Genomic DNA, 71,005 nt, shown 5'->3' with positions numbered 1-71,005 from the left:
TGTGCTCAGCAGGGCCTGGAGGTCAGAGAGCAGACTTACTCCTTAAAGGAGTCCACAGCAGGGACCCAGAGCCCCTTTTATTTTCCCTGGCCAGCAAGGGTTCCATGGGACAGTCATGGGAGCATAGGGATTGATTACTCCGTCAGGCTGTAATGGTAGCTAGGCCTAAGAGATCTCTCCGGTGACTCCATCCTGCCTCTGCCCACCTTTCTTTTCCTGTAGCCCATTTCTAAACGGGTCTGTAATTTCTCAATTGAGACAGCCAGTCTGGTTGGGGAGTCATTCAGGGAAATAGTCACAGAGTGCATGAGATTGCTAACATCCAAGTTAGGTCACAGCAAACAGTTAATGCTGCAAAAACAAAGACAAACAAAAAAACAAACGGGCTGGTGGAAAAATGGGAATGGTGGGCATATAGTGTGTCTAATTGTGTTTTTTTAAACTGCCCATCTCAATGGCAATAAAATCATTTACATTTAAAATGGAGTAACCTCCACTCCTGCCTTGAGCACTTCACTGTGCAGTTTGGTGGTACCATCCCCTGCTAGGGTCCCTGCACGCGAGGAAGCTAGCTGGTAGAGACTGAGTAGAACCAGGATAAAGTTCCTTTCGCTCGCCATACCCCCTCCTTTCTTCCTCTCTTCCCTGCATAGAAATTGTATGCCACTTACTTTTTTAAAAAATATCTTTTTATTTTGAAGCATGACCTCAGTAATTTTGCCCAGGTGGGCCTTGAACTTGTAATGCCCCTGCCTCAGCCTCCTAAGGGTTGGGATGACAGGCCTGTGTCCTTGTGCCTTGGTTGGGAGGTACATTTCTTCTGAGAACACAGGACACTTCTGGTTTTGTCACTTACAGCTTGACATCATTGTGAGCCTTGGGGTAAGTAATAGCCACGGGCTAGATTAACATCTGTCTTCGCTGTTTTAAACCTCATTATTCTTTGCAGGGAATGCCATAGCCAGCTTCATGAGTCAGTTACTGAGCACACTTTAACTTTGGAATGGGGTTGTCTACAAAGCCACTTGTCACATGACAAGGACAAACTGCTACCTGATTCCAGGGAGCCTCAGGTGATTTTGCAGCTCAGTGTGTGTGGGGGGGGGGGGTTTGGTGAGTCCACAGCAAATCCTGAGGTGGAGCTGAATCGGAGCCACGTTTTCCTGCGAGAGAACTGTTTTTAGTCCATGAATACCTTTTATAAGAAGGTCTCCAGATCTTCCCCCCAAATGGAGAGCAGAGTCCCGGGGACTGTCTGGGAAGAAGTATGTAGATGTGGCAACGTCCAGGGTTCTTGATTCAAGATGCCTGGTTCAAGTCCTGCCTTCAGGGGAGGATCAGGCCCAAGTCCTCAACTGACTGCAGAACTCCAGAGGCCACCTCATGCTGCCCAAAAATGGAAGCTCATTTGCTGGGCTTCCAGAGCTGGATACCTGGCTTCCTGCGAGTGACAGGGCGACCTGAGCGCAGGGAAAGGGTCCGGGGAAGACAGGATGTAGTCAATACTGAATTTAATGTCTCTGTGTGTGGCAGGGCTGGCCCCGGCTCCGTGGTCTGGGGCTCGCGCGCTGTCAGGGCCTGGGGAAGCTGGCGCTGCTGGCTCGAGGGGACCCGGGGGACCCTCGCGCTTGGGGCCACGTCGCCTGCGTCGCCTACGGAAATTTCCATTCTCGAAAAGGTCCAGGAGGGACTCGCAACCTCCCGCAAACGTCCAGTAGTTGCCTTTGCCCTTGTCGTGGCCCTCGGTCCGTGGAACCTGCGGGAGTATGGGGCTCAGCGAGCGTCCCCAAGCCCGGGGCAGGACGCTCCTCTGGCAAGTATGTATGTCGCGGAACCCATCGGGTATCTGCTAGCAAGGAACTTGTCCCCCTGCGGGCGGTGACACCCTCCCCCCTTCGTCACCAAGGATGGATGGGGACACCTGGGGGTCCAGTGCGAGCTGCGGGCCGGGAAGGGCTCACCTTAACGAAGCAGCTGTTGAGCGACAGGTTGTGGCGGATGGAGTTCTGCCAGGCGCGCTGGTTGGCACGGTAATAGGGGAACTTGCGCATGATGAAGTCGTAGATGCCGGACAGGGTCACGCGTCCTGCGGGGCTCTGCTGGATGGCCATGGCGATCAGTGCGATGTAGCTGCGACAGGGGTGCCAGACAGAGGGGCTGCATCAGGCGGGGTGTCGCTGAAACCGCAGAAGCGCTGGTGAACTCAGTCCTGCCCCGGGGCTGGCTGGAATCCTTGAGACCAGATGGACAGCCCCCTCCTCCCGCCCCCATCCTCTGGCACTCCAAGGACCTGCCAGAGCTCAGCAGTCGAAGTCTCTACCGAACCTCTGAAGTCCTCCAAGATCCTTTGGAGTCTCCAGGACACTCTGAAGCACAGCTGTCCTTCTGCAACACCTTTGGCCCTCTGAAGTTCCCCAAACCCGCTTGAGACCCCTGAGACCCTTTGAACACAGAGACTACCTGGAACCCCCGAAGCCTTTTGGAGTCTCCAATACCTTCTAGACCCTGCAAGACCCTTTAAAACTACCAGCAGCCTACTGAATGAATCCCTTTCAGCCCCTCAGGACTCCAGTGAAGCGTTGGGGTGCAGAAGGAGCTGTCATTTGATAATCTCCTCTCTGCTCCCTTCTTTACCCAGAGCCCACTAGCCTGCTCCCCTCCAGAGTGCACTGAAACTAGTGTCCTTCCTCAAAGACCCGCATAAGGAAGGAATCCCACTTCTCCCAGTCGGGGTCGGGTTCAGATGACCCAGCTCTCTACAGCGTCTGTGGGCCCCTACCATCTGCCCCGGGGTCACCTGTACGCTGGCCTTGTGAGCCGTTTTTCCTCGTCGGAGCTGCCCGCAGGGTAGTCGTCGGCGTCATCATTGAAGCAATTATAGGGATACTGCGAGCTGTCAAACATCGTGGCCACCCTGGGCTGGCTCGCGCTGGCGCCGCCACCACCTCCTCCGCGCTGGCCGCCAGCGGTGGGCCCGGCACTGGTTTCCCTTGGCTGGGCCAACAGCGTCTGCGTGCAGGACTCGGGGAGCCTGGGCTTCGGGGGTCCCCGCCCGCTCCGCCTGGCTCTCTGGCGTCCAATCCCAGTGCGGGGGTTGTCCCCAGCCAACACAGAGTGGGGAGCGCAGCGGGGGGGGGGGCCGTCGCCACCTTCTGACCAGCCGGCAAGGGAAGTCTGGAGGGTGAACTGGTCCCACAGGCAGGGCGGTCCCTGTCTGTTCTCCCCTGAGTTGAACCCTGAGCCTGTTGCAGCCCCCCCCAGTCCCCATTTAAGTCTCTGGGCTCATTGCTGCACTCACAGCTAGAGGTGATGGGACCAGCCCTAGTTAACTGAACTGCGGTCCCCCTCTCATAGACATAGGCTGGCTGCTTTCAGCCCTAGGGCACAGAACCTGGTCCAGGCAGATGGGAGCTCATGCCCTATCCTGGCTTCCTGTTTTCCCATTTCACCAGGTGGATAATGACTCCAAGGACCAGGGTTTCTTCTAGCATCCTGGGCCCTCTCCCCACTGTCCATCCCTGCCTACAAGCAGCCTCCCTGGGTGCTCTGGGTGGCCTGGGACCACAGAGATTCTTCTGACATTCCTACTGGCTCTCTGGCCCCGGGGAGGGGTAAAGTGCCCGAATAGGGAGGGGGCATCTGAGTCGGAGACTGGGAAACCATGCTGAGGTGGATGTTTTGGAGGACCATTGGCATTCCAGGGACTTTCCCCCCAATAATTTGCAGAAATCAGACTAGGAGTCTTGTCTGTGAACCCAGAAAGGTGAGAGGCCAGGGCTAGCCTTGGGAAAATTTCCCCTTCAGGACAGCACCTTCAAGGTTGCTTCATTGTTGTAGCCTAGTGCTACCTCTCTTCTGGTAATGAATGGTCATCTAGGTGGATGACATTGAGGTTCTCTTTGGAGAAGCTTGAGTGCAGCAGGTCCGCCTGCTTTGTGCCACAGTGGCATGGCTACACAGTCCAAGCCACACTCAACAACAGGAATCAAGAACTTGGGGAAATAGGGCTGGAGAGATGGCTTAATGGTCAAGAGCACTGGCTGCTCTTCCAGAGGTCCCAGCAACCATTTGGTGGCTCACAACCATCTAAAATGAGATCTAGTGCCCTCTTCTGGTAGGCAGACATGCAGGCAAAATACCATACATGTAATAAATAAATCTTAAAAGAAAGAATGTGGGGGGAATAAAGTGCATAATTTGGCAATTAAAAATTTAAAACAGTAGTGGTGACATAATCCTGGCACTCAGTAGGCTGAGGCAGGAGGACAATGCATTTCAGTTCAGCCTATCCTATTGGGTGAGGGAAACAAAAACCACATAAATGCATGATTACCACATGGCCCATATATCCCATAATACTTACATAAGTCATCCAGAAACCTGGAACCCCCCCATATGCTCAGAGAAACTTTACTGGAAACATGTTCTGATTGGAAACACACCTTTCAACAGGCAGGTGTGTGGTTAAATCAGCTATGTGGTATCCATGCTATTGATGAGTACTACAAAAACAGAGGGACTCTTGGTGTATGCAATAATCAGGTTGAACACCCCAATGGAGCAAAAAAGCCAATCTCAGACGTTTACCCACTTTATAGTCTGACTCGTAGGACACCCAAGAGACCAGGGAGCTGCAACACGACCTTATGACTCTGCTTTAGCGAAGGCGCCATCTCCTTCCATAGTCACGGGCTCACTCGGAGCCGAGTGATGAGATCCAGGCTGCTTTCCAACGGGAGGAGCATAAGGATGCATTGTGAGGAGGGCAGATGGGATGCACGGTGCTGTATAGCCATTTTTGCTTTGTGAGGAGAATAGGTGGGTAAGAGCCACTATGCAGCCTCCTTTATAAAAATACAACACTGCCCCAGAGGCCTGAGGACGTGATAGGAAGGGTGGGAGGGGATGAAGGACGAGGGAAGAATCGTGTAACATGTTCTGTGTAACATGAACCTGCAGACCCAGACTGCAAGACACACATAGAGTGATTTGTCAAAAACTGAATGGCATTGGATAAGGGGCTGATCTTATATCAGTTGTGAAACTTGCCCCTGATCTCACCCACCCTGTGGTTGTCACTTGCTTTGTAGTGTCCCTTCGAGGACTCTAACATGTTTGATCTTTGACAAAGCCCAGCTGACTTATTTTTCCTTGTTTGCTGGAGTGTTGCTGTCATTGAATCCAAAGCCATGATTTCCAGCAGTATCTTCTGCTGAGAGCTGTACTTACTCAGCTGTAGACAGGGGTGGCACCTGGCCTGTGTCAGACCCCTGAGGGTGTCATCAGAGAGAAATTAATGTGACACGAAGTCTCAGCTTAACGTGTGGTGCCTGGACTGGGCAAATACAGTTAGCAATGAGGTTGTGAGCTTGGTTTGGAGATAGTAGCATGGCGGTAGTTTTTGACAGCACGATGGTCTGTAGCACTCTGACTATATTAATGTTGTTGAGCTGCACACAAAAAGGTGTAAAAATGGAAGATACCGCCTATATCTCAGGCCAACCAATATATTTAAGTGAGGGGCTGGGGGCATGGTACAAAGCCCTGAGTTCCATCCCCAGCATCAGGTGTGGGGGTGTACATTGTAATCTTATCATTCAGGAGGCAGTTCAAGGTCACCTCACTTACATAGTGAGTTGCAGGCCAGCCTGGGAAACATGAGACCTTGTCTCAAAAAAAAAAAAAAAATAATAATTGCTTAAAAGGGGCCGGAGAGATGGCTCAGTAGTTAAGAGCACTGGCTGCTCTTGCAAAGAATCTGAGTCCAGTTCCCAGTCTCCAAATGGGAGCTCGTAACTCCTGGTTACTCCAGTCCCAGGCAATCTGACGCCCTCTTCTGGCATCTCTGGGCACTGCACACATGTGTTACACAGGCACGCATGCAGGCAAACACACATAAGAAAATGCTTACAGGTAAGAGTATTGGGGATGTTTAAAAAGACTAACACCTATTTAAATTGGAGGGGAAATTAAGCAAGATTAATAGGTCAGAGAGTTTGTGCATGTCTGGGGGAAGGTTGTGTACATATGCCCAGGTTAGAGGAGGATGTTGGGTGTCATGGTCTATCATTCTCTACCTTCACTTCCTTCATACAGGGTCTCTTGCTGAACCTGGAGGCACACAGGCAACAAGCAAGTCACAGTAACCCTCGTGTCCCCATCCTTCACAGGATTGGGATTGCATACACACATATTCAGCCATATCTGGCTTTTTACAAGGGTTCTGGGAATCCAAATTCAGGTCTTCGTGGTTGTGCAGCCAGGGTTCTTACCTGCTGAGCCATTTCGCCAGCCCTCTTTATATTTATTTATTTACGTGGGGTCTTACAATGTAGTTCAGGCTGGCCTGAAACTTGAGATTTTTCTCTGCCTAAGCCTTTGGACCATGGGACTGCAGGTCCTCCATCCAGGGGTTCCTATGTGGCACCAGAAGTGTGGGAACAGCCTGGGTGGCCCCCTCCCACTACCCTCAGACTTGTGTCCTACTGGAGGGTCTGGGGTGTAGGGAGTTGTATGAACAGGGGCAGCTGGGAAATAGTGCAGAGTCTATGCACATTGGAAGGCAGAGCTGAGAGGCCATAGTGTAAAAGGGAATTGAGAATCAACGGAGACCCCTGAGCTAGGCTGAAGAGCTGAGGTGCATAGACACTGTCGTCATGGGAAGGACGCAGTAGGGAAGTCTAACACCTAGCCTCACACACAGGGGCACATCTGGATCCCCTTCCTGCCACTAGAGGGCTTGGACTGGCCACTCCACCCAGCACCTTTCCTGTCTCCCATCTTGCCTGGGTATGCATGTGTCCCTAGTGAGAGTCCTAACTGAATTCACATGTTCCTTCTCTAGACCATTCTGAAAGGCTGGTGTGAGTTTACACTTGCCAGAGGCCAAGGGGAAGCTGATATTTCACCTTGATATTCCACTACCATCCACTCATTTAGGCTCTTTTATCTCTGTAAGTATCACATGGCTTTTCCTGGGGAGATGTGAACAAGCCCACCCTAGACAGAGTGAGGACAGATCAAAGAAAATATTCCACCTAGGACTAGCTTAGTGAAGCAATGAGTTTATTGGGTTTCCCTACAAGCACATGGTTCAAATGGGTGATAGTCAGAAAAGCTGCCCTTGGTGTTCCCTGTGAGACTATCCCAGGTTTACCCTGTGGGATCAAATGTTACTGCTTGCGCTACCCTGGGGAAGAGGCCTTGTGAAGCCTGTAAGTTTGAGGAGCTGCCTGAAACTTGTGAGTTATTTATTTCCTGGGTCTTAACTAGCAGTCTCCCGGAGGAAGACAGAGTCTTTGGACAAAACAGCATTTGTCTCAGTGTTGCTCTGGCAGAGGTAGCCAAAGATGACTGTGATGTCTCAGACTTTCCAGGGGGTTATGGGACCATGCACTTCATCTCAAATTCCTGTGCTTGTACCTGCCAAGAGCAAAAACCCTGTCCCTATTCTCATACCCAGGCAGCATGGCATCTATATGATAGTCTCTCACAGCCCCATACAAACCTGCACAGTCATGGTGAACATAGGTTTGTGACTCATGACCTGTGGTGTTTGAATAGTGATAGTCCCATAGGCTCATATATTTGGATGCTGGGTCATTAGGGAGTGGTGACAGGGATTAGGAGGTGGGGTCTTGTTGGAGTAGGTGTGGCCTTGTTGGAGAAAGTATGTCACTAGGGGTTGGCTTTGAGGTTTCAAATGCTCAAGCCAGGCTCACTGTACCTGTGTGGATCCTGCAGGACCATGTCTGCCTGCACACCACCATGTTTCCAGCCATGATGATAATGGACTAAACCTCTGAACTGCAAGCCAGCCCCAATTTGTAAGAGTTGCCACGGTCATGGTATCTCTTCACCACAATCGAAACCCTGACTAAGACATGACACAAGTTCTGGGTCCATGTGTTCCTGGATCATATGTGAAATCATACTGTCACATCACCTGTCCTTATTTAATCTAAAACAGACACCCACATGTATGCTCATGGGAACTGGGAATAGAAGAGACCCCTTGTCCATTCTGCTCAATGCAGATAACATAATTGTGGATCTAGTTTTCATTTGTTTGATTTTAAGGTTTTTTTTTTTTTTTGAGATAAAGTCTCACTTATCCCAGGTTGGCCTTGAACTCACTAAAATAGCCAAAGATGGCCTTGAACTCCTTTTTAATAATTTTTCTTTTTAAAAAGATTTATTTTTATTTGTTTGTATGTGAGTGCATGTATGTGTGTGAGTGCCGTGCCAGAGGTGTCCAAAGTCCCTGGAGCTAGAGTTACAGATGGCTGTGAGCCACCTGATGTGGGTGCTGGGAACCGAACCCAGGTCCTCTGCAAGGGAGATCACCACTGAGAAACTTCTCCAGACTTGTTTTTGTTCATTTTGTTTTGTTTTGAAGATGAGGCCTCATATATTCCGGGAGCGGGCTTTAAACTCATTATGTAGTGTGAAGTTTTCATCCCACGCCCTGCATAAACCAGGGATGGGGATACCTGCCTGTGTCCCCAGCAATGTGGAGGTGGGAGCAGGAGCATCGGGAATTCAGTGTTCGTCCTCTATAGCAAGTCTGAGGCCAGGCTGGGTCTTAAGAAACATAGTCTTAGAAACAAAACAGAACAATAGGTAATGGGTACTTTTGAGGTCTTCCAGGCCACCTGTCCTGGACCCTTGAGTACCAAAGCTCTAGAGACTGGACAGGTGGGGCCAGGAGCTCGCAGTTCCAAGCCCCTAGAACCAGGGCCCTGCTGCTCCTGGCTTTAGAAGCCCTATGCCTCTCAGTGCTCAGGTTGGAGACTTATTGCTGAGATTTAACCATCAGTGATCCTGGTACCGGGCAGCTATTATAATCCCTTCCAGCAGCAGGAGGTGGCAGCATCACAGCTTAGTCACAGCAGCGTTAGTGTCACAGCTTCCAAACACACCTTGGGTGCTAGAACCCTCAGCTCTATAGCAGCCAGGGCCCCTGAGTCTTGGCAGATCTTTGGCGCTCTCTCAACCACTGTGGTCCACAGCTTTTAGTCTCTGGCTGCTCAGTCTTCCATCCTTGGGCTCTCTGCCTTCTCTACTTCTGTTCCCTCTCATTGTCTCCTTGCCTCTGCTTCCTGGCATTGCTTTCCCACTGGGACTCTCAGCTGGCCTTCTGTGTCTACCACTGAGTCATTTTCATCATCACCATCATCGTAGTAATCACCAACAGACCTTCCTAATGCTGCGACCCTTTAATACAGTTCCTCATGTTGTGGTGACCACGTCCATTAAATATCATTGCTACTTCATGTCTGTAATTTTGCTACTGCTATGAATCGTAATATAAATATCTGGTATGCAGATATCTGATATGCCAACCTTGTGAAAGGGCTGTTCAACCAAAAAGGAATTGCAGGCCACAGGTTGAGAGCTGCTGATCCAGAGTAAGGTGTGTAATAGCCACAGCCAGGACAGTGCCTTCTGAAGCCAGAGTTGTGCTTCAGCAGCAAGCATCCATGGTTGCTGCGTAGCTTCCTCAAAGTATTTGTGGGGTGCTCAAACCAACTGGATAATCTTGAGGGCCATCTGGCTGGCTATTAGCTGACAGTCCTATGCTCAGTACATCCAGACCTCAGGATGGGTTTGGGAGCAGTTGACTGGGCTGTCAAATCACCCCAGATCCTAACATTTTACTTTACTTAAAGGAAAACTAAACATTAAAAGATCTACTGGCAGCTTTGTTCACATTCGTGGTGATTGAACAGCATGTAGCTACTGTCTCTGAGCTCTTGCAGCCTATCTTACCCACTTATTAAGATGAAAATAGGTGAAGGTCTGAGGAAAGGGCAGAATATACTGGCTTAGAAGGCGGTAGTGGGCTAACAGTGCCATCTAATTTCTTGCTCACCCTTGCTGTAAGCTTCCCGAATACCACCTATGCTTTTTCTTCCAGCACACTGTGCCAGCACACTGGCTTTCTGTGGATTAATATCCAAAGGCTTTAAAAGCCCTGGTATAATGTGGACATGTCTTTAATACTATTTTAGCTTCTTTGTCTCCCATATTGGATGGTTTTCATTCTGCTTGGGTGCTTTAAAGTGCTTGGCAGTGAGGCAAAAACAGCTAGAACGTGGAGGGAGGGGGATGAGAAGATTTCAGGAAAGAAACAGTGACGCTGAGCATACACGTGAACACACATGCACTCATACACTCAAGGACACGGCAGTTTCTTTCCCTTGGCTCTTTGAGGCCCCTGCCATATCCCCAGTCTCTGGACTCAACTTGATTTTTATTTGTAATGTATACTACATTTATTTGTAATGTATACTACATTTTGTTTTATGGCGCGTGTTTGTGTGTGTGTGTGTGTGTGTGTGTGTGTGCGCACTCACATGTGTGTACATGTGCATGTATGCATGAGGAGGCCTGGTGCTAACCTCAGGAATGCCATCCTCCTCTCTCATTGGCCTGGAGCTCACTAATGGGGCTGACTGGATAGCTTTCCCTCTGTTTCCTTAGTGCTGGGATTGCACAGGGTCTATTTACTGTGGTAACTGAGGATTTTGAGGACATTGTCCTGACTTTAAGACCTGGGTCCTCACAGTAAAAAGGACAATGGGGTTTGAATCCAGAGCAGCAGAGAGACACCCAGGACACATAGCCACATCAGGGGCTATATGCCCGTGGACACCAGAGGCCACAGACGGAAATGACCCAGAGCAGACAGAGTGATCAATCCTGTCCACATGTTGGTTTCAGCCTCACAATTTCCAACCGGTGAGAGAACACATTTCTGTTGTTGTAAGCTACCCAGGTTGTGATCCCTTGTCTTAGCTGGGACTGACCTTGGGGCACTGAACAGCTGCTGCTAGAGTCTATGGCAAAACAGCTATATTTGGGTCGTTGCATGGACCTGTGCAGCCCAGAGCAGTGGAAAGAGTAAAGATGTAGAAATGCAACCGGATGATCATCAGGTCCCTACAAGTAAATGTGAGCAATTACAAATTGATGGGAAAGTTTATGTGAAGTAGTGGTTCTCAACTTTCCTAAGGCTGTGACCCTTTAATACAGTTCCTTATATTGTGGTGGTAGCCAAACCATAACATTATTTTGTTGCTATTTCATACTGTAATTTTGCCACTGTTAGGAATCATAATGTAAATATCTGACATGCTACTCCAAGGGGGTTGCAACCCACAGGTTGAGAACCAGGGTTGTAAAGTCCTGGCATGGTATAGTAGTTACCTATCACCGTAATAAACAACTGCAACTTTGCTGGCTTTAGCGAACAAGACAAGTGCTTACTTCTTTATTTAGTGTGTGTTTGACATATGTGTGTCATATGTATGTATGTGTGTGTATATGTGTATGGATGCAAGCGAGTGTGTGTGTGTGTGTGTGTGTGTGTGTGTGTGTGTGTGTGCATATGGAGACAAAGGTCAACATCAGGTACCTTCCTCCGTTGTTCTTTACTTTTTATTGTAAGATGCCGACTTAACTGAGTTCACTGATTGGCTAGCCTGTCTGGCCAGTGGACTTCCGGGATTTGCCCCTCCACCATGCTTGGGTTGATATGCCACAGCTTTTTACATGCGTGCTAGGGCTCTGAACCCAGGTCCTCATGCTTGCGTGACATGAATATTTGAACTGAGCTATCTTCCCAGACCCACATGGAGCCTGCAGGCTCCTCAGCCCTCATGCCTTTCTGCCACATGGAGATAACTTCCCACAGAAGAGCTCAAATGTACAACAACCCATGCATCCTGTAACTTGTGTGGTCACCATGGGGCTCATTGACATGTCCTGCGGTCTCACAGCCCCTTGGCTTGGAGTAAAAGGCAGGTGAGTTTCAGGTGTTAAGGTTCCTGCCTACTGGAAGCTTGCACTGGAGTTGGCACACTGGGCAAGGAAGCTTGACCTGTCCTTGGCCAGACTGCCAGATGGTGGTTCTGTTTCCTCCCTGAGGCATGGGGCAAATACTGGGCCTTTTGCTGAGACAGGAAGATGGGAGGCAAGTTTAGGGGTTACTAGATCACTGTTTAGTTCTGTTGTGGTTCAGTGGCCTTAGGACATCTGCTAGTATGTTTTGCAGAAGTTTCCCTGAGTCCAGGTGGAGACTTGGGGTCCATCAGGCCTCAGCATCCCTGAGTGTCTAAGTACCTGGCAAATCTAGTGCCTTATGGTCTGACTTCCTGCATCTGAGCCTCAGTTTCTCCTATTAAAGGATGAAAACTGGGCCGGGGAGATGGCTCAGGCCATGAAGTGCTCTCTGCTCAAGCTGGAGGCTTTGAGTTCTGTCCTCAGAACACACATTCGAAACCAGGGATGGAGGTGCACATCTGGAATTCCAGTGCTGGGGACAGAGAGACAAGATATCTCTGGAACTCACAAGCCAAGCAGTTAAACTGAACTGCTGAGCTCCAGGTTCAGTGAGAAAACCTGTCCTGAAAAGCAACATAGAGGGTGGCAGAGAAAAAGGTATGTGACATCAGCCTCTCCTTGCCCCCACACACACCCATGCTTGCACACAACCTGAACTACGTAGACACTAATACATATTTACACACTAAGCTGGCCTTGTACTATTTCGTCTGAGGACATCAAGGCTTTAACTGTTGGGTTCTAGTGCCACTGTGAATTACTAGTGAGCTCCCCTCCCCCCAATACACACACACACACACACACACACACACACACACACACACACACGGAGCGGCACGTGAATAGGCCACAATGTGACAGTTGGGAATGCCTGGAATAGGAGCAGGCCACGTTATGTTTTTGGCATTCTTGTGACTTAGGAGTGCATAGTTCCACAGTGGGTCCTCACCACTGTCCTCTCCCGGACTCTACTTCCTGCAGGAGGTCCAACTCCTGCCCAACACAGCAGCGGCTTACTGGAAGGAAGTTGACACTTCTAGCAGAGGGGGGATCTGTGGCGGTTTGAAAGAAAATGGTCCCCAAAGGGAGTGGCACTATTAGAGGTGTGACTTTGTTGGAGTGGGTGTGGCCTTGTTGGAGGAATGCTTTGGAGGAGGCAGGCTTTGAGGTCTCATATATGCTCCAGCCACACCCAGTGTCTCAGATCACTTCCTGTTGCCTGCATATCAAGATATAAACCTTTCAGCTCCTTCTCCAGCATCATGTCTGCCTGTAGGCTGCCATGCCCCACTACGATGATAATGGACTGAACCTCTGAAACTGCAAACCACGTCAACAAAATGTTTTTTCTTTGTAAGAGTTGCTGTGATCATGGTGTCTCTTCACAGCAATAGAAAGCCTGTCTGAGTTCTGGGGCCAGCAATGCAATTGCTTATAGCTCTCCCTGGGCCACTGGGCAAGCCCTTCTATGGCTCCTGTTTAGGTATGTTATGGCCTATGTAGGGCTGTGTGGATGCCACCCCTGGGGCCCCTCCTGTGGCCCAGAGCCCCAAGTTTTGCAGGAGTGGGGCTCCTTTGCCCTGCCCCTTTGGAATATAGGCCTTGCCTAGCCTGCTTATCTACTGGGGGCTATGCAGGCAGCTCCCTTCATTGCCCTAATGAGCTGAAGACCCAGGTCACACAGACACAGTAAGAGCAGACCTTGGCCACATTGTTGGGCTGTCTATAAGGGCGGCTGAACCAAAGAGCGAGTCCCCACCCCAGAAAGCCATGGCACACACTTGCTGTATCTTTATTGCACTGTTACCTCACTGCAAACTACTCCACAAAAATGTCCCAAGGTTAGCCTGCTGCCCTGGGGCCACGGGGCCCTGCGGAATGCCTTGACACCAATTGTCCAGAGCTCAGCCAAGGCCGGCAGTGTCCACCACCAACTAGTAAGGCCTGGCTACTGTGCAGCAGCAAACAAGTGGATAGCTGGTCATTTGTATCCAAAACCCATTCTTGGGTATTCATCTGCCCACACACAGGCCATGATGTCCATCCATGCTTCCTCTCCCTAGATAGAGCTCTCCAGCCTCTGAGGGAGGAGGCCCGGGGAAGGAGAGCAGAAAGTGGGTTGCAATTGAGGGCCAGAGTGTGATCACATCACAGAAGGTCCTCAAAGTGGCCCAGAGGTGATCTCTGGTCTGCTTGGTGGCTCTCCATTGACAGGTTGTGAGCCTTTTGTTAAGTACAAAATAGTGGGCAAAGGTCCCTCTGCTACATGTCCAGAGTGCTTTGTCCAGTATCTGGTGGACTCAGAGGCCCACACTTCCCCATCAGAGCCATGAGGAGACCCCACACTCCCTGCCGCAGGTCAGCCTATGGAGATGACCCACCCCATCCGAATTCACTGAATTCACAGGTGGCTCCTCCTCTGTGCTCCTCCTTCCTCATGGGCAGCACGGCTCACTACCTCTCGGTGGAGGCTCTGTGCTCCGTGGCTAGGTCGTCCTCCACCACACTGCTCAACCCGAGCTTCTCCACGCAGTCTCGAATGGCTTGTAGCACTATGCGCAGCCGCCGGTCCAGGGCCTCCAGGTGCAGCTGGTAAAGCACAGGAGCCACTTTGTCATGCTGCAGGGACTCGGCCATCAGCAGGCTCAGTTTGTGCTCCTCCTTGGCCAGCAGCTGCAGCCTCAGGTAGGTGGACCTCCGGATCCTGCAGAGAGAGTAGGGATGTCACCGCCAGGAAGGAATGGCGGGGTGGCATCTGAAGAGAGAGACAAAGAAAGCAGGGGCATGGAGAGAAAGACACACACAGAGAGACTGTGAAGATACGAGACAGACAAGGACAAACAGATATGTAGAGAGACGGAGTTCAGAGACAGGGATGGAGACACAGACAGGTGGTGGGGGACGGGAGGTAACTGAGGTAGAGAGACATGGACAGAGCCAGAGAGGCGAACAGAGGGAGATGGACACAGTGGGTCAAGGAGGCCTGAGACCGCAGATCTTATGGATCTAAGTCATATGGAAATGGGTCATTCTAGGTGACACCTTAATACAGTTCCTCATGTGGTGGTGACCTCCCGACCATACAGTTATTTTTATTGCTACTTCATAACTATAACCTTGCATCTGTTATGAATCATAATGTAAATATCTGATATGTAGGCTATCTGATATGTGACCCCTGTGAAAAAGTAGTTGGACCCCTAAAGGGGTTGTGACCCATTGGTTAAGAACTGCTGTTGTAGACATTGATACGGTCCTGTCCAGAGGGGCAGGTAGCAGGGCAAGTGTCCCCAATCCTGAAGACAGACCCATGACTGGCTAACTGCTCACTTGGGAGTCTGCACCTCCTCAACTGGCCAGTGGCCTTGGCCAGTTGCATTCTGTCTCCTGAGCGACATAAGTAATTTGTTCTGGGAGCCTATGTCCAGTCACCAGTGTATGTGTGTGTGTGCGCGCACGGGGTGAGGGGTAGTTGAGAGACTGTGGAACGTGGACAGTTGAGTCTGGCAGCCATGGTAAGACAGAAGGACCCTTTGTCTGAACTTGCAGAACCCTTATGAGTGGGAGGTGCCCAGGTGAGGCCTGGGGAAGAGGGGCCAGCAGGAGCCACGGGCAGTGAGGTAGGGTGGGCTTGGTCTGTGGATGCCTGTCCACCCATTGTAAATGGGTAGGGGAAGGCTCTGTCCCCTGCATCTCCGGTGGTGATGGCTGCAGCTGGGGCAAGGAGCGATCTGGCCAGGCAGGGGCTCATACCTGCAGCACTGATGAAGAGGCGCTAGAATGGAGAGCTCATCATGTGAGTATTTCCCAAACCTGTGGGAAGAAGGTAGCGTGGTCAGAGCCGTAGCAGCTGGAAAGCCAGGCAGGGCAGAGTCCTACTCCTCAGTACCATGGTGCTGTAGTGCCATGGCAACCTTGTGAGGATCATCGGTGTCAAAGCTGACCCTGAAAATATCCAGCATTGGCAGTATTGATTTTTCTTTTAAATGAGGGGTGGTATACCGCCTTTTAAAGCAGAGGTTAATGGCCTCTCTCAGGCAGAATTGCTGCTTGTTGGCCCTTCTCTCAGCCCTTCTTGTCAAGCCACAGGCTCTCTGGCCTCAGTTTCCCCAGTGTAACAGGAAGGTATGACTAGAAATACTCATATGGTCACTACCATGAATCTGGCACCCTATGGGAGTCTTCCCAGCTGATGCACACCCTGACGTGCCCTAGACCTGGCCTCTCAGGTGACTCCCCCACCCCCCCAGTGACTGCTTCTCAGGCTAGGCTGGTTCCCCCATGGGTAAGGACGGCTTTCCCAGGGTCTCCAGGGTTCAGAAGACCCACCCGTGATGGGAGAGGTCATTCTGTATGTTTCTCATACTGGTTAATAATAAAGCACTGTTGGCCAATAGGAAAGGAAGATAGGAGGGACTAGGAGACAAGGAGGAAATAGGAAGTAGTAAGGAGGAGTCAAGATGGAGAGTCTGGAGAAAGCAGTATGCCGCCAGCTCCCCGGTAAGAGAAATACATAGATCAGCAGAAATGGGTTAATAATTAAGGCAGAGCTAGCTGATAAGAAACAAGTAACTAGGCCAACAGTATTGTATCAAATACAGAGTCTCAGCGCGTTATTTGGGGCTGGCGTGGCGGCAGGACAAGACCTGGCGGCGGCAGGCAGAAAAACCATACTCGTTACACACCCGCGCCCGTTGTCCAAGTGTATGATGAAGGTCTCATTCCCGAACTTCTCAAAGGTCTCGTAGTGATGTCGGTCCATGTTCCCTGCAGGGACAAGCACGCACAACTGCTCAGAGGCCTCTGCCCCCCCTGAGCTGTGGGTCACCAGGTGATGCCCCCAGTCAAAGGTGTTTAGGCGTTCCTGGCAGCCAGCACGCCCTGCAGGACGTACCCATGAGGAAATCAAAGACAGTCATGTCCATGATGTCCAGGATTCGGTGGCCACTGTCGTAGGGTGGTGTCTGCTTCACCTCCTCACAGTAATCGGGGTCCACTTCCCACCTGTGGTGGGTGGAGGGGGGCATAATGAGACCAAGATTTAGGGCCTCTTCTCTGAGTGAAGAGGGAGGTAGAGGCCAGATTCTTGGTGCTTCCTGGATCCGCAGGTTCATATTTTATAAGTGGGGATGGAGTGTTTGCAGAGACACATTTGGGACTAGCTATGAGGCTGAATTTAACAGGAGTAGGGGCCTTGGAAGTGGTGAAGCCATTCTTCTTGTTCTAGCAGGGACCAGGGCTGAAGGCACTGTCAGCTGGTGTCATGTTTTTTATGGGGGTATGTTGTCTTTTTGAGCACCTGGCAGGCAGGTGGGGTGGGGGAGATGGGTTAGGAGGGACCCAAGTGGCAGGCCAGCATCTCTCCCACCTCTTAGATAGGAACTCTGTGGTGGGCAATTGTATCACTTTGACTGGATTTAGAATCACCATGGCAGCACACCTCTGGGTGTGTCTGTGAGGGCGTTTCCAGAGAGCTCTAACTGAAGCAGAGACCCACTCTGAATGTGTGCCACCATTCCCTAGACTGGGGTCCTAGGCCGAATGAAACAGAAATTGAGCTCAGATCCCATGACCTCATGTTCTCATCTCTCTCTGCTTCCTGACTGTGGCCAGCTACCTCAGGCTTCTGCGGCCATGCCTCCCCCATGATGATGGACCGCACCCTCAAACTGTGAGCCAAAAGCCATCTTTGTCAGCATCAAGCAACAAGACACACTGTTGCCGCTCTCACAGTGGAACAGGCGGAGCAGCCTTTGCATTGTCCTTATTGCCCCATTGGACCCTGAGCCACAGGCTACTGACCCCCCCCCCCAAGCCCTGTGTCCTTGGCTGTGCAGTGGGCAGAAGCTGGCCCATTAAGTCCCGGGAGTGCCCAACTCACTCTGCCTTCTTTCGCTTGTGGTAGGAACGACGCCAGGGGTTCCGCCACGTCTTCCTCTTGGCCAGGGACAGGTCAGGCAGGAAGGCCGCCAGGGAGCCTTCGATCTGGTCAGGCCTCCCACACAGGGCATGCTCCGTGGAACAGTAGTAGGAACACTCCCCATAGAAGCAGATGTTATTGGCTGAAGAAAGGTAGATCCAGTCAGTCAGTGGCTACCACCCCTAGACATGCTCACCAGGTACTTCTGTTCTCACAGCCAGGACTTGCCACATGGTGGCCAGGTGGCCACCATCACCCCTGCCCCCATCTCATACTCCAGAACACCCTCAGAGCAGCCACAGTGAGTCAAAGTCAGACCCTGTCAAAGTAAGAGCTCCTTGCTGCTCATACTCCAGTCCCCTCAGATCAACTCAGGCTCCTAAGGGTAGAGAAAATGCCAATCACATACCCAAGGAAACTCTCGTATTTACCTGCAAAGAACACTCATAGCCTAGCCCTGAAAGGAACCATTTGCTCGGGCAAAGATAAGAACAAGTCAGGTTCCAAAGAAATACAAATGGGGTCTAGACAGGCAGAGATCCGTGGAAAAGGCTGCCACAACCATGAGGCCCTGAGTTCCAGTCCTAGCACTCATGTAAAAACCCAGGTATGACAGCGCATGCTCATAATCCCAGCACTGGGGAAGAGAGACAGGAGGACCCTGTGCATCACTGCTGGCCAACCTGGCCTACTTGGTGAGTCCTAGGTAAAACTGAGAGGTCCTGTCTCAAACAAACAAACAAACAACAACAACAAAAAAGAAAACAACAAAACAAACAAAAAAACCCAAAACAGAGAAATACCCTTAGGTTAGAACATAGGAACTCACGATATTACATGTTAAAGGGGAGCCTATGTACTGCCCATACAAAGGGCTACAACATCGGCCACCTAGCAAATGGGAAGATAAGATGGATGAGTCCATACCGCAGTGGGTAGGCTGCTTCACTGAAGTTCCCTGAACCTCATGCGATGGTGTCAGAAGTCGTACACAAGACACTGCCTTTAGAAGAGGGCCCCCAGCTTTGGAGATACTTTTGAACCATAATGCGATTCTCCTGTCATTGAAGGTATTAAGCTTCTACTTCAAAGTGGAGGAAGAAGGGTTAGGTACTTTAGGAAAAATAAAGACAGCTCAAACTTGTCCCTTCTTGTCCCAGTAGTAAAGTTGGTGACTTTAAATATGGTAGAGGTCATCATATTTTGCATATTCAAGGACATACAAAATGGCAGATAGGGGCTGGGAAACAATAACAATAACAACAAAAAATTAAAAGGTTGATGGTGACTGAAGAAGGGCCCCCAAAGTGGACCTCTGGTTTCCACACATATGCATACATATGTATACACACACACACACACACACACACACACACACTTGCAAATAGTCATAAAGCTCATGGGAAGACATTCAGTTATCTCCTTCATGTGGGAAACTCATACCAAACCCACAGTGAGAAACCAGCTCATACCCTCTTGGCTGGTTGTGACCAAAGGGCCATATGGTGACATGTGTCAAGGAGGTAAAAAGCCCTGGGATCCCAGCAGGGTCATCAAATGATGAAGACACTTGGAAGACAGCCTAGGTGCTGTCAGAGGGGTATACGTACGATCGGCTGTCACCCAGCAGCTCCAGCAGGGTACCCAGCACGTGAGGCATGTGGAGACATTTTCATGCTCAAGCTTGTGTGGCTTAGAAAGGAAAGAAGCCACACAGACACCATCAGCCAACCCCAGAGAAAGGAAACAGTTTGCTTTCTTTTTGTGTTTTTGAGACAGGGCTTCGTGTAGCCCAGGCTAGCCTTGAATTCACTATGGAGCAGGTGAACTTGGTCTTGTATGTGTGTGCGTATGCATGTGAGCATATACACATGTGTAGGGAGCATAGGGGATGACCTCTGATGCCATTCTTCAGACATTGTCCACCTTGTTTTGGCCACGGGGTCTCTCTCTTACCTGATACTTGCCAAACTAGGTTGACTAGTCCCATCTGGAAGCTCCAGGTTCAATGAGAGACACTGGTCTTAAAAAATAAGGTGGAGGGACATTGAGGAAGACACCTAATATCAACCTCTGGGATACACACTGTGGTAGTTTGAATGTATTGGCTCCCATAAGCTGATATGGAGGTGTGGCCTTGTTGGAGGAAGTGTAGTCTTGTTGGAGGAGTCGACACTTGCCTTTAATCCAGACCTTGAGGCTGGAGGGCAGATCTTTAATCTGGACCACACCTTCTGTTGGAAGTGTGTCACTGTGGGGGCGGGCTTGGAAGCCTTTTTTCTCAAACTTCACTCAGTGTATCAATCAGTCGACTTCCTGTTGCCTGTTAAGATGGAGCACTCTCAGCTCCAGCACATCTGCTACACGATGCCATGCTCCCCCTCATGATCATAATCGACTGAACCTCTGGAACTGCAAATGAGCTACCCTCCCTCAATTAAATGCTTTCTTTGTAAGAGGTGCCATAGTCATGGTGTCTCTTCACAGCAATAAGCATGGGGCTAAGACACACACACACACACACACACACACAAACATACGAAAAACATAACATAAAAAAACTAGGTGTGCTTGCACACCTAGGCCACACATCCACCCATCAGCGCGGCAGGAGGCTGGGGAACTGCCAGGACCAGGTCTGGAAGGGGCAGGGGTGGGAAGGGGTATGTGTTATTTATGATTCCTGACACACCCATGGGCACACAAGTCCTGGCTGGCCAGCCTCACTGCCTCTCCTTGCCCCTTCCCTTTTGGCCTCATCACTCCTCCCTAGCCAGTGCTGTATAATTACGGTGGAAAGGATCAAAAGGAGGCCGGCCCACTGCAGCTCCATGTGCTGATACAGTTTAGCCAGCTGCCCCCAACTGAGCCACTCCCCAGCCCCTGCCTAGGGCAGAAAAGCAGTGGAGACCAGGTAAAAGCAGTCTCCAGGAGAAAAATTTCTATCCCATTCGCTTGTTGGCCAGAACCATGAAATTGGATGCCTGTGTCAGCCCGCTGGCCCTACCTAAGCTGGGCTCAGAGCCTATCATGTTGAAAGAGGAAAGGAACACTGTGTCTAGCTCCATACAGCCTGGTGGTCTCACAGAGGCACGAATGACTTGCAGAAACAAACAGGGTGGGCACAGATGACCAGTGTATACCAGACTTGTCGATAGAAACAGAGACAGCAAAGAAATGTGTTCCTTAGAGTTGGGGGCTTCAGAGGCCCTGCCTCTCATCTGTGTGGTGCCCTCTCTGAACTCTATTTCCCAGTAGCTACCCTCCAGCCAGGATGGAGCTTTCATAGGTTCGTGCCTAAGCTTACGGAAGGTCCCTCTGAGGCCTGCTCCTTCCACCTGGAAGGGAGGGGCATGCCCCTCTCTTGACTGACCCAGAGCAGAGCTGCTCAGAAGTGTAAGGGTGTCGGCTCTGATCAAAGGCTTTCCAGCTGCACTTAGCTCTCAGAAGCAGCAATGGCAATTTTGGCAGCGGAAGGATCTAGAAGCGCAAGCAAAGCAGAAACAGCGAATCCAAATAGACCTGGCGTTCTAAAAGTAAGATCAAAGCTGCCTCCAAAACCCTGAGCTTCAGAGGTGGAAACCAGACATCTGGAAGGTTCTGGGAAGAAATCTAGCTGACTGGGCAGAGTGTGGTCTGGCAGGAACAGCTAGGTAGAGGTGGCTGTGTTCAGGAGTGGCCAGTGACACCCAGATCTGCAGAATGCTAAGAGTGAACCATCCAGACCAGATGAACCACCTTAGGGGGGCCCTAACAGTCAGGGAAGATTCTCAGGGTTCATTGAGGGGCAGCCAACAACTTGAAACTGACTGGCAAACTTCACCATGAGCTGCAACCTGGGAGCTGTGAGCCAGCTAATGGAGCAGCAGCTGCCATGGGATGGGTGGGGAGACACATGACAAGTGATGCTCACCACCAGCTCAGGTGATCAGCTGAGGTCCCTTGCTGAGGATGGGTGGGAGCTCTACCCCAAAGATGCATCATCTGCTCAGATAAGTATTTAGTTCAGCCTTTTGTTTATTAAAAACAAGCAGAGCCCAGAACAGCTCAGCTGTAAAGTGCTTGCTGAATGAGGACCTGAGTGAGATCCCAGAACCACATAAAAAAATCTAGGCACTGTGAGCCACCATGCCTTTAATTCCAGCACTCGGAAGGCAGAGGCAGGCAGATCTCTGTGAGTTCGAGGCCAGCCTAGTCTACAGATTGAGTTTCAGGATAGTAAGGGCTACACAGAGAAACTCTGCCCCCTCTCCCATCACAAAAAGCTGAACACTGTGTTTCACACCTGCACACCTGTAATGCTGACTTTAGGGAAGATGGACATGGCTGGATCCCTTCAGCTCACCGAGCAGCCAGTCTAGCTGACTCTGTAAGCTCCACATTCAGTGAGGGACCCTTTCTCAAAACATAGGGTAGAGAGAGATCGAAGAAGACACCTGACGTTGACCAACGGGGCTCTGCACGCACCTGCTTGTGTGTGTTCACGTTCGAAACAAAAGCAAAAGCCAAACGAAATCCAGAATCCTTCACTGTTTCAGAATGACCAAGCCCACAGTATATTGACTCGGCAGTGGATGACCTTGATGGCTCCTCTGTCAGAAGCCCTTATTTATGCCTGCTGCTTGGACCCTGCATACCCTCATGAGCTGTCTATCATCTTTCGGACACTGGGCTGCTGGGGACCTAACTTTCTGCATCTGTCTTCTTCTGAAGCTCTGATTCCTCCAATTCACTTTGGGTGATTTCCTCAATTGCATCTACCCAATGGCACTAGCAGGTAAAGAACCAACTGGATGTGGAATGCCCACTGGTGACAAATCATCTTCAGGAAGACTGTTACATATTTTGATATCTGAGGTGACATGATCTCCCATCTTGAGATCCCAGTGCCAAGTCACAGAACCAAAGAGGCCATGTGTGGGCCCCCAAGTGGACCGAAGCAGAGAGGGCACAGTGACCCAGCTGGGACAGAGGGCAGCATGACCTGGCAAGGGGCAGGAGACTGAGGGTCCTGTCCTGGTGGTGGAGGGAATTCACAGATGTCTGTATTTAGAGCACTGAGCTTGATAAACAGCATCTTAAATTCTACACGGTGGTGGGGGGGGTGTAAAGAGGGCCCAGTTACTGGAGAAGCATGAAGACCTGAGCTCAATTCCCCAAACCCACATTAAAAAAAGAAAGCATGCTGGGTGTGTTTGGTATTCACTTGTCCCAGCACTGGGAAATAGAGACCTACTCGGTGAGCTCCAGGCCAAGGAGAGACAGACCCTGCATTCAAAAACAAGGTTAGAGGTTCCTGAGGAATGGTAGCCAAGGTTGGGTTCTGCATACATACATGCAAGCACACATGTGCAAACACCCTCCCATACACACTCATATACGTACAGACAAGCACAGGTATACACAGAACATCATGAGTTGCTCTAAAGTAGGGCCAAGGTGACTGACACCTTCCTCACAGACCCATCCAGGAAAGCAGGAGAAGCTAACAAATGTGCTGTGAACTCCTGATCCCCTGTTCTGGCACCTGGACCCTCCCACCTTGAGATATGGGCACCAGATGTCAGGAGGTAGAATGCAGTCCCTCTATGTCCCCAGCTAGGGACTTCCCAATGGCTGTCCTACTATCACATGCTGTCTGAGAGCTCTGGGGGCTGTGTTCCCTGGGCCCGCAGATGCAGGGGGTGAGGCCCCTGCCATTAGCTTGGATGCTGAGCAGGCAGCTCTGTTCTGAGTGGGTGGTCCACTCTGAGTAACATTATCTAGCCTGTGTGGCCTCAGAAGGGAGTGTTTTCAGCAGTGACTGAGTGACTGGCACTTAGACCCCTGCCTGACCTGCCCAAGATTATCTTTGTTTCCTGTCCTCACTTGAGAGCTCAGGATTGAGGCCTGAGTGGAAATGCAGAGTGCTGGGACTTGAGCAGCTATGGGTCAGCCATTGCTAAACAGTGCCGCCTCCGAGAGCAGGGTGAAAGGCCTGGGGAGATGATTAAGTCAGTAAAGGCCTTGCCACACAAGCATGGGAACCCGATCCATCCCCAGAACCCACATTTAAAAAGTAGTGGGGGACAAGAGGATCCCTGGGGCTCACTGGCCAGCCAGCCTAATGTAATTGGTGAGCCTCAGGTCCCAGTGAGAGACCCTGATTCAAAAACACAAGGTGGACATCACTTGAGGTAGGATATCTATATGAACAAGTACATATAAACACACCTATATGAATGGGTGCACACACACACACACACACACACACACACACACACACACGAGTACATACAAACATGAATGAGTGCATACACCTATATGGAGTGCACACAAACATTAATGAACACACACACACACACACACAAATGAATACATACAAGAGCACACACACATGCCATAAATGAATACATACAAACATGAATGAGTGTACATGCACAAACCTAAATGAGTACAGACACGAATGAGTGCACACACCTATACTGATGAACACACACAAATACAAATGCGAGTGCATATGAATGTGAATGCGCATGCACACGAGCTGGATTAAACTATGCAGCAAAGGACAAGAAGCAGTGAGGTCTCCAGGCACAGTCAGGCTCAGCCCAGGTGCCTGAAAGGTGGGCACGGCTGGGGGGTGTGGTGGTCGGTCCCTGTGGGCAGTAGAAGGAGCTGGAAGGCAAGATGCTAAGATCTGGGGCTACAGAAATGAGTGGCCACTGGAGCTAGTCACTGTGGCTGAGGCAGGCAGAGGTCAAGATGGGAATCTCGGCAGAAAGCCAGAGGTCCCAGGCCGTCTTAAGGGCTAAGCAACTATGAGTGATGTACTTCTCGCATAGCTAACCCCGAGACTCTCCAGCCAGCATTGGCACAGGGGCCAGGCACTAGGGACCAAGGAGAGATGAATGCATGTTTCCACTTCCTTAAGGAATTCTCTCTCTCTCTCTCTCTCTCTCTCTCTCTCTCTCTCTCTCTCTCTGTGTGTGTGTGTGTGTGTGTGTGTAGGCTAGAGAAGGGCATTGGAATTTCTCACTCTATCTGGAAACCCAGTGATCTTCCCATCTCTGTTTCCCACAGCACTGAGGTTACAGGCGTGTGAGGGTCCATGCCCAGCCTTTATGTGGGTGCTGGGGGTGTGCTTATGCAGTAAGCATTCTACCCACGGAGCCATCTCCCCAGCTCCCCTATTCCCACTTATCAATGGAATCTGAGATGGTAGATCATGGGAGTGGGGTTTCAGCAAGGCCTGGGTTCGTGGCCTCAATTCTGACACATCCATGCATGCAGCCAGCAAAAGAACCAGGAGTGCTGATCTGCAAAGGCGACAAGCAAGAGCTCTTAGGCTGGCTTTTGTGTGCCTCCAAGACCGAAGATAAAGCTAATGAAGGCCTTAATTGGACGTATCTGCGGGAACTGCAGGGGTGTGAGGCATGGTGGAGCTCTGGCCTGCATTATCAGGAGAGTGTGGCGCCCAGGGGGCAGCTGCTGCGTACTCCTTGCCCCTCCCCCAGCCTGTCACTTCATTCGGCTTTGCAGGATGTCTGTGGGACCCCTGGCGCCTTCACAATGTACAGTACAGAATATATAGTACAGTACAGGCTGGGGATGTAGCTTAGGTGGTAGGGTGCTTGGCTAGTATGATGAAGCCCCTGTTTCCATCACCAGCATGGTATAAAACAAAACAAAACAAACAAACAAACCAAAAAAAACAGGTGTTGCCTCACACACCTGTCATGCCAGGACTTGAGAGGTAAGGGCAGGAAATTCCAGAATTCACATCATCCTCTGCTACCTAGAGGGTTCTGGGCTAGCCTGGGCCACATGAGATTGCATCTCAAAAACACAGCAGGGCCTGAGGACATGGCTCAGTAGACAAAATGTTTACTGCCAAACATGAGGACTGGAGTTCTGAGCCCTAGAAGCTGGGCTGGTGTGGAAGCCACTTGTAGCATTATCATTCAGGAGACAGAGACGGTAAACTGGCTAGCAGGAATAGTAGGGATTGGTGAGATGGTTCAGACAGAAACCTTGGCTCGGTAAGAGTGGAGATTGACAGCTCGGCTGAGGAATGTATTGAGTTCAGCTTTGACACATATACCACACACACAAACACACACATACATCACATACACAGCATAACATATCACACAATACACTACAAACACCATACACAACACACATGTTGTACATCCCTCACACACACACACACACACACACACACACACACACACACACCACACCACACACACACACACACACACACACCACACTATCCCCCCAAATAAAAAAAACAAACAGTAGCACAGTAGGTGGGAGGGGGCGTTCCAGAGCCCAACAGGCTGTCAGAGAGACCTGAGATAAGCAACTTGTCATAGGCCTGGACCACAGGGAAACCCTGCGTCCTGACTGTGGTTGCCATGTAACCAGCTGCCTCGTGCTCCAGTCACCATGCCTTCCCGCCATGATGGGCTGGACCCTGGAACTGTGAGTCACACAAACCCTTCCTTCCTTAGGGTGCTTGTGTCAGGGCATTTTATCTGAGGGACAAGCAGAGTAATCTACTTCCTAATCTTGTTAGCATGGACCAAGGCCAGCATATGACCTAAGCCACATGAGTCCCCCAACCTACCCTGTCCTCAGCAAGGTTACCTGGAGACACAAAGAAGGTTCTCCACAGCTTCTTATCCCGCGTGACATCCCGGATCTCCTTGGTCATGTTGATCATCCTGCCAGCCACTGGAGGGACTCTGCGGAAGTCCAGGATCCTGGTGACAAAAGGTAGGGAAAGGGTTTTTACTCTCTGGGGCTGATTCTCACTGTCCGCAGAGGCCAGCTGCTCTACCATCACTCTCCAGTCGTCTGCTACACGAGGCTCTCGGGCTCAGCACAGCCCAGAACCATCAGTGCCAGGAAGGTGTGTGCCCGTAGGGACTGAAGCCTCGGTGCCTCATTCATTGACTCTGGCCCTCATTCCAGGGCTAAATTTAAAAGGAAATTAAATTAAATTAAATTACCCACTCTTAATGGGGCTCTTTCTGCACACATTACCGCTTGCTTAATTAAATGGAGATGCCCATTGCTTGCTTTTTTTCCTGCTGACACAGGATGTAGAGATGAGTTGTCCTCGGTGGAGGGGTGGACAGAAGGGTAAGGACAGACTATAATCCTGTGATGAGGGGTCCCAGGACTTAGAGGACAGCTGCAGCCACCTCAAGCTTCATGGTTGTTTTCATGTGTGTGTACACATGTGGGTTCATACATATGGGTGCAGCACAGTAGGTCAACCTTATGTTTTTGAGACAAGGTCACTCAGCAGCCTGGAACTCACTGATTGGGCTAAACTGAGTGGTTACCAAGCCTCAGGGTCCTCTTATCTCTACCTCCCCAGCCCTGGAACTGTAAGTGTGTACCAGTATGCACTCTTTCCATATGGGTTCTGAGGCTAGAACCCATGTGCAAGCGCTTTACCAACAGAGTCATCTCTCCAGCCCCATGGCTGGTTTGAAGGTGGTAACTTGAGGAACCTCGTGATGTGGGGTCAAAATTTCATAGGTTCAGGATGCTTAAATGTCTGGTTTCTGGGGATTCCTAGTTCCCATGTAAGGTTTATGATCTACACCAGTCTCCCAGAATCCTGTGAGAAAGCAGATTCTGGCTCTAAGATGGAGCCTGGTCTAGCCAGCCCCATGACAGCTGAGTTAAGATCGATGTCTAGCCATGGCTGTGGTTCAGTCAGTCAGGAGGGTCTTGCCGGCTGAACGCAGAGCCTTACCCTTCTGCTGTTGCCTGGACAGAGGCTCCTCTGTACCTCTCAGGGATGACATCAGGGTCAGGCCCGTGAACAGCTCCTCAGGGCACAGACAGGGCCACATGGAATCTATAGTGAACCAGATTCTGCTGGGTCAGGCACTGTCCCTTAGGAGACAGGTGATAGAGCCTCCCACCTATTGTCAGTAAAACACTACTTCCTCCAAAGTGCCTTCCTGATCTGTTAAAAACCCATAATGTCCAGAGCTTCTCTCTGCCCTTGTTTCTTTCCCTTTTATTCCCAATGATACCATCTGTCATCTGCCCCTGCTGTTCCTTTCTGGGTACGGGGGGGGGGGGGTTGGTGCCTACCAGCATCATAAGTGCCACGCAGGCAGGCTGGCTCTGGTTAAGTGTACGGGTGGCTGGCTCTCCTGGGGCCTCACTTTCTGGTCTATAAGATTGGTACATGAGGCTAAGGAGACAGCATAGCCTGAGTTCACTGTCTAGCAATCAAGTGTGGTGGCACACACTCGAAATTCCAGCATTGAGGGGCAGAGGCAGATTCCTGGGGCTCACTAGCCAGCCAGCCAGCCAGCAGCCTAGCCTACTTGGGGTGTTCCAGGCCAATGAGTGATTGTGACTAGTGCAGAGTCCCTGAGGAGTGATACCTAAGGTTCTCCTATGCAGGCATGTACACGCCTGTGCACCACACACATAAACACACACACACACACTCTCTCTCTCTGATAGGCTTATGATGATTTATCATGGAGCAGTTATGGAGATAATGATGGTGGTTGCATGGATCCCTAAGGCCAGGGCCCCATGCCTCTCTGTAGGTGGCATGCATGGGTACATGGATAAATCTGGATTTGCATGGCTCTTGGCAGTGTGAAGGGAGGGGACTCAATTAATCCCCCCCTTGTGGGATACTAGTTGAAGATGTGTTACATTTGTTTATGCTGTGGAATATTTGTTCAATGATGCAAAGATGTATTGCATTCTTTTATGTTGCATTTGTTTAACTCTGTAAAGCAGTGTTACTTTGTCTATCCAAAACACCTGATAAAAAGCTGAATAGCCAGTAGCTAGGCAGGAGAGAAAAATAGGCAGAGCTGTCGGGCAGAGAATAAATGGGAGCAGAGGAAGGATCAAGAGAAGAAGAAGAGGACACCAGAGGCCAGCCACCCAGCCATAAAACAAGCCATGGCATAAGAAGGAAAGAAAGGAACATAGAATAGAGAAAGGTAAAAGCCCAGATGCAAAAGGTAGACAGGATAATTTAAGTTATGAAAAGGTAGCTTGAAACAAGCCAAGCTAAGGCCAGGCATTCATAAGCAAGAATAAGACTCCATGTATTTATTTGAGAGCTGGGTGGTGGGCATTAAAAAACCAAACCAAACCAAACAAACAAGCCAAAAGCCAAACCCAACGGTACTCACCTGTCGAGGTGGAAGGCAGCAATCTCTGCATTGTGCCTCTCATAGTCAGAGAAATAAAAAAAGTCGGGGGGCGTCTCCTGCTCCCTTGTCTGCCTGTAGAACACAGAGACAAACAAGCTGAGATGTGGGTGCAAATGGAACCCAAGCTGACACATATTTCCAGATGTTAACCAGCTAACCAGCTGTCAGAGGCTCATCATCAAGGGTTAAATGAAAGGGCCAGTGAGATGGCTCAGTGGATAAAGGTACTTGCTATCAAAGCTGAAGATCTGAATTCAACCCCAGGACCCATATGACAGGAGAAAACCAACGCCTAAAAATTGTCCTCTGACCTCCACATGTGCTGTGACATATATACTGTCCCCCCAATAAATAAATTATAGGCAGTGGGGGGGGATGGCTCAATGACTACATCACATGCTTTGGGTGCATGAGGACCTGAGTTTGATCATCAGGACCCACATTTAAACAACCAGTTCTGGGGAGGCAGACAGGAGGATCCCTGGGGCTCGATGGCTAGTCAGCCTAGACTACTTGGTGAGTTACTGGCCAGAGAGGGATTAAAAAAAAGCAAGGTTGGCCAGGTGTGGTAGCACATGCTTTTAACCCCAGCACCCAGGAGGCTGAGGCAGGCAGATCTCCCTGAGTTTCAGGAAGGGCTCATTGGGGAGGGCAGAATCTGCTCGTGAGGAAGGTGAAGCTTCACTTGGACCACACTCATGCCTTTGATGTCTGGTCAGGGTATCTGAAATGTTTGAAAGAGTATGTTGGCGATGTCTAGCCCTCAAGCAGATAACCTGGTGTCACTCACATCCACAGCTACATAAAAGCCCCCTACCTCACCAGAGACATCTTCAGAAGCCTTGGAGCAAGCCTCTCAAACTAAGGAACTTCTTGTATAAAAGGGCATGAGGTCTTGACTCTCCTTGGACTCATCCTGAGCTCTTGGAACTGTGGGAGACCAGCTGAGGAGAGCAGGGAGCTTGCTGGATGGACATGGGAACCCTTAGGTCTCCACAAGGCCCTTCCTCAGTCAGGAAATCTAAAGGCCAGTTAGTACTGGCCAGTGGCTCCCATGCACCCACTCTGAACCCACAGACATGTGACTGGTCAGTCAGCTTGGGTCTTAGCCCCATGCCTGGCTCTCTCTCTCTCTCTCTCTCTCTCTCTCTCTCTCTCTCTCTCTCTCTGTGTGTGTGTGTGTGTGTGTGTGTGTCTGTCTGTCTGTCTGTCTGTGTCTCTGTCTCTTTGTGCATGCACACATACTACTGGCTTAGCCAACTTCTCGGGGCACTAACACAAATCCTTGGAGAGTTGGATCTTGACCCTCCCTGTCTGCTTGCCAGTCAAAGACACGAAGCCAGGTGGCTTTGAAAGGTTAGTGTCATTCCACAAGAATCAAAGGTCTCCCCACTGATGTAATTTGACCTTAATGCTGTGGAATTGTTAGTCTGTCATTGCCCAGGGTCCTGTCTGAAGCAATGCTTCTAGCATGAAACCTGCTCTGCCCCCTGCTTCCACCTCAGGTCAGACAGGTGGGAATGCAGCCTGAAGGAAGGCTCACCTCTGAGGACAGATCTATCAACAGCCATGCTGTTTTCCTTTCCAGGTGTGCAAATGAGGGCCTGGAGCTCACCTTTGCCCAGATGCTCCCACAAAAGAGCTACACACACCTCCCAGTCTAGTTTCTCCTCTATAGATTCACAGCTGAATTTGCTGGGCCCTTCCAGTCCTGAGCCCCACAGTCAGGTGAGGCTACTGTCCCACACATTGGTGAGTGATGAGATTTATACACAAGGTGTGTACAAGGCTTCAGGTAGCAGGCAGTAGCCTTCCAGATGTCAGTGTGGGAAGCTGAGTGAGTGTGTATGTGTGTGCAGGGGGGGGCAGTGTGGAGCCCATAACTCTGTGGACACTACCTTGACAGGCTGATGACTGAAAATGGCAGTGACCTCACGCATGTGTGTACATGAAAACTGGAGGAATACCCTGGGTGTTGTTTCTCAGGAGCTGTCCACCTGTTTGACTTTCGCTATTGTTTGTTTGGTCCATGCCAAATGTGTCAGTGACCACTGAGGACAGGCCTCATGAGTTGCAGGGGCCCCTGGGACCAGGAAGAATTGAGCCAGGCAGTGGCTGCTGAGGGTCTGTGCAGAGCTAAGATGGTTAACTTCTGACCACTCGCTACAGGCATGCATATGCAGACACATGAGTGCCGTCACATACAAACACAGGAATTCCATGTGTATTAACGCTGTGCACATGTGTGTGTCACACAGACACACTTACAGGCTGTTGGAGACTTTGGAAGGAAAGTGTTAAACTCCTCTGATGTTTTCCAGGTCCATCTGTGAAGGGGGCCTTGAATAGGCAGCCTGACTTCTCCTACCCGCCTGAAGAGCCTCAAAGCAGGGAGGCGAGGATGGATGGGGGTGGGGCAGGGGAAACAGACGGGACTTGAACACAGCAGCAACTTTCTTCCTGGAGTGCATGGAGTGCATGGGTCCTGTCATGAATTGGCTTAATTGGTACAGTGTTTGTCCTGGGTTCTATCCCAGTGCCGCATAGACCAGGCATGACGGTGCACACCTGTGGTTCAAGCACTTGGGAAGTGGAGGCTGGAGGAACAGAAGTTCAAGGTCAGCCTGGGCTACTCTCGAGATCCTGTCTTAAGTTAAAAAAAAAAGGGGGGGGGAGGAAAACCACTAAACCTGCACAGCCACTTCTGCTGACACGAGCCCTCTTTCTTCCCACCCCTGAATGTCCCGGGAGGACAGCCGAGACCCCACCCCCACGCTGGCCTTAGCCTGTGCTGTGCCCTCTTTCCCTTCTGGGAAGCTTGACTTGGCTGTCTCCTCTGCGTGACCTACCCTGATGGGGGTGGGGGCTCCCTCCCAGGAGCACTTGGCAGGGTGACACTGGAGGGCATTGTTAGCCGGGCTCTGGGGATGAGAGTGTTCCCTCCTCAGGACCCTGAGTACAGCCAAAGGCTTGCCTCAGAATTGCTGTCTGAGGACAAAGAACAAGGGCCAGCTGACCATCACCCTGCAGTCACCTCCACTCACTGACCTGAGGATGACCAGGCAATGGACCAGCCCCTCCTGCCCACAATCTAAGCCCCTCTCTCCCTCCCCCTGCCTGCTCCTTTGAGGTGACATTTCTCAGATCCAAGTGGCTTAGAGCCCCGTGGCTCTCTGGAAGGGCCTCTGGTGTGACCTGATTCCTGGTTCCGCATCCTTGGGTTCCGATGCACACCTTCTACCCTCCACAGAAGCTGGCTGATGTCCCAGACCCTCAGCAACCCCCACCCCCATACACATCACAGCCTGCAGGTGTCCCTGACTCCTAGGTACCTCTTTACCTGGAATAATCCAAGGGTTCATAAAAGTAAACGGTGTGTTCTATTCAGAGGAGCACCTCTGTTGTTCTGAATGCCTCTTGGGCACTCTATGTCCGTTCTGACCTGGGACTCCTGGCAGTCTGTTCTTTCTTCCTTTCCAGAAGGCTCAAATGCTGCCCTGTGGAACCTTGTCCCATGAGGAGGGGCAGGAACAGGGCTTGCCTTCAGGCCTCGTTTTTCCGGCTGCACAATAGCAGAGAGTCTAAGAAGAGCCCAGAGTGGTCTCCAGGTGGAGGTGAGGTAAAGGGAGGAAGTGTCCTCAGATGCCCCCCAAATGGCCCCAAGCCACCAGCCATCCTCTGGCTCTCATTGTGCTCCACCTGGAGGCAGTTTATTCCAGACTCCCCCAAGTCTAGGATGCAGGTGGGCTGCAGTTCCCCCCGGGTCTCTCAGAGAACTCTGGTGATATGACTATGGCTTTGGATAGCTTCCACAACTTAGGGGCCAGTTTCTCTTAAAGCCAGGTTCTGAGGCTACCAGCACCCAAACTGTCCCCGAGTATGTGTGTAGAGGGGTCTGTTACAAACGAGGAACCCCACGCATCACTTCTGACCTGCTGGCCCAGAGTCCTAGTGCTGGGGCCCAGGAAGCTGCATTTTAGTAAGTTTTTATGATTTCATGCAACCAAAGTCAGGGCCACTGCTGTGGGCAATCCACAGAGGCTCTGGCCCCTGTAGGTTGGCCCCCTTATCATCCATAATGGATACTGACTTGCCTGTACCCAGCTCTCCCAGGGCACACTGATAATCTCCAACAACACACAGAAGCTGTCCTCTCGCTCCTAATTCTCCAAGAGACAACTCCGGAGCTGCCACCCAACAGATTGACTCCAGTTGCCCCCACACAACAGGTCCCTTAGACATAGGGACCCTCCTCCATTTAGCAGTCTTGTCCTTGAGGCTGGGTGGTGGCCCATGACTATTATTCCAGCACTGGGAAAGCTGAGGCAGGGGTATCACATGTTTAAAGCCTATTTCCTACAGAGTGAGTTCAAAACCAGCCTGGGCAACTTAAGATGACCCTGTCTCAAAAGACAATATAATACTGTAATCATGGTAACTTACGCTGGCCACCATGTGTACGGCTGACCTGCAACACAGCAAACAGGCCGTGGCCCGTGGGAAGCAAGGGCAATTGCACTGGGATCTAGCTATGCTGAGGTTACACTTGGCCATAAGGCCTCTAGACTCTACTTCTCCCCATTACCCAAGGCCAGCTCTAACCTGAACCCTCCAGAGGTTTCTGGAACCTGCCACAGACTCTACCCTACTCCACAGCATGGTGTTCCTGGGAACCGTTTCCCGCCCTTCTGAGGCCTTGACCCTAAAGCAGGGCCGATCTGTGTTGAGGAGGCCTTAGAACTCAGGTTCTGGAGGTCTGTAGGACAGCTTCCTAGTGGATGTAGGTTCAGGAGAGGCAAGAATGGAAGAAGCTGGGTCTTCTGGAAGATGCTGATAAAGGACCACTGTGTCAGGTCTGCAGTGAGATCAGGTGGGAAGTGAGGACCTTCCTTAGGGGACACTTGAAAAGTGCCAAGAACACAAACTTCAGCCTGGCATCTAGCAGAGTTCCTGGTGGGCAGCTGGGTTTCAGAACTATATGCTGCCAGAGACAAGCCCAGGTCACTAACAGTGATACACAGAGGCATCTCTGGAGTTACTACAGCCAGTGTTGCTACAAGACCTGGATGTTGCCCCTCATGTCCTTTCAGAGACTTGCTGCCTAGTGCACTCTCACCTCTGGCTGGCTGACATTGGCTGCCTTTGCTCCGCAGAAAGAATATCTGCCTCTGGCCAACTTCAAGGTGGGGCACTGGAAAAGTACCAGGCCCGCTGTGCCCCAGGCAGAGGACACATTTGGTGGACCCAGTCCCTCAAGTCTCAAGAGCACTCAGGTATGGCAGGCAGGTGCAAGGGTTGGCCTTTTCTTCCAGAAGGTAAAGATGTTATCAGACATTCAGTTGGCTAGGTACCCAGAACAAGGAGATGCCTAGACCAGGGGAGGGATAGGGCCACCAGGAATTATGTTTCCTGGAAGAGGAGGGGTCTTTGAGTAGGCTGGGGACCCATGGCCCAGGTTGGCCACCAACAGCTAGCTCCCTGCAGGTTAGCCCATCCAGATGGCCTCATTGTGGTGGAGCTACTTGCCACCAGCTGGAGCAACATAGCCATCTCAGCAAGTGGCAAGTAATATGCTCACCCAACAGGCTTAGCATGGACAGCCTGATTGTGTTTGGGGAAACCCAAGGACTAGGTGGCCAGTGGGCATAATTCCCCTAACAAGGATCTGTTAGTCACAGGGAACCCCCCACCTTGGCCTCTAAGATCAAAGTCAGCTCCAGACAGCCACACCTGGCCTTCATCCTCAGGTCATCAGCTGCAGAAATTGCAGATCTGGCTTTTTAAACCACCAGATGGGGCTGGAGAAGAGGGTCACACCAGCCATGCTCTGTGCTGATGGCTTCAAGCAGGGTAGTTTGCATTCTAATCACCTTGGATTGAGGAGTGAGGGGACCCAGGAAACCCAGAGCAAGGTGCTTGAACACAGGAATGCTTATAGCATCACACAACTCCACACTGGTCACCAAAGGCCACTAGAAAGGCAGGCATCAAGGTGCCTACAACCTTCCACATTCTCTTTCCCTTGACTCTGGGGTCGAAAACTAAGACTCCTTGAGAACAACTTCTCTGAGCTCTGACGAAAATCCAGTCAAGTGTTGATTGTGTTTATTCATAGTGACGTGAGAACGGGTCCCCCTGTACAATCCACCAGGCTGAGTAATGATTCTGCAATGATGTCCACACTGGAATCTCCCGGAATCTGAGCACACAGCTCCTCATGGGGAAAAGGAACTCAGCACACACTATTGGGGGAACTTAGCATCATTTTCCTCATGGCATAGCTAAGGAAACCAAGGCAGAGTTAGGGAAAAACCTGCTCCAGGCTAGGAAGAAGAAGAGCCAAATTTTGCAGCTGAATGGGTTGACACCCCAAGTCCTGGCATTGAGCCATAAAGCAGTGCTGGCTACAAACCAGGTCTAGGCCTAGGGCTGACTGCCCACGCCCTTTCTGGGGCCAGCTGAGGCAGCAGTGATGCTTGGCTACAGGGCAGAGAACCAGCTGGGACCAGCCTGCTCCCCCCTGGCTGTAGTGCCAGCAGGCTTCTGTGGACCTTCCAATTGTTCACAATATGCATGCCAATCAGTTTGTTGTTGACAACTGTGAATACCCACAGAGAACCTTCTAGATGTTGGGCTCTGTCCTCAGGGCACCAAGTGTGTTGCCTCATTTGCTCTTCACAGTTCTGTGAGCAGTGTTGTCAGAAGCCCATTCCACAGATGGAGAAGATGCCAGAAGATGGAACTCAGAGATCTGGAACTCAGAGAAGGTGCCAGAGGACACCAGCTGGGAAGCTGGGAAGCCAGAGAGAGGCTGTCTGCATAGCCACATCCTCCATCAACCTTAGATCTCCTGTGTGAGCCCAGCCATCTAGATCAATGGTTCTCAACCTGTGGGTCATGACCCCTTGGGGTCAGACAACAGTTTTACAGGGATCACCTATAATGTTTACATTACAATTCATAATAGTAGAAAAATTACAGTTATCAAGTAGTTGTGTAAATAATTTTGTGGTTGGGGGTCATCACAACATGAGGATTGCATTATTAGGAAGGTTGAGAACCACTGATCTAGACTGTGGAGGGAGCTCTCTGTTGACTTAAACTAAAAGGAACTTATCCTGTCTGCGTTGATGGAGGATCAAGTCCAGGATCAACCCTAGGCAGGGAAGCTCCCTCCAGAGATGTCAGACATCCCTTGGCTCATGGCTTCATCACTCCATCCCTGTCTGTCTTCACAGAGTTGGCTTTCTGTGTTCAGCACCTCGTATTCCTTTTCAGCTCCCATGCACAAAAATGTGTAATTCTAAGAGGAGTGCTAGAAAATTCAGGTGCTCACCAAATTCTTAATACACATCTTCAAAGATTCTATTGCAGGATAAGGACAGGTGGCTGGATGGAGGGGTGCATTCGCAGGGAAAGTGTTTACCTTGAAAGTACAAGGACCTGAGTTTGATAACCACACAATCCAGGTGAAAATGACTCTAGTTTAATTGGTAAGTCCCAAGACAGAAGAGATCCTATCACTGAGGTACACACACACACACACACACACACACACACGAATAAAAAAGATAAGAGGACATTTACAAGGGATTAGGAGCTGATGTTTTGGGGCATTCCCTATCCCGGGGCTGATGTCAAGAACACAAAACCTCAAGGAAGACAAGACACCCCCTTTCCTGCTAAGTGCACAGTGGGTCCCTGACTCACCAAATGAAGGCGTGGAGGCAGAAACCAGCCCTTCTGCCTCCAGTAATCTTCCTGTCACTCACACAGCAGAAAACAGCCCCCTTGTCATTAGGGAGATATATTAAGCTATTTAATACTAGGCTTTCTGCAAGTGAATGTTCTGGAAGGTGAGGGGGCTTCTCCTTGGCAGAAGATCAGTGTGACCTTCTGTCCTGGAGTGTTCAGAGATGCTTTATGTGAAATGTGGCATTTCTCATTTCAGCCCCGTGGGTGCCATTGTGTACTGGTCTTGTTTAAAGCCGCAGGCACTGTGTTTGCACAGCAGCCTCTCTCGGGTGGAGCACATATGGGCCATGTCTAAGTTGGAGTGAACTACATCTGCAGACAGTAGTGGGACCCATGGGCCTGGCCAGGTGGCTGCTCTTTCCTGGTCTTTCTACTGGCTGCAGATGAGAGTCAGAGGCAGGGAGCCCCAGAGGACTGGGTGGGTGGGTGGTGGCAGTGATGTGTCACAGCTATTTGTGCACTGGCAGGGACTTGTACCAAGAGTCCCCAGAAGGCCAAGTCCTCACAGTGAGAGGGGCTGCGACTCTTTGTGCCCCATCCTTGAAGTGGACCAGCTCCCTTTGTGTCTGGAGGTGGGGTGGAGGATCCCTTTGGTAGGATAATTCCTGCTGGCTGCCTCTGGATGATCCTGGAAGGCCATGGGCAGCCTGTCTGAGTGCCTGCATTGTTTCTTGCCCAGATGGCTTGAGTACCCTAAGGCCTCTCAATCTCCAGCAAACTCCAAGGCCAAGATAGGTGAGCTTTCCCAGGTGTGGTAACCTCAAGTAGCATGGTCTTGGTCATCATGGTTGGCTTTATAACATGGAAACCATCACATGCCAGCACATGTCAACAGTTCTAATGCTGAGTGGTGGCCATTTACTGAGCTACCACTGTGAGGCAAATGGAAACAGTCAGGGACAGGAGGCTGACAACCCAAAGAAGCTGTGTAAGCATTGGCCAGATGGTGTCTTGCTTCTCCCTGGGGTAGCATTACACCACAGCTCTGTAAGAATGGAAGCCGTCAGATGGGACCCATTACCCTCCCTCACCCACTGGTGAGAGGTTTGCATTCAGGCCAGGCTCCATGCCCCACTGAGTCATGACTATCATGAGCCCAGTTTCCTAAACACCTTAGGGGTGTCTAAATCAGTAGCTTATAGTGCTCAAAATTGTCATAATGCAGGGTCCCAGTGACTTTGCAACCTGGAAGATTCCTAGGTCTCTATGGAGAATCTGTTCTTCAGAGCTCAGGGCCCAGAGGCACCATGACACCCCAACCCTGCTTCTTTATGTTGTTCTATTGTAGTGCAAGGAATATTACCAGGGCTTCACACATGCTAGGCAGGTGCTCAACTACTGAGCCCCACCCCAGCCCCTCACTGGGGGATTCTAGGCAGGTGCTCAACCACTGAGCCACACCCCAACCCCTCACTGGGGGATTCTAGGCAGGTGCTCAACCACTGAGCCACACCCCAACCCCTCACTGGGGGATTCTAGGCAGGTGCTCTATCACTGAGCCACACCCCAGCCCCTCACTGGGGGATTCTAGGCAGGTACTCACCACTGAGCCACACCCCAGCCCCTCACTGGGAGATTCTAGGCAGGTGCTCTACCACTGAGCCCCATACCCCTAGCCTTCTTTTTACTTTAAAATTTTGAGATCAGGTCTCTCTAAGTTGCCCAGGCTGGCCTTGAACTTACAATTCTCCTGCCTAAGCCCCCCACTAGGCCTGGCAGGTTTATTTGCTTGTTTTGGGATTCCCAACAGGCACACAGGACAGAAGGTCTTCCTCCCATTCTTCTGTTGTTACCTGGTGAGTCCTGTTCACCAACTGTGGCTGCTTCTCCACTGGCTCTGACAGTCTGGTTATGCAGCCAGAGCTTCAGAACCCAGTGGGGAAATGCTGGGATTCGGATCACCAGGACTCTTCAAACTCCAGGCACAGCCAGCTCTTCCCAGTGGGGTGTAGGAAGTAGAGCCAGCTGGCCTCTACAATAGCTGAGAGTGAATTATAGCAGAGTCTCCCTGCTATGGTCAAGTCAATGAAACTCAATGATGACTCAAAGGTTTGTAACTTTGGGAAATTTGAAGTCATGCCAAGATGACCAACAAGAGGCAAACTAGATTTGAAAAGCACAGAGGAGGGCTGGGAAGATGACTCAACCGGTAAAATACTGCTGCACAAGTCTGAGGACCTGAGTTCAAATCCCCGGCACCCAAGTAAAACTCCCAATAGAGTCACATGCAGCTGTAAACCTAGCACTGGGGAGGTGAAGACAGATGGATGCCTGGGGTTTGCTGGCTGCCGACCTAGCCGAATGGTGGGATCCGGCTTCGGTGAGTGATCCCAGCTCCAAAAATAATGTGGAGAGTCATAGAGAATTGACTTCTGGCCTGTACATACATGAGCACCCATGTACACACATGTGCATACCCATGAACATCCTCTCAAAACAATAGAATTGGGCTGGGGACAGGCTTACTGGGTAAAGGGCTTACTGTGCAAATGAAAGGACCTGAATTCAAATCTCCAGCATGCATGTAAATAATAAGCTGGCATGGTGGCCCTCAGTGATCCCAACCTTGGGAGACTGAGATGGGGTTGCCTAGCCATAAGTTGCCTACCTACACTAATTAAATCTTCAAGTTTTGGTTTCAACTGCTCAATAAATATATGAGGTGGAGGTATATATCTATCTCTGGCCTCCGTATGTGCCCACATCTCACACACGCATGCACGCATATCCCAAATAAATAGAATAAAATAAAATGGCATAGGGTGGACTTGTCTGAAGTTAGAGATCTCTTATAATTTTGAAACTCTCATTAGCTCAGCTTGGAGGGGGACAAAACAGAATGAAATGGGGCTCTCTGGGTTCAGAGGCACAGAGCCCTAGTCTCTCAGTCAATTCATTTAAAGGATATATATATATATATATATATATATATATATATATATATATATATATATCCTAGACACCAGTAATGCTGAAGCTAGAGATAAAATATTTAGCACAAGTTGCTGCTATCATCTTGTTTCCCCTCCAAGGAGCCCTCGATGTTTAGAAAATATCAATAGGGAAATAAACTGAGCCTGGAGCCAGGAGCTCACATCTCAGACCATTCTCCGGCTTAAGGAAGGTCTTAAATCTAGAGTTTCCTTTGGGGGCTATTAAAAAATAACAAAACAAAAAACAAAAACGGAACAGAACACAAGACTAAAAATGAGCAGATCTAATCGAACTGTTTCAGAATGACCCCCCTCCCTTTCATTTTCTTCCCCTGGAATGGAAAGAGGAAAATTAAGACAGTGTTTCCTACCCTCCTTTTAATCTTCTGCCCCCATCCTGACACTGTGGGTTCCCTAGCGACTGTCATAGCCACAGACAGAAGAAAGATGACACTTTCCTGGTGGCTGTTAGAAACAACTTGGGAGAAAATGACTGGCTGGAATTTTCAAAAGTGTAGGGGGAGGGGGTGGCCTTCCCTGGAGCCTCTGGAGGAAAGTCCCAGGATGAATGGTGCTGAGGTCCCCAGGAGGTCACCAAGGGCATGAGGGCTCAGCAGGTGCAGCCTGTGGCTTTGCTCTGAGCTGGCTTTGTTGGGTTTTGTAATTCATTCTTGTCCCTGCCCTGTTTCCCAGCATTGCTATACGATTTGTTAATAATTCCTTTTTATGGTATTAAGTAAATTGCCTTCCAGCTGTTGAGTGAGAATAGGAGCTGGCTAACTGCTGAGGTCAGCCTCAGACAAGGCCATTTTGGCCATTTGGGACCTCTGGGTGCGGGGTGGGGATAGTGGGGGCTTAGAAGCCAGATGACCATAGCTCAGGCATTAAGATGGGGACATGGCTGGGGATGTGGCTCAGTCAGTAGGATACTTGTCTATCATACACACGGCTCTGGGTTCAATCCCTAGTAACCAAAACCAAGCCAAGCCAAATCAACCAACCAACCAACCAACCAACTAACCAAACAAACAAACAAAAAACCCCAAGAGTGATGGCACATACCTGTAATCCCAGGCCTTAGGACGTCAAGGCAGGAGATCACAGGTTCAGTGCCATCCTGGGTCATATAGTGAGTTTGAAGGCAGCCTGACATGAGTCTTGTCTCAAAGAAGAAAGAGAAGAAAGAGTGATAGGAACAGCCTGAAGACCTGTGCTGACTAGACAGACTGTGGGGTGAAGGCTACGGTGAATTCTAGCTCTGCAGACACATGGTCCAGGGGCAGTTCCTGCCTGTGCTCAGCGTCCTTGTCTGCCGATGCACCAGGACGTCATGGCTCTTGTGGAGCTGGCTGAGACCTCGTCACTGAACTGGAGTTAGCATGAGTTAGTTCTTGGCCAGTCTTTTCCAGAGGCTCAAGAGGGACAGAGATGGTAGCTGTACCCTGCACAGCTGGACACGGGGACACTTAGAAGGAGAAAGGCTACAAGGCTCCTGCTGAACAAAGCAGGGATGGCAAGGGAGACTCTTTCCCAATGGTCCCAGGTGGCACACTGATTGGCCAGCTCCACCCCTGCCTTTCACAAAAGATCATCTGTGATGTTGTGGACCTCATTAATGTCTGCTTGTTCTGCTGACAATGGTCTGACCTCAGCAGCTAGCAGTTGTTAGAGGTGTAGGCAGACTAGGAGCTGAGGGTATGCTCCTGCCTGCGGGAAGGCTCTGAGCTCAGGCTCAGCTGACGACAGGTTCCCTATGGGGGGCAGCGCACAGGCCTCTGAGGCCCCAGCAACCCTGCTGTGTCCCAGATCTTCTGCTTCCTGGATCTCTAGGCTTGCTCTGTCAGGGTTATTGCTTGCTTGTTTTTGAAATTAATACAGATCATGTTCTTATGACTACAAACATAATTCCCAGATCTGGAAATGACTCAATTGTATACACCTGAGCCAGTGTTGTACTATCCATGGCAGGAAGGTCATGCTGAGTGCTCCAAAGAGAGCAGCAGTTAGGACGGCCCTCCACACCAGCAGCCCTCTGCAAAGTCACTGCAAGGACATGTCCATACCCCACAGCATCTGCCTCACAGTCCAGGTCCCAGCTGCCGACTTGGCTCTGACCCACATAAACGTGCACATGTTCACAAACGAGCATGCACATGCAACAAACACACATGCATCAGATAGGAACAATGCAATATACACCCACATGAAGGAGCATACAGAATAAACACCCATACACACAAGCACACACATGTAATAAACATGAGCACATAGAACCATATGCATGTAATTCATACATGAATATATATATGCACATGCCCATATAAGAACACACACACAATACATGCCCACACATGTACAATATATACTCATACAAGAACATATGCAAGAAATACACAATCACATGAACATGCATGGTATACTTACTTATGTACACAAGCACATACACATATATATGTACACACAGCTGTACACTCTCATGCAACATGTACAACCTATGCATGCATGTTCCCCACATGTTGTATACCCTTACATGGGTGTTCCTCACATCTCAGTTACCTCCACAGGGTCTCTCCCCTCTGGCTTGCTCAGACGTGGGTCCTGTGTCTCCAAGCTCTCAACAAACCCCAGTGGTAACCTCCTCCCACCACCCAAGCCCGGGGGGGGGAGAGGGCGCTGCAGGACTTTCCTTACCAGTCATCTGCTCCCTGCAACAATGCCTGGAAATCAGTCCACAGGCCTCGGGGAGAGGCTTGAGAAATTAGAGACTAGGATGTCCAGAGATGCTGGGCTGCTGTGAACCCTGGTTCCCTTCATCCTCATGCCAGTGGCCTGGTGCGGGGGCCCTATTGCTCATGGGATGTTCTCATGACACAACCCCACCCCCAAATGCCTGTGCTCAGCTGAGGGATACTCTAACCAGCAGGTCATATCACAGCACAAACACAGAACGACCGGCTTACATCCCTCTGGCTCTCAAGTCTTTGAGTGGCCTCCATGACTCTGCCCATCCGTAAGCTGCCCACTGTTCCTGATGCTCATGTCTTTGCTACTCCAGGGTCTCCTGTGTCTGATTCCTCCCACAGGGCCACAGAGTTGTAACTCTTGGCCCTGTGTCTGCAGCTTTGCTTCTGATGCCATCTCCAGCTCTTACTGCCCAGTGTGGGTCAGGAGGCATCAGAGGAAAGACTGCCATAGCCCATGTTTCCACCAGGTGCCATTCAGAAGGTGCCTTGGCACCTTCAAAGTCTCCTGTGCAATCACAGGTCCTGCCTGCAGTCAGTCCCCCCAATCCTGTTTTGGGGTGTTCTCAGAATCTGTCTGCTCACGAGTGGCTTTGCACATACAGTGTATAGAGTGGGTGGCAGGGTGGCCCTGCCAGTCCCTAGGCCCTCCAACCATATTCTATGTCCCTCTGTCTGGGCGTGCTCCACTCTAATAGGACCTACTCCCCTCTGAAGTGCCTTTCACTCTTCTGTGTTCACCACCTCACAGGGCGGCTCAACAGACACTCAGAGAGAAAGCCCAATGGGTATGCCAGGTGGGGGCTGGGGCCACACAAGGCCTTTCCCATGGACTCTGACACCCAGGTTTAGGAAGGGTACCTTTCAGACAAGTTTCATGTGCCAGAGGTCAGCTGCCTGGAGCGTGGCGAGTCACAGAACAACCCAGACAATATGAGGGGGCCCAGGAGGGCTCTTGATGAATGAATGAGTTAAGGTCTAAAGTTCTGACCTGGAGTCCCCACTGAGGAGCACATGGAAGCCTCAGGAAGCCAGAAGGCCAGGCCACAGTACAGCCAAGGATGGGCACAGGCTGGGAGGCCAAGTGTGAGCTGACAGTACACACAAAAGGGTCCTTGTCTGCTTCTGGTCAGGCCCAGGCCTCTGCTGGCTCCACACCTGTGACCAGGATTGGGCAATCTGTTTGTTCTGGGGCCCAGTGAAGGCACAGGCAATGAAAGCATGAGCTGTTCCCCACTCGGCCAGGACATCCTTGGAAATCTCTAACCCTGCTCACTGGACTTCAGACGTGAGTGTGCCTGAGCCTTGCCACGGCCATCGCTGTATGACCCTTTGCTCAGCCTGTCAGACATAACTCACTGAAGTCCCCTGCCTACCCCAGGAACATGCAGAGGTCTCCTGCTCACCCCAGGAACATGCATATACTCTTTCCTGACTTTAGAGCTTTTTTTGAGCCCCTCCCCCACCAGCCCAGGACCACACTAAGGCCTCCTGCCTGGAGGCTCAACATCTAAAACTCCTGCCCTTCTCAGAATGGTTTCTGACCCCAAGCCAGAGCTCTCTGAGACCTTTCTGCTGTCTAAGGCACTCAGGCACTCCCTTTTTTTTTTTTTTTTCCAGATTTATTTTATTATTTTGTGACTGTTTCTATTGCATGTATTTAAGTGCACCATGACTATATCTGGTGTCCGTGGATGTCAGAAGAGGCATCAGATTCCTTGAGGATGGAGTTACAGATGGTTCTGAGCTGCCATCGGGTGCTGAGTCCTGGGCAAGAGCAACCAGTTCTCCTCACTGCTGAGCCATCTCTCAGTCCAGTCTCTGCTGCTCTTGACTTCCCTTCCTTCACTTACACATCAGATCCTTGGGTCAAACCTGGTTTTGTGCATCGGTGACATGGACAATGTCTCCACCCCATCCTCCCTTTTTCACCTTCCGCCAGCTCTTCCCCAAACCCTCCTTACTGGTGACCAGGCTTCCTGTTACCAAGAAAAGAAACACACAAAGAAAACAGGCCCATAGTGCCACATGCACCTTCCCTGGATGGTGTGCAAAGGCAGATGCTCTGTGCCTGGCCACTCAGTGACTTCAGAGGTTTCGGAGCAAGTCATGCCCCATGCCCATCGGGGTTTAGGTTGTACCAGCCTACGTTGTAGGTCCCCAGCCTGTTATCCGCCACCTCCTGCTTCCTGACCAGTCTGAAGTTGAGCCAGGCCAAGGACACGATCCACACAGAAAGCATGGGAGGCCATCCACAATCCTCAATGTCTGCCATGAGGGCTAACTAGACTCAGTCTAGGGTATGGGGTTCCCACTGTGATCTCACTGAAGACAGTGAGGCACATTATAGTGTCAAAGGGCCACACTGCTGGGCCCAGTGTAGACCACTGGGGTCACCAGCATACGGTACAACACTGGGAAAACCCCCAGGGGTGCTGGACATGCTGGCAGATGCCTATAATCTTAGCACTCAAAAAGCTGGTGCAGGAGGATTACTGTAAGTTTAAGGCCACCTGAAATACAGAGTGAGTTCTAGGCCAGCCTGGGCTAGCCTCTTTATCAGACAATGTCTGGATCTAGGCTCAGGCGGCCTTTCCTCCAAGCACGCGTGCCCCAAGGGCCTGGTACCTAAGCCAGGAATCCTGGCTTTATACCCTGGCCTGTGGCCTGCCCCTTGTTTACTTTCAAGCCTTGCTCTTCCACCATTAAGGAGAGTCCATCACAAAATAACCCACATGTGATATCCAGGGATGTCAAAGAACGGGATATGTGCTAGAGCTGGCATTTATATAAAGCCACCCAACTGCCCACAGCCACCCAAACCACCCAGTCACATAACCTCACCTGCCACACAACCGCCCAGTCACAAGACCACCCATAGTCACAACCCATCCAATCACACAATTGCCTATAGCTACAAAACCGCCCAGTTAACAATGCTGCCCACCGTCCCACAACCACCTACGGGCATCCAAATGATCTAGAAGTACTCAAGTCACACAACCACCCACAGCCACGTAACTGCACAGCCACTCAGCTGTCCAGGACATCTTAAATCAGATCCCACTTAGGGTGGCCCTTCTCCACACAACTACAGACACCTCAACCCCAGCCCACAGGTATGGACAGCTCTGAAAGGTGGTGGTGACCTTTGGGCCTGTCTGGTCAGGAACCAGGTAAGATGTGGAATATGCTGTCACACTGGCCAGAAGCAGAGATGTTTCCCAGGCTGGGGTCAGCTTCCACAAGCCACCTGTGGGCCACTCAAGGTGAATACTTCCTGAGAGCCACTCAGCAATGTGCAGAATGCTCTTTCCAGTCCCCTGAGAAATGAAAGCAAGTGCAGCTAGGAATCAAATGGGCGAAACACAGGTTATGTGCAGGATGGAGAACTGTCCCCCTGCCTTGTGGAGTGACCTCCTCCCGAGAGATGAGCCTTCTGGGAGGGAAGGGCCCTGGGCCCTATGCCCCAGCTGTACACGGGAAAGGGAACAGTCTGGAAGGATGGCTCACACAGTAAGTTTTGTGGCTAGGACTTGACCTAGAGGTGTTCCTCTGTGCTCTACCTGGATGCCCCAAGTGGGTCCCCAAATGCCATCAGATACAAGGCCAGAGGCTCTCTCTTCTTCAGTTGCTCCCCTGTCATATCATTGTGCCCAGAAAAGGGCCTGTACTGGTTAGTTAGTCTTCGACAACTCAGCATAAATGAGAGTCACTCTGGAAGAGGACACCTTAACTGAACAACTGCCTCCATCATATTAGCCTGTGCGCTTGTCCATGAGGCATTGTTGATTGACGTGAAAGGGCACAGGCCAATGTGGGTGGCGCCATCCTTGGGCAGGTGGTCCCGGGTTGTACAAAAAAGCAAGCTGAGCAAGCCATGGGTGTCATCCAGTGAACAGTGTTCCTCCATGGCTTTCAGTTCCCACTTTGAGCTCCTGCCTGCCCTCCCTCAATGAGGAACTGTAACCTGTAAGCCAAATAAACCCTTTCCTCTCCTAGTTGCCTTTGGTCAGTGTTATATTCCAGCAACAAAGAACCGACGAGAAGAGTTTCCTGGATGTCCTCCTCCATCACACTGCCCAGCCTCCATGGGTAACCTCTTCCCCTTCCTCACTCCCCCACATTCACTCCCCACAGTCTCCTTCCTCTCTCCTCAGCTCACCCATCCTGTACTGAGGCAGGAAATGTGCACCTGACACCCCAAATACTGATCTGAGCCAAGGGCCAATGTCTAGGCCCTGAATGTACAGCCTCCGATCAGGCTGCTTCCCGGACTCATGTCCATGCTCAGAGCTCACCAGACCCCACAGGAATGTGTGGCCCCTGTCTTTCAGCATGGCACCCCTTCAGCATGCAGCCCTGAGCACTTGGTAAGCAGCTGGAGGGGGCGGGGCAGGGGGAAGGAGCTGAAGTTCACTGTGGACAGCCATGTCCAGCATCTGATACCATGAAACCCGTGCTTCAAACAGAGCAGTTGAAACCTTGCAGGGACCCGATCCTGATGGTGCCAGCCAACCTCTTGGACTGTGCACACGGCTCCTCCTGTGGCCTGGACATATCTGACCTTCACTTGTCCTTCACACTTACCACGGCCTCCCCAAAGGCTGCTGCCAGCTGAGTGTTCTTGCAAGGCTGTGCTTCCTTCCAGCCCTGACCCTCCTGACCCTCCCCAGGGAAGCCTGCTGGTCCATCTACCCCACCCCACAGGAGCTATTTCTCCCATGCATTCTATGCATGACTGCATAAGCAGAATTCATAGCTGCCGAGGTGGGCCAGATACACACTTTACCTGCTCCCCAACTCAGCACACAAGTGATCTATGTCCAGGGGTCACAGCCCTATGGCTTTCCCATGAACCTGGACCTTGAATCAAGTCTGTGCCAGCCTCAACCCAGAAGCTCTGGAAGTTCCTGCTGCAGGTAGGTGAGTATTTCTGCCTTGAGTTGGTCATGCCACATCAGGGGCAGGCAGCCTCTGGCATGCCTGGAAGGTTCTTTTCCAAGAAACAACTTGATGTTTGTACTGTTGAGGCCTGCAGCTGACCCCACCCTGCAGAGTTCTGCTCCTGTGAGTGGCCTCTGGGGAAACATCCAAGGCTATTCCTAGGCTAACTTCCAAAAGTAGACTTGGGATGAGCCTTCAAGTCCTTATCTTACAAGGCTTTGTGGACAGATAACTGAGTCCCAGTGAGGCTTCATGGTTTCTCTGATACACACACACACACACACACACACACACACACACACACACACACACACACGTTAAAGTTTAAATAGCTCACTGAAAGCACAAATGACAAAAAAATGGACACCCTAAAACCTGAAAGCCTATATTTCAAAAGACACCATCTATGTGTAAGAGTCATTTAACCCTTTGATAACAGAGATAGATAACCAGCCAAAAAGACGGCCAGGGTGCTGAACTGGTGTTATCTCCAAAGAAGATGTATAGATGACCAACAGGCTCTTGAGAAGACTCTGGTGACCTTGGCCATCAAGAAAATACAAATCAAAGCCACTTCGAAATCCCCTCTCACACTCATGAGGACAACTGTCATCAAAGGTAGATGACAAGATGTGCTGGTAAAGACTGGGGGAGCTGACACCCGGACTATGCAGTGGGATTATAAAATGGCACAGCTACCATGGGAACTAGATGCAAACAAATGAGAATGCTAAGAGAGATCCAGTGGCCTTCCAAGGCTTGTGTCTCAGACCCAAACCATGGGCACCGCCAAATTGGTAAAGTAATTGCCTTGCAAGCATGAAGAACTAAGTCTGGTGCCCAGAACCATGTGAAAACATCAGGCGAGGTGGCTCATGATGGTAATCCCAGTGCTAGGGAGGTGGAGACAGACAGATCTCTTGGGCTTCCTGGCCAGTCCTCCTAGTAAGTTCTAGGTTAGAGAGAGACCCTGCCTCAAAGGAGGCTGATGGTGTTTCTGAAGACGACACCCAAGGTTGTTCCCTGTATAACAACAATACATGCTATAAAATGGGGTTCTCTGGGCAAAACAAACACCATTTTCACTGGGTCAGCCCTGTGTGCTTCAAGAGGCCATTATGAACAGACCTGCTGATGTTCCCTTGGAGAAGGAATGGGTTTGGAAGGTCGCGGGACCTCAATTGAGATTCCAGCTGCTCTCCCAGGCATTTCATGCAATTCTGTCCTAATTGCACGAGGTAACTGGAGCCTGGGTACTAGAGTCCATAGCAGTGGTTCTCACCCTTCGTAATGCTGCAGCCCTTTAATACTGATCCTCATATTGTGATGCCCCCCCACACCATAAAATTATTTTCGTGGCTACTCCATAACTGTAATTTTTCTGTGGTTATGTGTAAATATCTGATGTGTAGGATATCTGATATGTGACCCCCAAAGGGGTCATGACCCCCAGGTTGAAAATCACTGTCTATAGGATAGGGGAGGTTGACTGAAGTGGGGGGGACTCAATCTGTGCAGCTGTGGATAAGCCATCATCCATGCTGGGTGAAGACTTCCCGGTGTGGTAGCCATGGGTTCCCTCACCCATGCTCTGTAAACCCAATAAATGTACTGGTTCCCCAGGTGAACTCTGGTAAAATTGTTCTGCGTTTTGTTGTTAGGGGAGGCTATCTACATTGTTTACCTCTCTCCAAGGAGATTATTCTCACAACCCACAAACACCTCCCCCCATGAATCCCTAAAATACATCCATGCATCCAAAGGTTCAGAGTGGCATTATTCATTACAGACCGTGAGAACAATCCATGCCCATCAGCAGATGGATGAATAGGGCGTGGCCCATCACACAATGGAATATTATTCATCAATAAAAAGGAAGGGAAGCATTACCACATGTTCCAGCATGGGTGAACTATATCACTGAAGGCCAGACAGAAAGCACCTCACACCGCATGATCCCATGCTTATGAAAACCCAGAAGAAGCAAATCCCCACAGCGAGACAGGAGATTAGTGGTTGTCGGGTACTGGGGAAGAGGGAGGGAGCCTCGGCTAGATTTTTTAAGGAGTTTCCTCTTAGAACAATGAAAACTAGTGGTGAGGGATACACAGTCAATGAGTACCAGAAGCTATGGGACTCAAGTGAGTGGTTTGGAAGGCATGGTGTGCATTTGTCCTCAGGAAGACCATTTTTAAACTAACAAAAATAAAAACAATTAAATGCTTTAAAGCAAAGGTTCTCAACCTGTGGATCACGACGCCTCTGGGGGATTAGAATGACCCTCTCACAGGGGTCGCCTAAGGCCATCAGAAAACACGGATACTTACATTATGATCCATAACATTAGCAAAATTAGAGTTATGAAGCAGCAGTGAGAATAATTTTATGCTTGGGGTCAGTACAACATGAGGAACTGTAGTAAAGGGCCACAGCATTAGGAGGGTTGGGAAGCCCTGCTTTAAAGTAAGAAGACCCCGTCCCCCAGGAGCTCATGGGCAGCAATGCTCGTTCTGTGTTGCTCTCCCCTCCTCCTCTTCCTTCTCCAAGTCCCTCCCTTCTTCCTTCCCTCCCTTCTTCCTCTTCCCCCCTTTCCTCCCCCTCCCTCCAACAGAGACTCACTCTGTATCCCAGACTAGCCTTGAAACTCATGGCAATCCTCCTGCTTCAGCTTTCAAAGTTCTGGGATCCCAGCTGTGACCCACCATGCCTGCAGGCTATGTGTCTTTTAGTGTCTACATAACTCCTAACCCTGGATGACAGCCAGTCCTGGAGATCCTCTTGTCTCTACTTGCTGAGTGCTGGGATGACAAGCATACACCACCACACCTGGCTTTCTTTTTTTTTAACGTGGCCTCTAGATTCTGACTAAGTCCTCTCATTTGTACAGGAAGCACCTTACTGATGGTGCTATCTCCCCATTCCCTATCATGGCTTTTGACTTTTTAAGGCCATTGTCAAGAACCATAACTGCGTCATTTCACAGTCTAAGAGGAGCAAGGACAAAATGGGCAGCCAGCCGCGTCAGGTCCTGGGCCCTGCCCAAGGTCATCGGGGTCATCAGTGGCTGGCAAGAGGAGTGGAGTCAATGTGCCTCAGGTGCCCAGAAATTTCTGGACCTGGTTCATGGCGGAACACCAAAATGGCCCAGACAGAGAGTGTGAGAAGTTTACAGCAAACTGCTTCCTGATGGCATGGGGACCCTCCCCACAGCCCACATACAGACACACACAGCCTCACCTCCCAGGCTGGCCTCAGGCTCTGTCTCTGGCCAGCCTTAAACACATCCTTTCCCTTTCTGAGCCTTAACCTGCTTCCCTAATCTGGCTGCTACCTCCCACCCAATTTAGGCCACAGACTATTTTTCCCTGCTCCAGTCACAGCCCCTGGAAGCCCTCCAGAGCCTCGGATAATCTGGAGAGGTGGGATTCCCAAGGGGCTTCCAAACTCAGCTCCTTATGTGACCTCTCAGGGATATGGTGGTACCTACCAGGTTGGGGGCTCCTTATAGGGCTTTGGACCCTCCCCTCGGCACCCCAGGTTCCTTGTTTGTATGTAGCTATGAACAGCCTGTCTTTAGACTCCATTGTGGGGATAAAACAAAACATAAAAGCCCTGAGTGCAGTGTCCCATTCCTCTCCCTCTTCATGGGACACAGGCTATTCAAGTGCCTGGCAATGGCTGTGGTGGCAGCTGTCCACAGCTGGACATACCTTCCCCTCCAGCTACTCACACAGAGCTAGGACACAAGCCAGGGTCCAGAATCCCCACCCCCCATCTCCACTGATGTGGCCATCTGGATCCCCAGGGCTTGCTGCCCTGAGACTCTGGGCCATGGGGAGCCTCTCTGGACAGCTCTAGACGTGTCTGTAAATTTCTGCCAGGCTTGAAGGCACACTTCTCAGTCAGGGAAGCACAAACCTGCCTCTCGGAACCCATGCCTGCGGAACTTGGCCGAGAAGGAGTCGTGTTTGCCATCGTTTTCGTTTATTGTCCCCAGATCTTGGCCAGCCACAGGCTGTCCTGATCCATTTGTCACCTGGCCTGGCCTTGGCCTCTGTACAGGCAGGTTCTCATGGCATTGTCCTTGCTAAAGCTAGAGGCCTTAAAATAGCTAGCTTTAGGAGCCGAGATGGTGGCTCGGTTGGCAGAGTGCTTGCTTAGCGTGCACAGTGCCCTGGGTTCCTTCCATCTTCAGTACTGCATATACAGGGTGTGGTGGCACATGGCTGTCATCCCAGAACTATGGATGTGAAGACAGGAGGGTCAGAAGTTCAGGATTATCTTCAGCTACAGGGCATGTTTGAGGCCGGGCTGGGTTCAGAAAACTCTTTACCCAAGGAAGGAGAGTAAGAAAGGTAAAGGAGAAGGGAGAGGAAGGGGGAGATGGGGGCTGGGGAGCAAGCGTCCTTTAAGCAACATGTGGAGGTATATATATCTGTAATGCCAGTACTCTGAGAGGCCTGAGGTAAGAGGGTTGCTGAGTTTGAGACCAGCCTGGGATACAGTGAGATTCTGTCTCCACTAAAGCCCACTTGAGAAACCACAGGAAGCTCTGTCCCTCTCCCTGGCATGTGGCCCTCTAGGACATCCTGGGATGACCACATAGGCTACAGGCTATATGGAGACCTTCTACTTTCTCCTACAGGGCAGGGGCACACAATGCTTGACTGGATACACTACTCTCAAAGAGTGGCGTCCTGCCCATGGCTCTTCTCATGCCAAGTTGACAACCCTCCCTGCAAAGGACAGATGCTTGGGGCACATAAAAAATGCCACCGTCTTGCACAAAGAGGGAAAAAAATGCTGTACCCTCAGCCATGAAGCCACGTGGCACCCCTGGTCACTCCACCTCACAGCAGCAGCGTAAGCCTCACTGTCCCCTGGCTTAAGTCCTATGACCAGGTTTTCCTTTGCCTGTGGGAGTGCACAGTGCTCAGGAGGGAGAGCTGGATTTGTAGTAAAATCAGGGCAGATGGCAGAAACCTGGTCATCCAACACAGCTGGGCTGGCCCTGGGGACCTGCACCCTGTAGCCTGCTGCACTGCACCCTCAGTCCCACAATTTGCATGTCCTCCTAACCCTTTGTGGCTGCAAGCCATGCTCTAAAGAGACAAAAATGCAAAAACCTTGGGCCAAGCAGGACAGCCAGCCTGTGTCGACAAGTTGCATACTCTAGCAACTCCTGAGTGTCCTGGGTGGTCATGTGCTACATAGTACTCCCTTGCTGACACTGGTGATGAGATTTGTACCTCTTCTGTCACACACTGTGGGGTGGAGAGCCCACTCTACCCCACTCTAACCACTTGGCGTTAGGATGAATTTGCATACGTGCACACCTTACATTTTGAGGCAGGGTCTTTCACTGAACCTGGAGCTCATCGATTCAGTTAGACTGACTGGCCAATGAGTGGCAGGCATCCTCTTGTCTCTGACACCCCAGCACTGGACTATAGGCCTGGCTTTTTATGTGGGTGTTACAGATCACACTCAGGTCTCATGCTCTTGTGGCAAGCCCTTCACTGATTAAGCCATTTCCCCAGGATGAAGTTTTATGACGCACAGGCTACCCACAGACCCTTTACTGTGTTCCACTGTCACTTGGACTGGATGGCAGGCTGAGTGAGAAATAGGCCACTCCACCTGCAGAGCTTTGGATGATGACATCTCCCACAGCCTCTGAGCCTGTTAGAAAAATGCAATCTCCCCTCCAGGGGTTTCTTACATGCCCACATTGCCAGCCCCGTGTTAAATGCAAGCATTTAATCCTCCCAGAACAAGATGGACAACCATCCCCAGTTGTGTAATGATGGTGTCAGGCTGGAGAGGGACCAGGAGTGTGCAGACAGCCTGGCTACTCACTTAGCCATTGCTGCAGTTCACCCTCAGATAAATGTTGCATCCCTCACCCGGCCTTATTCCTGCACACTGTGGCCTGGCCTCAAGTCTACCATAGTGTCAGGCACTTACTTCATGGGTTTGAATAGCGCCTGCCCGTAATTCTGGAAGGTCATGATGAGCTTCAGCTGTGTGCCCCCTGACTTCATGGCTGCAGGAAGGAGGGAAGAAACAAACAGGGTGACTCAGAGGCTGTCTTAGGCCCCCAACTGCCCCCCAGGCAGCAGAGCCAGATAAAAGGCTCTAGCCACCAGCCAGCTGGATCGTCTTCATGTGGCTAGGGGTTCCCATTGTGCCTGAGAAGTTAGTTTGCAGCAATGGTGCACCCCAGCTAGCTGGAGCCCCTCCTGATGTCCAGTGGGGTCTAAGAAAGTTCCACAGTGGGAACCTACAAAGGAGCCCAGGGGATGGGCAGGTGCACTTGACTGACAGTGCAGGCATGAAGCCACACACACATACACACACACACATTCACACAAATGCATGGTTCACAAACACACCTACACAACCCTATGCCCCCACGAGCAACACCTCCATTCCCTCAAACATCCCCATATCCCCACTCCCACATAGACATCCTCATACCGTCACACCCTCAAAATACCCGACTGGCATACATACACACACACACCACTGCTTGCCAAGGCACAAGCAAACTACTAGGATTTAGTGAAGATCTGAGTGGTCACTCTGAAGATACCCCCCCAACTACCTTTAGGTTAGAAGCTCCTACATCTTTAGGACATGAAGGGATATGAAACCTTCAGAAGGTTCCAGAAGGCTCACTGTTCTGGCACCTCACCATGTCACAAAGCAAATGGATTTCCAAAGTGACTGTTCTTCACCCAACCTTGGATTTCCCTTTTGCTGAGGAAAGATGGAAGGAAAGCCACCAGGGCTTTTCTCTTCTAGGTCAGCTGTGGCTAAGGCCTCCCAGGTTGTTCAAGGCCCAGGGACATGAAGGAGCCGCTGCACAATGTAGCCAAACTCAAACACACGAGGGCTTGCCTGGTGTACTAGAGGCATCTTGTATTCATGGCAGGCTCAGGACAGGGGATAATGTTACAGATGTAACAAAGTCAGAGCCTGCAGTGGACATGTGGGTAGATAGGAAGTTACAAAGGGTGAGATAACTTTAGACTCCTTGGTGCAGGAGGTAATGCAGGGATGTGCTGGGGCCTGAGGTCACTGTGAGAGCCTCTCCTAGGGGAGAGAAACATAGGGCTGGTCACCAAAGAACAGACATAGGTCCTGGGGGGGGGGGGAGGCAGGCAGAGGATGGAAAGAAAGACTATATACAGGTCTCTAGAATCCTCCAAATGAGGCTGAAGACAGATGGTGGTGACAATCGAGGGACATCCTTTCACCATTTGGTTCCCAGGTATAATAGGACTGGCACAGGATTGGCTGATGGGACCAGGGTCAGGGGAGGCTCACAGGGTTGTATGTGTAGGGTGTGTATGTGTGTATGTGTATACAACCACAGAACAGTAAGACAGGTAGATCTCTATGAGTTCCAGGCCAGTGTAGTCTGCATAGTGAGTTCCAGGCTAGCCAGGGCTATACAGTGAGACCTTGCCTCAAAAAAAAAAAAAAAAAAAAAAAAAAAAAAAAAAAAAAAAAAAAAAAGAAAAAGAAAAGAGTTCAGTGGAAGAATGGCCATGGTGGCCCACTCTGATCTAGACACTAAAGTCTGCTTAGCTTCCCCAGGCTGAGCATCCTGGAAGGAATCTACTTTCCCAGCCTCAATTTTCCCTTCTGTAAAATGGGGCCATAGCTGCTTGCTTATTCTTGTATAGATATTTCCTCCAATTTAAAACATTTCTTTTTGGCTGGATTGCACAGGTCTTTAATCCAAGCATTTGGGAGGCTGAGGCAGAGGCAGGTGAATCTCTACAAGTTCAAGGCCAGCCTGGTTCACATAGTGAGTTCCAGGATAGCAAAAGCTACATAATGGGACCCTGTGTCAAAAAACTCAAACAAACAAACAAACAAACAAACAAACAAATTGCTCCCGGTGGGAAGCTCACTAAGATTTAGGAAGTAAATGAAACTTAAAAAGGCATGGGAAGTTCCTGGAACCTGCGAGGCCCCTCCTCCTGGTTTATATAAGCAGTTGATGGGGAGAGGAAACCCTCCCACAGGCCAAGCTGCCTGTGGGTCAAGCAGGCGGCTGCAGGAATGCAGTTTTCATGAGTCCCCTCTGCCCACACCAGGGCGGCCTTTCCTGAGGTGCAGCTGCTCTTGGTCATCCATACAAAGTTACCCGGGTACTCTCATTGGCTCACTAAGCTAGACTTGGGCCTGCCATTAGTGTCCGATCAGGGGAGATTAGATATTTGCTCATATCCCATCAGAGAAAGTCACATGATACTCCTTCACAAGGTTACAGAGAGGATCAGGCTCAAAAACCAGCAGTGGCCTGGACTCACCTGTACAGTGGGGGCAGCCCCCTTCCTGGGCCCAGGGGGCCACCTTCTTGGCTGTTTGCTGTGTACGATGGGTTACATCCGGGACTTAAGACTGATTTTGGGTTCCACCAGGCCAGAGTGGCTGGTATGAGATTGTGCTCTCCTCGGGTCACCACACATCTCATGCTGCAACCGAGGCACTAAGGGCAGGTGGCTGGTGGGTGACCCCACCAGGTGTGTGACTACCACCCTGCCTCCCCTCTGAGTGACACAGCAAAGTGCTTACGGTTTGACTATTAAGCAAACCGCTTATGAAACATTCATGCTCCAGGAACCTCATTTTCCCCCTGAAGACTGGCACTCATGGATTTTTCAGCCCTGATACACAGACCGGCAGCAAGCCTGCACCTCTCCCTAGGGAGCCTGGCAGGGGATTTTAATTTTCTGTTTTTCCTTATCTGTGCTCTTCTAAATTTGCACAACGCACACCCACTGCATCTCTGGTAAAGTGCAAAAGAAGGAAGTGATTAAAAAGTTTGTGGCACCATTAAGTCTCGGTGCATGGCCCATTTTCGTTTAATAACAGAGACTCCTGGGTTTAATGGTTCCTTCCTGGGCCAGGCTCTTTTTAAAGTTTATAATCCTGGCTTCCAAATAGCAAAATATTGTGTTAATCTGGGCAGCTCGTCTGTCCCTGCCCCTCCCCCGTCACCTGCTTTTTCTCTATTTGAATAGGCTCTCGTGTAACTGAAGCTTGCCTCAAACTTGCTATGTAGCTGAGGATGACCTTGAACTCCTGACCCTCTTCCCTTCTTGTTCTCAGTGCTGTTTATGGACCCCAGGGCTTTGCGCATGCTAGTAGCCACATACTCTACCCACTGAGCTACACCCCAATCTAATCGGTCTTTTTCTAAGGGGGTCCTGTCTGCCTCCCTGTTGTCCTGACAGGGCACATGGCCAGTACCCCCTGAGGAGGCAACCAGGAATTTTAGCTCTGTGGTGACTAAGGTACAAACTGTAAAGTTCTGTCCTGGCTCAGCTTACCCTTAGCCTTGCGAGCTGTCCGAAGCTGACTGGAGTATTCTGCGCATATAGAACCCAGACCCCACATATCTGACACAGTATACTCTGGGTTACAGCAAAGGCTCAGAGCGTTTGTCTAGGTGGGAAACAGCCTCAAACACCCACCCGCTTATACACTACACTGCCCTCACTGGGCATTTAGGAGACGGGCCAGAAATGGGTGGGCAGGGTAAAGGGACCAACAGCTAGCAGGGCCAGTATACAGAATGGATTTTCCTCATGGAGACAGATGGAAGGTCATGGCTAGAGGAAAGCTCTGCTAGCCAAGAGGTAGCCCTATGAGAGGAGTCTCTATAAGAAACTGAGACCCAAACTCCAGGCTTGAGAGCCACTGGGTACCTCTTAACAGGGAGGGCATTCTGTGGTTTCCAGTGGACTAAGGCCACATTTTATATAAACTAATTTGTTTTGTTTTGTTTTTTTAAAGACCTATAGGGGGCTGAGGATGCAGCTTAGTTTGGTAAAGGGCTTGCTTAGCACGTCCTGGGTTCTGTCCTGACCACTAGGGAGTCAAAGGCAGGAGGATTAGGAGTTCAAGGTCATCCTGTACTTCCCAGCAAGTCTGAGGTCACCCTAGGATAAAGAAGACTATCTCAAAACAAACCAACAAAGACCAGTGGGCCACACTTGAGATTGGTGGCCCTTGGGGAGGATCACCACTGCCAGGCTTGACCTTGGTCATCTCATCTGGGTGAGGGGATTGGTGATTCTGTATGGGGTCAGTCAGGCAGCAGCTTGACTGTTTACACAAAGACACACACACACACACACACACACACACACACACACACACACACACCTTGCTGCCTTTTATGGGACAGAGCAGAGACTGTTCCAGAAGATTAATGGAGGCAGGTGTTTGCATTGTAAGTGAAAGCCTCCCTAGGGAAGACTCACATTCAGAGAAAATGCCACTCAGCTCTTCCTGGCTTGTCTCACATGTCTCTGAACTGAAGAGGCATGCCCGTGGCTCAGATACTGGGCACCCACAGAGTTGCCTTCTGCCTGTCAATCTTCGACTTGAGGAAATGGGCATGGGGCATGTTTGCATGGTGGCCAGGGGTAGATTCCCTGAGGCTGGCACTACAGACACCCACCTGGACACGAGGAGCTACATAAGCTGAGCAAGCAGGCATTGACAGTGGCTGCAGCCAGGTCTTCAAGTCCCTGGCCTATAGTGCTTCAAGCCTATTATTGGCTCAGACCAGATACACACGGGGCAGCTTCCGCCCCAGTGGCCTCCAGCCTGGGGTTGTTATTATGTCATGCTGTCTCTCAGGCAGCTCACTTTTATTTTGAGAGTGGCAGTCACAGGAAAGCCCAGAAATACCCTGATGGAGCTTGCTCTGTCCTGCAGAAAGTCAAGACAGTGGGAGCTGGGCTCTATCCCTGCAGCTACCTGGCTGCACAGGGAGAAAACGGGGAGGGATGGGATGGGATGGGATAACTCAGGTCCCCACTGGAGAACACCCTTTGCTCTTGACCTTCCATCCTATGGTACTGAGCAAGGAATAGCCATTTACTGCCACCCTGGTGCACTTGGTCTTGGGATCTTTATTATTTTAGGAGGTCCCCCTACCACTGAGGCCTGTGACTTGTAGTCACCCCCTACACACACACACACACACACACACACACACACACACACACACACACACACACACCCTGCCCTGACTCAGAGGCAAGGGCCTGTGACCCTGCTGTGGCCAGCACTGCCTCTTGAGAGCTGTAGCTCCGTCACATCAGACAGGGATGAACCACCCCCCAACCACATTCACAGGCAGTACTTCCAGGGGCACCCCAGTCATAGGCCCTTTGTTCCGTGACACTCAAAGCCAATTCTCCCAGATTTTAACTCATCCATTCTTTCCTTCCGGCAGATCAATTAGTGGCAAGGACTTCAGTCAGTCATGTGGAGTCATTTTTCTTTTGTTCTGCCTTGTTCTCCAATCCACGGGCCTTGATCTGGCCTAGATGGAGCTGCCATTCAGGCCAGAGGCTGTCTGGGCTCCTCACTTCCAGGGAGACTTCTCCCTCAAGCAACTTCAAGTGTAGAGCGTTTGCATCCATAATTGTACAAGATGGTGATTTGATTATCACCAGTCCCAGCCAAAGGGGTGGCGGGCCTCACTTCCAGCTGAGCAGAGGTGGATGTGTGTGGAGTCTCTTTCTTTAAAGGCAGCAGTGGCCTGTTACCAGGCAGCCTGGAGCCTGGCTATAAATAAACCTCTATTGGCCTTGGCCAGCTGCGCTGTGGGCCACACAGAGCCTCACGAAAAGGAGCAAGAGGTTCTAAACAGGCGAGACTTAATGGAACCATTCCAAGAGGGCGTGGAAACCCCCCTCATCCCCCCGCACCATTTTCCATCACAACAGTTATTTCCTAGCTCCATATTTCATAGTGAGATGAATAACTTGAAGATTAAAGTCATCACTCCTGGGGCCGGCAGGGGTGAGGAGTGGGGATGGCTCAGTGGCTAATGTGTTTGCTGTGCAAGCATACAGACCCAAGTTTGCAACCCCACAACCCAAGTAAAAAGCTGTACAGATGTACAGATGTGATGACTGCTTGTAATTCCAGCCCTAATGAGGCAGACAGGGAATCCCGGGAGCAAGCTGGCTAGCCAGGCTAGTTAGAGCTGGAAAGCTCCAGATTCAGTGAGTGACCCTGCCTCAACAGGTTAAAAATGAAAAAGAACTGAAACATCTAATGCCAGCTTCAGACCTTCCAACACTCATGGGCACATATGTGCATAGACACCTGCAAACATGGGCACACACACATGTACACACATGTGCACAGACACTAACAAGCACAAACAACACACATACTCATACATGCTCACATACACATATACAAAATTAAAAATGTAAAAATAAAAGTCATCACTGGTTGACCACAGGGAAACCTGAGTCAGAAACAAGGGGATACTACCCACAAGTAAATCTCCCTTCTCTGGAGCCTCAGTTTCTCTAGTTGTGGGGAAGTTGGAAGGCAGGACTGGCCTTTGAAAGCCCCACTTTACTCCATCCAAGTCACAGCAGCACCAGACCTTAGGCAGAAGCAAATCTTATTATCTATGGGCACCCAGCTTGTCACTTACCCAACAGCTACACTATGATGAATGCCCAGGAAAGGCTATGTCTCAAGGAGCCAGGTGTCCACTCAAAACTTAGCCTGGATCTTTACACCCATGACAACCTTTGGGGCAGTTCAAGATGAGTTAAGTTGGCTAGAGCAGCAGGGAGATGCCTCCAGCAGGAAGCCTCTAGGGCAGTGTGCAGTCTCCAGGCCATTATGCTGTGATCCATATTCCTCGGCTGAATGGTCCACAAAGACAGCAGTACCTCTGAAAGCTGGTCTCATCCCTAGGTCCTTTCACTTGCTAGGGAATTGCTTTCCCACTGAGCCATGCCCCCCAGCCCCTCACTGGAGGATTCTAGGCAGATGCTCTCCTACTGAGCCACAGCCATAGCCCCTCACTGGGGGATTCTAGGCAGATGCTCTCCTATTGAGCTACACCCCAGCCCCTCACTGGGGGATTCTAGGCAGGTGCTCTGCCACTGAGCCACACCTCTAGTTCCGTCTGTGCCAGATGCTACTACTAAGCTACATTCCCAGTCCTCTTTTCAGTTTCTGTCTTAAGAAAGGGTCTTGTTAAGTTACCCAGGCAGGCCTTGGACTTTAGAATTTTCCTGTCACAGCCTCCTGCATAGCTAGATGACAGGCTTCACCTTCATGCTCAGCTTGGGTATTTTTTTTTTTTTAAAACAGTGATATTATACTCCAAAGAGAAAGGGGTATGGATTGTGGCTCCTTTATAACAAAGTCCCTATGTTAACAAGGACTATTCCTCACTTGTCCTGAAGCCTCTAAACTCCACAAGGGGCATGACAGGGTCAGGAGGGGGTGCATTCAGATCTGTTTGGCAGGAGGAGGGATGGTGGAAGACCACTAGCTTGCTACTTTTCACTAAGTGATATGACCCAACCCTGGGAGAAACTGTGGGTCCTGGCTTTTTTGACCAGGCAAGGGCCCAGCACACAGATCAGCAGAGCCCCAGACACCTCTAAAGAGGTGGTTGCTGCAGGCAGGCAGCTTCTAACTGCTCCGTGTCAGCAATTGGCCCAAAGCCCATAACTGGAGGGAGCCTGTTAGCAGATCTGCTTTCAAGACACATGGCAGGCTACCCAAGCACGTGCAGCTGGGCACACCAGGGCCACCCCTGCATAGCCCCAGCTCTCAGCCTGTCCTATGCCACTTCTTGAGTCATAGTGACTATCAATCACTCACAACCTGATAACAACCCCCAAACCTGCTCAGAAACTGACCCTGATATTCTGTTTTCCTGAAATTGAAAACTGGATTTTTTTTTTAATCGGGGGGGGGGGGGGGGAGCTTATTAGATCATAGAAACATGGAGATGTTCCTTTTAAACAGCTCCATCCAGGATACTCAGGCTTAACTTAGTTGTGTTTTGACCTGGTGAGATTCCCAAGCCCCTACTGAACTCTGAAGGGTGAAGGCTCAGAACCTCAGACCTGGGCTGAGCCATGCAATTGAGCTGTCCCTGCAGGAGGGACAGAGATGGCCCTTGTATAGGTGCTGGCAGGAGGTGCTGCAGCCACTAGGGGTCACCAGGTCATTTTTTTTTTTTTTTACAGGGGAGGGAGGGCCCATGTCTCCATAAATAACTCTACCAGGGGTCAAAGTGGTGACCCTCACTTTCCAGCAATGAGCCTGAGACATCCATCTGGCTCCTGGATCACCAAGGTGGCCATCTAGATAGCCTAGAAGGAGTGGCCCCCTTGACAGTGGCCTGCATAAGAAGCCAGCTTCACACAGCCCCAGGGCATCCACACCAAGGGCACAAGGGCAAGCAGGTGGCTACCTACCGACACTTGTGATCTTCTGAGAGCCGAGGTCCTGCAATAAGGCATCGATGGCCGGGTTATGCCTGGAGTACAGCTCATACCGGTTGATGCCGATGTGAAATTTGAGCCAGTTAGGATAGAGGTCCACGGCTGCCTCACCAGTAGGCAAGAATTCTGCCCCTTCAGCACCTTCGTGTGGCCTGCAAGGAATGAAGGCGGGCTATAGTCAAGCGTTAAAAGAGATGCAAGAGGTGGAAGGATGTTGGGGAGCTGGTCCTGAGGGTCAGGGCTTGCGACTTTGGGTTCAAAGTACAGGTTCACTAAAAGCTGCCTGCACACTGCCATGTCTGCACTTTCCTCCCTGGCTGCGGTTCCACCACCTAATAACACACCTTAAGGCCTGTAATTCCTATTTACCCTCGAGAGACGCCACAGACAACCCTAACTACCACTGACCTAGACCCAGAGTGTCAGCGCTATCCTAACACCTCTGTCCTGGGGTCACCAAAAGTGCCCCCACAAGAATGATGTCAGCTGGGAGTGTGTGGGAAGGGACTGTCAGCTTTTCCTGGGACCAGACAGCCTAGAAGTGGTAGGCACACCCACCCAGCCAGAACCCTCCCCAGCCTGCTGCCTTTGTTCCAAAGACCAGGGGCAGGGATGATGCAAGGGCTAAATTTGATTTTAATGAGTGAAGCCATAGGTGGGGTAAGCTGGATGAAGGAATCAGTCTCTCCAGCCCAGGTTCAGAGGGAAGACCTGATGCCTGCCTTCTCTGGTCATGGGGTTGTCTGGAGGAAGAACAGACCCCCTGGGAGCCTGCTAGGCTGGAGGGAGAGATGGGCCACGTTAGCTCTGCTTCATTGACAGGTGAGGGTCCTTCAGCTTCAGACTGTTCTATACTAGAAGCAAAAGGAGGACTGGGGTCCTCCAAGAAGCCACACCCTGACCACTCTCTCCGCTGCTGGATGGTTTCTGGCCAGCACAGCCCAGAAGCCACCAAATAGCTAGTATGTTCAGACTCAAGGCACAGGGCCTGGTCACACTCCAGGGGGAGAAAGGATTTCTGAGGCGCTCTCTCTCTCTCTCTCTCTCTCTCTCTCTCTCTCTCTCTCTCTCTCTCTCTCTCTCTCTCTCTCTCTCTCTCTCCTCTCCCCGGGAACCTTTGCAGGTTATTTGCTCTAGCCAGCCGGTGGTTAATATTTCACTCTGCCGGGCTTATTTGGATCTGTGCAGCTGTGGGGGTGGGGTGGGCACAAAGCTGGGCAGCTTGGAAGATAACTCCAGGATGGCTGTCTTCCTCCCCACAGCCGGTCAGGGTGGCCCTGGTTTACACCCTTGCCAGGAGGCTTCCACACTGCCAACATCACTTCTCAGATGCTTTTTGTCCCCAGTGACTTGATTTAAAAGACTTATTAGGTACATTCAGGCTTTCTGGAGGTATCCACCCCCAGAACAGCTCACCCATCGGTCTCAGAGCCAGAGTAGCCCAGCCCCTCCCAGGGGAAGGCGGCTCCCACTCTCCCTGGCTGGCTCTCCCAACATATTCATTCATCTGCTTCCTCAGCCATCAGCCATCGGCAGGGCTGGCCAACATGCTTCCTTGTAGGTGGAGCACTGGGCTTCTCTGGCTCCTGGTGGGCCGCCAGCCTCCCACACCAGGGTACTGGGGGCCTCCCAAACCCCAGCAGCCCTTCTCCCTAGGAAATCATTGTGGAGACAAAGGCAGGGCCCTGAGCAAGAGGAGCATCTGCCCCGCCCACCAGGCGTCTCTACCCAGCCTCCTCTCTGGGACCCCAACGATACACAAAATGCTTGGCCTGTGAAATAGCTTTCTAAGGGGGTGTCTTTATTCCCGGAAGGGTCGGGCGCGCCAGCCCCACCCCAGCTTCCCATTTTCTGCTCACCAGTCTGGATTCTCTGCCGCTGCCTTGGGATTAAACCTGATGTCGCTGTTCACATTAAACAGGACGTCGTCCTCTGTAAGAGGAGGCACAGCCCCCTGGTAGAGTGGGTGTTCAAACAACTTGGCTAACAGTGATCCGTCCCCACTGGGGCCAGGGGGCGGCACCCGTGGCCGCGGCCCAGGGTCTCGAAGCAGTGGCCGGTGCGCAGGGTCACGGGATGGCGGGGAGCCGGGCTCCTGACCCCGTGGAGTGTGATCAACCGGCTCTGCTGCAGGAGGCAGCTTCTCCAAGGAGTGGGAGGTTAGGTTAGAGGCTGGATCTGAGCTGAAGTCTTGCAGGATGCGTAGTGTGTGTTTGTTGGGCCAGCCTGCGTCGCCACCGGCCGACTCCCCCGGGCGGTTCCTCGGCTGGGCCCAGCCTGGGCCAGCTGCTTCTGCTGCTGGCTGAGCGCAGGAGCAGCCCGGCTCCCCTGAGGATCGCGCAGCGCGCCGGTCCAGCTTGGGTAGCAGGTCAACAGCAATGTGCAAAGCACAAGCCAGTAGGAACACCACCAGGATGAGCACGCGAAACCTGCGCACCAGGATCATCTTCATGGCCACGCAGGCCAGTGAGCTCGGGGGGTTCCGGACGCGCGCTCCACCGGTGCCCCTCAGCTTGGCACCAAGCCGGCAACGATTCACGGGTCAAGGTCCATTCAGCATAGGAGCAGCTACAAGCTCGGGGGCTGTCCCCAGGCTCGGACGTCGTGGAAGACACCCGCGACCAAAGCACCGGCTCTCCAGGCCATCTCGAGAGGCAGCCAGCGGCCCTCGTCGGTGGAACTGGTGGCAGTGGTGACAGGGAACACAGCAGCGGACGATGGTCTCTGGGACAGCGACCACACTCATTGGACGTGTAGACAGAAGGCGCGGCTATTCATCCCGGCCGGCCCGGGCGCGACGGATCCTATCCAGCCAGAGGGCTGTGCTTCCCCCTGGGCCACTCCGGGTGCTGGGCGGGTGACAAGGAGCTCCTCCGCGTTGTCAGGCTGCGGCTAGGAGGCCGTGCTGGAGAGACCAGGGTGAAGGAAGGGAGCGCGCGGGGGCGCGCGGGGCGAAGCCGCGATCTGGCAGGTGCAGCGGGCTGACCCGGAGCGCAGCGCCCGCACGGCGGAGCTCCAGGCGCCCCGCGCCGGGCCCGCTGATATCCGAGCGCCGCGGAGCCGCCCCCCGCGTCAGCGCCCGCAGATTGGCGGAGCCGCGGCCCCGCGAGGCCCGGCCGGCCCGGCGCTCGCCCGCGCTCCGCTCTCTCCTCCCCTCGGCCGCGCCCCGCGGTGTCGCCGCACCTCCTCCGCACTGAGCCTGGAGCTCGAGAGGCCCGGCCGGGAACCCGCAGCCAGCTCCGGCTCCGGCTCTGCGCGCACGGCTCTCGGCCTGGTCGCCTGCGTCCCCGAAACTCCGCGCGCCGCCAGCTGCAGCCGAGCGGCTCCTCCCCGGCGAGTAGAGGCCAGAAAGCAGGCCAAGTCCCTCCCCGGAGCCCGCGGGGCGTCTGCGCGGCCGGACGAGCTCCCCTCCGGGCGGTGTCCTGGCACCTCGGTCCCCGCAACCCGCTAAGTGGAGGACGAAGGGGCGACGTTGCCACGCGGCGGAGAAAACGGCGGGGGAGCGCGTTGAGCCCCAATCCGAGGGGACGCCAGAATCGTGGCAAGGCTGCCGGGCCCACCCCACCCCAGGGGACACGCCTGCGTCTTAACCCTGGCAGCGCCGCTGCGCTGCGGGCCTGGCTGAGAGGCTCCCCTGCGCGGGCTGTGGGCGGGGCGCGTCTCCCTGCCTGCCCTCTGGGATGCTAAATCGGGGTACATATTTTGGGGAGATCTGCTTCTACCACGTGGCCTTATCTGTCACCACGGGGCTTATGGTCCCCAGCCCCCAGTCGGAAATAGGAATTCATGGGAATTTCCGCCTAAAATTTTGGGAAGGTAAACAGGAGAGGGTAGACTGATCTACAAGCTAAGAAGACCTCCAGGCTTAAAGCACCTGCAGATTTCTACAGCAGCCCAACCCAGCTGCCTCTAAGGGACCGAGGGGCGGAGCCTGTGCTCTGGGAGCCCCCCTTTGTCATGCTCTCCTGGCTGTGCTCCCAAACCCTCTAATGCTGGCAGTGAGCCCGAGTTCTCTGTGAATCGAGTGCACAGCATATGATATTTCTAAAGATTGAACGATGGATGAGTCTGTGGTAGCCGACATTCAGTAGATGTCCACTAGCTTCTTATTAGGGAGGAAGAGGGTCGCAGCCAGCTAGCTGGTCAGCTAAAGTGTTAGAAAGAGAGAGGGTAGAGTTCCATACACTCCTGTAACAGGAGCTGGTGCCTGTGTTGGACTAAATAGGGGAAACGCAAGAGTGCAGTGGGTGGAGCCTAAATAGAGGAGCACCCCCAGGAAGGTATGGCTTACACCAAGGAAATTGAGACACTGCATTCATCCTTCCTTCCACTCACACAGACAATGAGTTTGTGTAGATTGATCCCAGAATGGCCAAGGAGATGGTTGGTGGTCCTGAGGTCTCTGGGGATAGGTGAATGTCCTCAGGACAGAGGCAGCAGCTGCTGAACTGAGGAATGGGGGCATCAGTGTAAGTGCCTCCCTGGGGCTCCCTGGTGTCTCCTGGTATCACGGACACTTTGTTCACTATAGCAGTGTGACCTCAGGGAATTCCTGGCTCTCTGGCTCCTACTGTAGGGAAGCAGGATGTAGTAGTCATAGTAGTCAGTGTATACAGTGGGCCTGCCTGCTGGCTTTTTCCCCCAGCAACACCTGTTGCTGTCTGCTAATAGGCTTCCCTTTAGTCACTCTCTGCCCCTCCTCTCCCCAGGATGCATGCACTTCTTGGAGGGTCTCTGAAGAGACTTAGCTCTCATGGCTCCACCCAGAGGCCCCAGGAAGGCCAAGGTGACTCATGCAGAAGAAGTCTCTGAAGGCACAGAGGAAGGCATGACACGCTGTGCCCCAGCTACTCTGAGCTGAGCAGGAATTTAACACAGACATTCACAGATGACACACATAGGGAAACACAAGGTAAAACAGTGGCACAGATACACAAGTACTCCTAGATATACTAACTCAGACACACAGACACAGCTAACACATATGGGAAAACACAAGGAAAACCAGCGACACACAAACACACAAGTGCACATAGACATACACAGACACAGGCATACAAACACAGGTGACACACAGGTACAGACATTGGCACACACACACACACACACACACACACACACACACACACACACGAAAACTGAGCCTCATAAAGCAGCTTCCTTATAGCTGTCTGGGCAGATGCCCCACCAGGCAAGATGAGGCTGCCCAAGGAGGACCCTGATGACGGCATGTAGTCCCTGTCAGAGGTGGCTCTGGAGCCTTCTTGCTTCGAAGCTGGAGCTCTAGTAAAGCATTGTGAAACATGTCAAGAGTGTACAAGCTCAGCAGAGGGGGTGGTATAGCTGTAAGGAGACTGCTGTCTTATCAGAGTGGCCACAGCCCCTGAAATGGCACACTAATAACTTGTCCATGAGGGAATGCCCTCTTGGCAGTTTGCATATGGTGCTCATGCAAGGATTCCTGTGCAAAGGCCCTGGGGCACACCAGAGCAAGGAGACCCACAGAGCTGGTGCTGGGTGAGGGGCAGAAGGGAGATTGAGGAGACAGTGTGTGTGTGTGTGTGTGTGTGTGTGTGTGTGTGTAGGCCCAGTGAATTATGTCTCAAGTGAGGCAGGCCATGAGAAGGTAGGGACAGGACTAGAATTGGGTCATGTGCCTAGCTGTTGTCTTAGTGGTTTGGCCACAGAGGGGGAGAGATTATTCTGGAAAGGGGAAGAATCTATACAGTGAGCAGAGGGGGATGCCAAAGCCCTGGGACTGAGCTACCACTCCTGAAGGCACAGATAAGGCTGCAGCCAGGAATGGATTGGGGGCTTCCACTTGTAGGCAGGCTTGGTCTTGGGGACCAAACCAGTAGAGAAAACTAGAGACCTCAGAACTGGGCTGGGGCCAGGAGGGACAGGACTGTGTAGGGAATGCAGCTAGCACAACCCCAAGCAGGAAATCCCAGGGCCCCAAACTATCTCCAGAAAGTCAAGAATCACTTCAGGCCATTATGAGCAGCAGAAAGTAGTGTAGTGGCATCTTGCCTTGCCAGTGAACTTGCATTGGTGGCCACACCCTTTGGGTGTGGTTTCAAGTGCAGAAGTGACTTATTATGAGGTAGAGGAGGGACTGGCTCTTGGGTTGTAGACAGCATTGGAAGGGCAGAGACTCTTAACATCAGGAGTGGGTACAGAGCCTGGAGAAGGGAGTAAGGTGTGGGGAGGCCAGGCAGGGCAGCATGCAAAGTTGAACCTGCAATTACTGAGGGATCTAAAACAAACAAACAAACAAATAATCAAACCAAAACAAATCCAAAAACCTGGTCTCTTCCAAATGTAGAGAGAGTTCTTAGTGTACAGAATCTTTCTTCCACAGAAAGAGACTCCTATTGCTTCCAGAGCTTCCCAGGAGCCCACTGTGGTGAAGAGGTGCAGGTGAGACCTATTGTAATCTCATGCAGTCATATGGAGGCATATCCCCACCCTCTGGACTCAATAGGGATATCTCGATTCCCTGCAGTCATATGGGGACATATCTCTGCCCCTTGCTCTCATGGACCATATCTTGGTCCTGCACCCGTATGGGGGCATCTCCTGGACCCCTACAGTCATATGGGGCCATTCTTATATCTTATAGCCATATTTGTCATCTTATTCTGACTTTTTCATGTGCGAGAGAGCAAGCAGAGAAGCGAGGTCGAGTCTGGGGATGCTGGGAGCATATATTTTCAGTTGCTGGGAGGTTGAGGGAACTTTGGGTCTGCCCTTGACTCAGGAGTTCATGGAATTCTCTGAAGACATTTTAATGAGCACCTCTCACCATCACCCATCACTCCACCATGCTCACGTCAAGAAGATCTGCCTGGGAAGACCCCGGGTTACCTGATTCTTGGGATCTGCCTTTGCCCTCAGGAAGGTGACTAGGCACTGCTGTGAGACACAGAGCCAGTGAGGACCCCCGGAAGGATTGTGAAAGGACCACAGGCACTTTGGGGATTCCAGTGAGCTGGGGACAGAGCCCTGTGGGCAGAGATGGGCTACATATAAAACCGCAGCAGGGCTCTGTCACTGGGGACAGCCGGGAGCAGTGGCTTGAGAAGCAGTCTCTCTGCTTTTGCCCCCAGTTGTTCATTGCTCTTGGGATCCCGGAGTCAGAGGAGATGCTGTGTGCCCTGGAGTATCAGGGAGTTGTCCACCCTGGCTGACCTGTCTGGGAGCCCATCACTGATCTCAGTAGCAAGACGGCTTGCGGGTGGATAAAGGTGACGCAGAAGCACGGACCCAGTGAGCAGCTGCCTCCACGTAATGAAGAAAGAAGCTGGGTGTGCATGGCTGCCTAGAATGATGGAACATGGCTGAAACAAACAAACATAAAACCCCAGGCAGTGGTTATCCAGGCACAGATGGCACCGTAGCAAAGGGAAGAGAGCTGGGCTAGGCATGTCCACGGCACTGTTCCTGTGCAGAATTCATGGTTCTCCCAGGCTCACTGAGACCAATCAGCTGTGGTTTACAAAACATTCCTATCAGACAGGTAGTGGACAGTCCGCATAGGTCCAGGACCCCTTCCTGGAGAAGGGAAGAAGTGTAATCCAAGAGCTGTCCTGTTCTCTGGACTTCCCACCCTGGTCAGACTTGGAACTTCTCAGCTGGCAGTAGAGAGGGGGCATTAGGCCACACGGCCCTGTACTCACAGAATTCTGGTGTCTCTCTCTTTGAGTCTCCCTTACTCAAAGCCTCACAACTACTGGGCAAACTGGCCTTGGTATCAGATTTACTCTGCAGATCTAGTCAAAGTTCTCAGGGGAAATAAGACCTCAATGGGATCTGTGTCCCCAAGGCTGAGTCTGAGGGACTATGGGAGGAGGATTCAGGCATGACTGACAGCTCATGCAAGGCCACTGACCATCCCATTGGTTAGCATCTGAGACATCCTTTCCCTAGCCATGGTCCAAGGAATCTGAAAAAACAGGGTTCTAAGAAACAAATCTAGACGCCAAAGAGGGTTTGGAGACACAGGCTTGGTGGTGGCATTGGGAAGGCTAAGGTAAGAGAAGGTTCCAGTATAGCCAGAGCTAGTAAGGAAAACTTGGCTCAAGGAAACACCATCAAAAACAGCCTGAAATCACACAAATATAACATTTAAAATGCTTGGCTTCATTTTATACACATTGTATGCTTTAAATACAGGGTTTATTTTTCCCCTACCATACAGGAAGTAGTTATAAAAGCTGACCATCTTTGGACCATTAAAAAAATGTCAAGGAATTCCAAAGGGCTGATAAAGTTCCATGTGTTCATTGAGCTGTGCAGACACGAATCTGAAAGGGACCTGTGCATTATGTGTGCACTAAAGATGCTCCTGGCATGTGGACATCTGCCTGGAGCATCTTCATTGTACATATGCATGTTGCCTAATCCCTGGGCGGGTGCATGTGTTTGTGCATGCTGGTATATGCTGCACAGGTGTACATACATGCCTAGCAGACTTACTTGGCAAGGTCGAATGACTCCCAGAATCCCGCGGCACTGTGATAGCGTGGAAGCTAAGCTTTAGAAATATTTCCACCTGGAAATTGGTATCACAAATAAAACCACAATTTTTAGGTCATAAAAGAATCTGAAAGGGAAATTAGAGACTATTTAAAAATGCACACAGACAGTAGCAAAACCTATTAAAATCTGTAAGAGCCCGCTGCAGAGGGACTCGGAGGAAAGCCAGAGGGAGGGCTTCGTTTATTAGAAGTGATAATGACTCAAAATGAATGGACTGAGCTTTCAGCCTGAGAAAGTAGAAAAAGAGCAGTAAAATATCCCCCTCCCCAGAAGAAGGGACGGATTTACACATAACAGATGGAAATGAACACAGAGGAAAAGAAACAGTTGTGGGGATGGTTAGAAAAGTGAGGACCGGAGTTAGAGAAATGACTCAGCTGTTAAAGGCTAAGCTCACAACCAACCAACCAACCCCCCCCCCACACACACACACGAAAGGCCTGGGCGGGCTGGCAAGATGGCTCAGTGAGTAGAGCCTGGACCCATGTAGGAGAGGGAAAGAGCCAGCTCTTTCCAAATTGTCCTTTAACCTCCACACGTGCTGCATTGTGAAGGCACATGCATGCAATACATTTTTTTAAATATAATAATTTTAAGGGAAGGCCAGTCAAGTATGGTAGCACACCCCTGTAACCCCACAACCCAGAGGTGGAATCAGGAGGATTAGGAATTCAAAGTCATTCTTGGATACATCCAGATGGACCCTGGAGAGCAAAATGCCTCACTTGCTTCACAGAGCAAACAGAGCACTTGGTATTCAATAAAGCCTGAAGAATTCTTGCTAACATCCAACACTGAACACTGTTGAGCT

At 51.1% G+C, this 71,005-nt stretch overlaps 2 protein-coding genes across 2 annotated transcripts; both read right to left on the bottom strand.

The window, feature by feature from the left end:
- Positions 1-1,250: 1,250 nt before the first annotated feature.
- Positions 1,251-2,904, bottom strand: Foxl3 (forkhead box L3). Its single transcript, XM_051205559.1, has 3 exons — positions 2,798-2,904; positions 1,962-2,130; positions 1,251-1,756 (listed from the first exon to the last, which is right to left on the bottom strand). The coding sequence occupies exons 1-3, from the start codon at positions 2,902-2,904 to the stop codon at positions 1,382-1,384; spliced, it is 651 nt and encodes a 216-aa protein (XP_051061516.1). The 3' UTR covers positions 1,251-1,381.
- Positions 2,905-13,623: 10,719 nt separating this feature from the next.
- Fam20c (FAM20C golgi associated secretory pathway kinase) lies at positions 13,624-64,224 on the bottom strand. The gene is made up of 10 exons (XM_051205549.1): positions 63,513-64,224; positions 61,627-61,805; positions 53,309-53,387; positions 28,945-29,037; positions 26,402-26,517; positions 17,729-17,909; positions 16,742-16,851; positions 16,533-16,614; positions 15,601-15,660; positions 13,624-14,551 (listed from the first exon to the last, which is right to left on the bottom strand). The coding sequence occupies exons 1-10, from the start codon at positions 64,103-64,105 to the stop codon at positions 14,302-14,304; spliced, it is 1,743 nt and encodes a 580-aa protein (XP_051061506.1). The 5' UTR covers positions 64,106-64,224; the 3' UTR covers positions 13,624-14,301.
- Positions 64,225-71,005: the final 6,781 nt, after the last annotated feature.

This window comes from Phodopus roborovskii, unplaced genomic scaffold (genome assembly GCF_943737965.1).
Source record: "Phodopus roborovskii unplaced genomic scaffold, PHOROB, whole genome shotgun sequence".
NCBI classification, from domain to species: domain Eukaryota; kingdom Metazoa; phylum Chordata; class Mammalia; order Rodentia; family Cricetidae; genus Phodopus; species Phodopus roborovskii.
Note: the sequence above shows the minus strand (reverse complement) of the source record. Positions and strands in the feature narration are given on the sequence as shown.

Bases quoted from the DNA above. Each gene is read 5' to 3' on its own strand.
- Foxl3 (XM_051205559.1), bottom strand. From the start codon at position 2,904: ATGTTTGACAGCTCGCAGTATCCCTATAATTGCTTCAATGATGACGCC. The intron at 2,131-2,797 runs GTGACCCCGGGG...CCCCTGTCGCAG, and splicing joins CTCACAAGGCCAGCGTACAG to CTACATCGCACTGATCGCCA. The intron at 1,757-1,961 runs GTGAGCCCTTCC...ATACTCCCGCAG, and splicing joins TCAACAGCTGCTTCGTTAAG to GTTCCACGGACCGAGGGCCA.
- Fam20c (XM_051205549.1), bottom strand. From the start codon at position 64,105: ATGAAGATGATCCTGGTGCGCAGGTTTCGCGTGCTCATCCTGGTGGTG. The intron at 29,038-53,308 runs GTAAGTGCCTGA...TGTGTTCTACAG, and splicing joins GCGCTATTCAAACCCATGAA to GCAGACAAGGGAGCAGGAGA. The intron at 16,852-17,728 runs GTGAGTTGGGCA...CACCCACCACAG, and splicing joins CACAAGCGAAAGAAGGCAGA to GTGGGAAGTGGACCCCGATT.